Genomic DNA, 72089 nt, shown 5'->3' with positions numbered 1-72089 from the left:
CTGCAACTAAGGATCAGGAAACATCTCAGAACAGGAGCAGAAAGATGGTGGGAGCCAGAAGACCAGGAAGTCTGCTGTGAGATTTTGACTCCTGCAAATGACAGGGAAGCCACATCCATTGATACCCCAACAATATGTTTGCCCGGCAAAGATGACCAATTATAATATCAGTAGACATGCTGACTAGTAAGGGGAAAAATCTCACAGGGGTCCCCAAAGCAAAAGCTACAGGTAGAGGGGAGCATTAGCTCTCACAGAGATGATTCACCTAGTTGGTTATTCATATGAAGGGGTCAGCCCTGAAATCATATGCCCACAAGCGACACTAACTGAGGGACTCAGCAAGTTGTATTTATGTATTTTTGTGTTTATATACATGAAACAATAACAAACAAAAAATGGCTATCAATTTTAGAGGGAGTGAGGGGACATGAAGGGATAGAAGGAGAGGACATGGGATAAGTAGAGGGTTGGTGGAAGTGGCAAAATTACATTTTTATTTTAAAAGATTTTGATAAGAACAATAATCTTCTAAAAATACACAATAAAATACCTTCCTCTCCTAAGATCTTCCTAAGGTTGTCTCCCCTGTTTTGGTTGTATTGTCTTTCCTTCTGCTTCTTTTCACTCAACTTGACACAATCTTAAAGTGATAGAAAAATGAGAAGAGAGGCCAGATGCCCAGAAATATTCCCAGCCACTTAAGTAAAATGTATCTTTAATATTTCTTTAGACCTCTATTGTCCACACATTCAACACCATAAAGCCCCAGTGAATATGGCACATGGTCACTAATGCAAAGATATTTTGGCATAAGACAGTGCCCTTGGCACTGGTAACAAGCCTGGGGCCACACCAAAACCAGAGCCCAGGAATTCTTTGGCTTGTGTTGCACACATATGAGGCTGTATCTGCCTATGCAATGGAATGCTTTGTACTTCTTGTATTTTAAAGACTAAAATACTTAAAGACTATAATTAGATAGTTATCTGTAGCAATATGGTTAACACAATTACCAAAACACACCTTATCCATATAATGTACCAGTAGTCAAAGTAAACAGAACACATAAATACACATTTAAAAACCCACATATAAATTCTTATTGCAGCTTCATTCATGATTGTCAAAACTTGGAGGTAGCCAAGATACTAAGTATGTAGGTAAACTGGTATGTCTACATAACAGAATATTATTCAGCACTATATAAAAAGAGTTATCAAACTTTGAGAAGATGCAGAAAGATCTTATATAAACCTGAATGGTCTACTCATTATGTTTCTAAGTGGAGGTCAGTCTGGAAAAGGCAAAAGTGTGGTGACAGTTATGTAGGTACATGGTGGCCAGGAGCCAAAGAGCAGAGAAGAATGAAGAAGAACACAAGATTTGGAGGGCAATGAATATACTGGACTCATCAAATACACCCTACCTGTCAGTGCGCTTGCTAGTGCTGTGCCTATGCAGGGGTACCAGTGGGCAGTCTCTGTGCTTGCTTCATTTTCCTATGCAATATTGCCAATGATCTAAAAACTGCTCCTAAAATAACCACTGTCTTTTGATTAAAAGTGAGGATAGATTAAAATAATTCACCCTCACTTGAAATGATGGATCTTACTTATTCATTGAGAAACTGTATCCAAGAGTTGATCTACTGCAGTTGGCTGAATTTCCTATGTAAAGGTGTGATGCAAGATGCAAAAATGGAGCCCGTGTATAAAAGTTCTTACTCTCAAAGGCTCTGATTCAGAGGATGTGAAGTGAAAGCCAGACATCTGAAATGTTCCAGTCTTCTTGGGTGAAGCTGAGGACCATGGGTAAAGGATGTAACTTCCTCTGGACTGATGTCTGTCAGAGTCCTGCACACAGATGTGACTGGACAGTTTGCTGCCTTTGTAGGTGGATTAATTATTGCAGCAATGCAGATGAGCTTAAGGTCATATTGGTTAATAAGCATTAGTTCCTTATGTGAAGGTTTTGATTAAATGGTGCTTTTAATATTTTTAACATACTGCACTGCCAACCAGGCATTCAACACCTTAAGAATCAATGAATAATTTGCCTTTTAGAAAGAGCAATGAAAATGTTTAATATAAGGAAGTCATGGTCATTTGTCCTTAAAAATGATAACTATGGAACGTGAAAATAAATACAGATAATTTTCATCAATCTGCCAGCCCCATTCACAAAAGCCTAATTTATATTGGCTAAAATATTCCCTGATTTGTGTTACTAAGGAAACATTCCTATTGCTTGAAAGGAAAACTGTCCATTTAAAAATAGCAACATCCTTTTTCCTCAGAACTATTATGTGGTAATATCCACACAGTAGGTTGATCAGCTGAGCTCCATTAACATGGAGTTTTAAGCATGCACTCCACAGGAGAATTGACAGCAGACTCTGACAATTTGCCTTGATTCTAAGTAGCAGAAAGACTATGTCAAAATCAGGAAGTTGCAGACTATGGCAGAACCTAAAGGCCAACACTGGCTGCTCCTTCCGTTGTTTCAAAAATTCAGCTCGTCAGATTACTGAGGAACAAGTATCATATGTTCATAATGAAAGCAAGCACGGTGACAGGATATTGACACCTAGATCAGAAATTTGTATATTGGAAATTATAATCCTATTGTTCTAAAAAAAAGAATGAAACATAAAACAGATTCATGTTTCAGTTATAATTTATGAAAACTCAGAACCATCACCCAGAAAAATGCAATATTTTATTTTAATGTGAGTAGGTGATAATGTTTATGTTAATACTATCAAAAGATGACAGTAGAGAAATCTCCCATTTCTTAAAGAATTTAGAGTAAAACATCCATTTCTGTAGTGTTTTGAACTTATCTCTAAGAATGCACCTAAGCTCCACCATAGCTTTGTCCTACAATTACCATCAACTATACACATAAGCTTATAGTTCCTCATGAATACAAGGTTAATGAGAAAACAGGAATTATAAACAACTTTAAGATTCCACAGTGACCAGAAGTTGAGATCTAGGGAAACATACTGAAATGATTGCAAATTCATTTCCTAAATAACAAGTTGCATTATATTTCTGTTTACAAGAAATTACATGCAATTACTTTAACTAGGGAAAACAAAGGAAGAGAAAGAAAGCAGAGCCTGTATTGTCCAATGAAGAAATAACTTCTGTTAACACATTTCATTTTTCTTTTTCTAAGTTCTTTGCATGGTTAAGATGTAGATTTTACATACTACTTTAGCAAACCCCAACTCAAATCACATTTTATGTCAGTCATTTGATGCACTTTTTTTCTTCTGTTTTGGTGTTATACAATTTGCTAGAGAAATACTGTTATTTATGTGAAGATTTCTTGAATTTGAGCACCTAGGCTTCTAAATTTCACTGTTGAGAATAATGCTACTATAAATACCTTCGTATGTGAATTATTATCTGCATTCCTATATGCAAACCTCACATGCTAAATGTATCATTTCTAAGATACTACATGTATTGCCAGAGATGTATTTTTATATAGTTAAAATGCATTCCCATGCAGTACACAGTCTCCGTGGCTCTTATACAATGGATGTGGCCAATTTGCACTTCCATGCCACTTTTAAAGATCTGTCCTCCTCATGCCTCACGAGAATGGTTGAATTTCAATGCTTTTCATGAGAGTACCCTATTACCAGTGGGTTTTAAAAGCAGCAATTAAATGAGGTCAGAAGAAGAGCCCTGACTTAATCTGTGAAAAATATGACTTTACTGTTAATTAACTGACCCTAAAGCTTAGTGGTATTTTTTCCTGATTAGCTTTTAGAGTCTAAACCTTTCCTAGTGCTTATTCAAGTCGGTCTAATAAGGGACATGTGCAGCAATCATTAATTGCATCGGAGATTCCACATCAGACGCAGAGTCATTGACCGTGTCCCTTCTCTGGAGTTTAAAATTTGCAGTTTCCTGGGGACTTACTCTTTGCCCCTGTCATATTTCACAGGAGACATTTACCAAGATAAACTGGGTCAAGGAGTGTCTTTCTTTGGAGGGCCAAGGTTTTGCCAATGGTTCATAACAAATAACTCTTAACTAATTGTTGATAATATTGTGTTGGTGACAGCATGCTGTGTATTTATTGAAAACCCAGTGTGGACTTCTTAACAGGCCTTTCTCTAGCTGGTGTCTTTCTTAGAGTATAAAACTAGATGGAGAAGCTATAAGGAGATGTTAACTGAGTGTGACCCCACCCTAGGGGTCCAAAGTGCAGAACTAAAGGTTCTGGATAACCCAAATTAGCTATAATTTGCACATTCCCAGAAGTACTTAGTGTCCCTCAAGTAGTGGTCTTGGCTCCACAGATTTGTGGGTGTTTACAGTGTTATTTGTTTTGACATCCCCATAGGACTTTGTCCATTGTGTACAGGGGGCTTATGCTGTGGATATCCTTCTATATAAATAAAACACTGATGGCCAGTGACCAGACAGGAAGTATAGGCGGGACAAGGAGAGAGGAGAATTGGGGAAACAGGAAGAAGGGAGAGACACTGCAGCCACCGCCAGGACAAGCAGCATGTAAAGACACCGGTAAGCCACCAGCCATGTGGCAAGGTATAGATTTATAAAAATGGGTTAATTTAAGATAAAAGAACAGTTAGCAAGAAGCCTGCCACGGCCATACAGTTTATAAGTATTATAAGCATCTGATTGATTATTTTATATGTGGATTGTGGGACTGTGGGGCTTGGTGGAAGCTGGAGAGAAGCCCTCCAGCAACAGGCTTATTGAGCAGATTTTAAGTGAAGTTGAGAGAGTAGCATTGGTAGACTTGTCATGTTTCTGAAGGTTCGTAACAGTCATCATGAAAGGTACAACACTCCAGGCTTATATATCCAGCCGTCCATGTGACAGACACATGCCCAACCTTTCAATCTCAGGCAGTGTGCCATCTAATCTTCTTTTCTTGTTCCTTATCCCCATAAAATTGGCAACTGCATCCTCCCAAATTTTAGTTTAGCGTTCTCAGGCATCTTTTACTTCTTTTACTAACACCCTGTGCTGAATAGTTTTCTGTCAATGTGACACCAGGTACAGTCATCTGAAAAGAAGGAACATCAGTTGAGAAAATGCCTCCACAAGATTCGGCTATAAAGCATTTTCTTAATTGGTGACTACCAGGGGGTGCCCAGCCATTGGGGTGGTTCTATCTCTGGGCTGGTGGTCTGGGTCCTATAAGAAAGTAGCATGAGCAAACCATGTGAAGCAAGCCAGTAAGCAGCACTCCTCCATGGCCTCTGCATCAGCTCCTGCCTCCAGGTTGTCCCTGTTTGAGTTTCTGCCCTCACTGCTTTTGATGATAAACTGTTGTATGGAAGTGAAAGTAACACAAACTCTTCCTTCCCCAAGTTGCTTCTGGTCATGGTGTTTCATCACAAACAACAGCAACCCTAACCAAGACACACACAATTCTTACTGCGAAAGAATCCTGCCAGTCCCACCTTGAACCCATGGAAAGAACTAAGCAGGGCTCACGTGGACTCACAGAGACTGAAGTGGCAAGCACAGCCCTGCCTGGGTCAGCACCAGGTCCTCTGATGATTATATGTGATGGCTGTTTGCTCGGTGTTTTTGTGGGACTCCTAACAATGAGTGGGTGTGTCTCTGACTCCTTTGCCTGCTCTTTCAAGTCTTTCCTTCTATTGGGTTGCCTTGTCCAGCCTTGATAGGAGGGCTTTTGCCCTGTCTGACTGTATCTTGATTTGTTCTGTTTGGCTGTCCTCTCTTGGAGGCCAGCTCTTTTCTGAAAAGGAAATGGAGGAGGAATGGGTCTGGGGAGGTGCAGGGAGCCAGGAGCTAGGAGGGAGGGGAAACTGTGGTTGGGATGTACTTTATGAGAGAAGCGTCTATTTTAAATGAAAAAGAAAATGAAGAAAACCTCTGAACAATGCCATCATTTCTCACAGCCTCCCACTCTTCCCTGGACCCTCAAGGCACCATCATCTTGGTCGTATTTTCTAGGTCCCAATCTCAGAACCTTTACTCTTTCTCCATTTGTTTTTAAATAAATCCCTGCCCCCTTCTAACTTGCTCTGTGAAGTGCCTGTATTACATCTCCTTTGTTTAGTGCTCACAGTGCTGTTGGATTGCTTTACCTTCCTATGGGAATTCTAGGACAGGACACCAGGCGAGAATTAAGTCTTACAATGCTTGTTAACTCTCGGATATATGAGAAGGCCGCTACATAAAGGTACTTTTGTCCATGCTTTGTTGCTCTTGTCTTATAACCTTTATTGCTGTTAACTCCTTGCATTTTCATTGCGCTTCTCTGAACATGCCCTATAAAGTCATGCAATGGCCATCTGGAAAAAATCTTCAAGTGTTGAACATAGTCTTCTAGATTCCCACTCTTAAAATACTCATCTACAGATTCTGTCTTGTGATTCTCTTATACTTCCTTCCCATCATAAGCCTTCTGTAACGAGTCTGTCTCCTCTCCTTGACGTGTAATGATCGGGAAGCCCCTGTGCTGAGCAACCTTTGCTTCATTTATTCACCCTCCCTACTCTTGCAATTCAGACCACGCAGTTGTTGATACTGTTTTCAGTCTTGGCATAAGAGTTGCACTTACGTGCATACATGCATGCATGAGGTAGCTTTAAGTGCACAACTTTAAAACGGGACAATCTACACTCTTCCCTGTTGCCCCTTTCAAAGTCTAGCTTCTCATCTGAGTAAATGCCTCTACTACCCAGGTGCTCAAGGAAATATCCTGGATGTTATCTTGATTCTACTCTATCTTGCTTAAACATCAGGCATATGGACCTGAAAGTTTCATTGCAAGCATATCCGTAATCCCAGCCACTGGGACCACTGCACTCTGCCCATGCTGCTGGGTTTCAAGGCTTCCCCAGATCTGCTTATTTGCTGTCTTGCTACTATTCCATTTTATGCAGCAAGCAACAAACAAAACCATGACTCCCAGGAGCTCCAGAGATGGCTAAGAGCACTGGCTGGTCTTGCAGAGGACCTGGGTTTGTTTCCCAGCAGCCACATCACCACTAATGACTATCTGTAACTCCAGTTCCAGGGGCTTCAACATAGTCTCCTGGCATCTGGTAACACTGAACCCATGTGGTGTGTGTACATAAATGTAGTCAACGTGCTCACACACATAAAATAAAATAAAAAAACTATATAAATCTTTTAGAAGATTATGACACCCAGGTCTACTTTCCAAAAGTATCCTGTAATGTATAAAATGATTATAAAGTCTTAGTTAAGTGGAGAAGTATAGTGAGGAGGGGGCTAACAATGGGTACCAATGGGAGGAGGGAAGAGGAGAATATGTGATTGGTATGTAAAATAAACAAAAAATTTCTTAATTAAAAAAAAGTAGGTAGCAAGGGGTGACCATAGGAACACATTGTATACATGATGTGATTTACATAGCAAAACTACTCACTTTATATTAAATTTTTTTGTTCCCTAAGTTATACATGAAGGATCTCTTCCTGCCTCCTTTATACCAGGCTCACTCACCTTCCAACTGCCTCAGTCTTCTGTGAGGTTCCTGTCCTGTTGATCCTGTTAGTGTTCTGAAGAAACTCAGGTGATATATGCTGGCTGCTCCTCTGTCTGCCCACTCTGTGCTGTGCTTGCCAGCCAAGCACTGTCCCCTGAAGATTGTTTCCCTGAGTTCATTCTTTAAGGAGACCACAATTGCTGTCCCATCATTCTATTCAATTTGTCCCGCCCATCAGACCCCTACAAGAAGCCCAGCTGTATGATAACCAGACTTCTCTCTTTCAGTGCGATGTCGACAGTGCTGTATCGAATTTCTGTTACTTAGATGATATTTATGAATAAATAAGAGTATACAAAAGAATAACTGAATAAATTGAGCAAAGTGGAAGACTTTTTTATTGTATTTCTTTGGCTCAAATTTACCAAACAAGGCAGTTTCATAGGCACACGCCCTTCTTGTGCACATACCTGAGACCTTGGCTAAATTTTATGTTTCTATGGGAACTGGATATGATGGAATTTGCTTTCCTTCCCACAGATGGAGAAACTGAGATACAGAGTGATTGCCCCATGCTTTTAGCAATCTCCAGCCTGAACCATTGCTTCTCTAATTGGAACTGCTGATTAAATGCCTGGCCCACCTCCAAACCCTGGGCCACATTTTCTCAACATGATTTGCTGCTAAAGAGAACAAAGCCAGGAGCTCGGGACTCCATTTCTTTTCCAGGTTTCTTTGTTCTTCCGTGTACCTGGCCTTTGGTTAACTTACTACAAGAGAACTTTCTTGCTAGCGTTCATTGGATCTTTTAGGGAATGCCAGTATGAAAATTTTAAGAAGAAAATGAAGAAGCAGGTTGTCATTTGGGTGGAACTTTACTATTCTGTTTTTGAACAGGGACCTGGATAGACTGTTGCAACTCATCATAATAAAAACACTTCCCCTCCCACAGAGCATTAAGTCCAATCATACCACTAGTGTTTATATGAAACATTTTTTCTAATGAGACCCTTGCAAGGCTGTGTTTATTCTGTCGGTTAGGATTCTTCCCAGTAGAGGGAACCCGCAAGAGGTATGACAGTATCTTACCCTGGACTCTTCTTAACTATCTGTAAATGGAAGAACAATTAAAATCATCAAGGACAAACTTGCCAAAACCCCTCAAGGGTGATCAGAGAGCCTGTCTATCTCAGATGAAAGAATGTGGCTACCCAGACATTACTGTTACCAGGAGCCGAGATGAAAGGAAACATGAGTGAGACAGAAAATTTGCCACCTAAATGACTGAACAGAAACATGAAAGAAAAGACACCAAGTATCCGAGTCTAGACCTAATTGCAAAGAGGAACCTTTCCATGAAATACAATTAGGCTTCTAGAGAGATCAAAGCATTTTTCTATCAGGGAGGTGTGAGGGCAAAGACATTTTCTCCCTGAAAGTAATAAACATTACCAAGATTTAAGGGAAAATCCAGAATCTCCTCTAGGACTTGGGGGTGGTGGTGGTGGTGAAATGTATGTGATAGGCTGTTAGTTATGGATGGCACACACACCAAAACATAAATAAATGCAATTAGCCCAAGATACTCTAGCTAGTAAAATAAATTATCCTGTGCTGTAATTAAATGTCATTGGAAAGCATCTTTATAATAATAGTTACTTCATTATATAGTATTTTTGAAAATTAAATTTATAATAACCTGTAGAAATGATTCATAATTCTTTGCTCTGCCAAAACACAGACACCATGCTCCCAGAAGTCTGTGCATGAGTAATACTGTATGTTCCTTAGAATTTCTAGAAGCACTTGAAAAACTATATATTCTATTTCCCACGTCAAGCAAGGTAAATGGAGGATTATGTGAATATATATGTATATGTATTGAGAGATTTCCTCCCCCAGATCCTAGTTTAGCTGGAGTTTTTGTTTCTAGCTTTTTTTTTCTAGTAGGAAAGAAAATAGATAATACCTGAAGTGCAATTCTTATTATTGTTGAAAGATGGCTGCTAAATTGTGTCGGGTTGCTAAAATAAAGAGTTCCTGAAAGTCTCTAGCAGCTATGGAATTTGTGCTGACCTGTTAGGCAGGCCCTTGAGCCAGGACATGGTAGATTTTTTCATCAAATCGGGAAAACATGGGAGGTTTCACGGATGCAGATTCTGTTACATTTCTAGCAAGACCTGAACAAGGATGACACCAATAGACATTCTAACATGGAAGAGGAAAGATCATGAGTCCCCATCTCTAGAGAGAACTTCAGACAGCTAAAGAATGCTGAGAGCAGGAGAAATAGTCTTGCCCAGAGAAGAAACCACCCCCCAATTGTTTATCCAGTACTAAGTGGTCAGCCCTGAATTCATCTGCATACAGGCAATATTTTACAGACTAAACAAGTTGTATTTATATATGTAGGAATGTGTGTGTGTGTATGTGTGTGTGTGTATATGTGTGTGTGTGTGTGTGTGTGTGTGTGTGTGTGTGCTATAATAATGAAAGAAAAATGATTTTGAGATTGAACAAGGGTAGCAGGGCATGTACATAGGAGGGGTTGGGGTAAGAAAGGGAAGAGGAATGATGTAATTATAATTTCAAAAAATATTACAAGCAAGAGGCATTGGAAATCAAATAAAACAAACCTCTATGTATGTTTTCTTTCCTATAAGACATTTTCAGGTATTTTGTTTTAAATCAAAGGAAAAGCGATTTTGCAAGTATTTACAGAAAGCCCTGAGAGTCTAAATGAAAACCAATAGTAGAGTGACTGTTAGAACCAAGTAAAGTCAGACACAAACACTAGGTTTTTGTTCTTGCTAGGCTATTACTTTGAAAGGAAACAGGCTACCAAAAGTAGAGTTTGAATTACAGACTTCATTCCTGACAGCAGGACAGAGGGGTTGGCTGGAGATTTCTTGAGTCTTTTCCTGCTCTAACAACACCAATGTTGACTTGGAGGTTCCAGATATTTCTCCAAACTTTGTCACATTGGATTGAATCATCTGGAAGTTTTTCATGATGGTGACTCATGCTAACACGTGTTGGAAGGCCCACAGTGAGTAACTGCAGAGCACAGGATAGCATTACATAGTGCCCGAGGCGGCCCAGGAGAGAATAGTAGCAGACATTTTTCCTCAGTGCACAGTCCAAGCAGAAAATGGCACTTTCCTCTCTAAGCTTTAGTATTAAATGTAAAAAAAGCAAGGTGATGAGCTTGTGGTATCTTTTCTATTGAAGGGCATGGATCAAGAATGTGTTGCTATTACTTTTATATGCATAAAGTCTAGAAATATTCTAGACGGGGAACTCTGGCTCTGAGGAGCCTTTTTGAAATCCTCAGTCCAGTGTCTCAAACACGGTGGTAGAATGCAGGCTGGTGCAGTAGGCAGAGGAGACTCAACAGCTCTGGAAAGATGCTTGAAACCAAGCAACACTTGGAGAAGAAGAACTCAAGTGTGTGTGGAGCTACTGAATGCAAGCATGCTTGACTCTGTGCATAAAGAAGAAAACAGGCACGGTTCTCCACAGCAGACCTTTTCTTTTAGGCTGCCAACCAGCTTCCAAATCATGACACAGAGACTTGTTATTAGTTATGAAGGCTCGTCTTATCTTATGCTCATTTCTTGCTAGCTCTTATAACTTAACCTGTTTGTCTTTATCTGTGTTTTGCCTTGGGTTTTTTTTTTTTTTAACTTTTCCTTCTGTATGTCCTACTCTGTGTCTGCTGGCTAGTGGCAGCCTGGCTGGCCCCTGTGTCTCCCTTTCTTTCTCCCTCATTCTCTCCTCTCTTCTTCTCTTCTCTCATTCTTTCCTCTCTTCTTCCTTTCTTCTTGTTCTTCTCTTTGCCTAGATTTCTCCTCTTATTTATTCTCTCTGACTGCCAGCCCCTTCTATCCCTCTCTCTGCCTAGCTATTGGCCATTCAGCTTTTTATTAGACAAATCAGGTACCTTAGGCAGGCAAGTTGAAACAACAACACACCTTTTCATAATTAAACACACATCCTTACACTGTTAAGCAAATGCAGCATAAACAAATGTAACACACCTTTACACAGTTAAAGTAATATTCCACAGCCTAATTAAATGTAACCCACCTTTACAGAGTTAGTAATTTCCACAACAGTTCTCTGTTCAGTCTCGAGGTGGATTGCCTTTAAAAATAATAATACCTCTGAGTTGTTTAAAATAATGTAATTAGCTATATAAGGTAGCAGGGAAGAAATTGTCCTAGAAAACTGAAAGAAATAATTGACAACCATAGCTTCCTATTCCCAAGAGGGGATGGGTAAGAATGTGGTGAGAAAGCTTTTAATAAAGGCTGCCTCTGTTCCAAAGATGCCATCAGGTAAAGCCAGATAAACTAGAGGAACTTTAGGCTTTCATGATGGAAACTTCCTGCTGATTCAGGGAGAGAGCCAAATGTTCCTAAGAGGTTAATGGTGATTCACTATAGAAGGTAAGAGTGTTTAAAAAAGTATTTTCTAATGTTTGAGCGATAACTTAATAGTTCAGTATTGAAAAAGGATCACCAACAATGAGATCCTTTTGGAAAGAAAGAAAAGACCTAAGATACAGACTGATTTCCTGAGATAAGGGATAGCAATTGTCACCAGTATTCAGATTGGAAGGCTCAAAAAAGGGAATGTCCACAGACTGGAGATCAGAAGTGAGCAAGGTCAGCAGGGAAAGTACCCTTGTACCTGCTTTGTGAAGGAATATTTCTGGGGTGCTGCCACTGTCTCCAAGAGAGCTGGATCCAGTTCTTAGTTCTCTTAACGTCTGGGAGGAGGGAAGAATCACATAAGCTCCTGGGCATTCTTCTTGAATGAAAGATGCATGCTACTTCAGCTTTTACATGAGTGCTAGGACCCCCAGCTCTGGTGTGACAAACATTTTACTGACTGAGTTATTTCCCCAGTCTCCAATTCCAAGATATTTTTGGAAGGCCAGGATGTACTGTACTGAGAATACTGGGGGGGGGGAGGTAGCTAGAGTTTTCCTGCCTGGCTCACAGTCAGGACAAATCTCTCACCCATCAGTCCCACAGCCGCTCAGACCCAACCAAGTAAACACAGAGACTTATATTGCTTACAAACTGTATGGCCATGGCAGGCTTCTTGCTAACTGTTCTTATATCTTAAATTAACCCATTTCTATAAATCTATACCTGGCCACGTGGCTCGTGGCTTACTGGCATCTTCACATGCTGCGTGTCCTGGCAGTGGCTGGCAGTGACTCCTTCTGCCTTCCTGTTCTTTCTTTTCTCCTCTCTGTTAGTCCTGCCTATACTTTCTGCCTAGCCACTGGCCAATCAGTGTTTTATTTATTGACCAATCAAAGCAACACATTTGCCATACAGAACATCCCACAGCAGAGGGGGGTGGGGGTCCTCAGAGCCAAGATACTTGTCCAGTTTCTTTCTGTTACTCTCCACTACTCGCTGCTAGGACCACTCCTTCTCTCCTGCTATGTAGTGCAGGAGGCATCTCACTACAGAGAGAATCAGGACTCGAGTGCTAGGGTATGGTTGAGAAAATGGAGGAGAGGCTTGCTACTAGAAACCCCTCATCCATGGGAAGTCCCAGTTCATGGGAGCACTTGGCTGAGGAAGATAGTAGCAACATCAATTTTTAAATCTGTGGACTTGCAATTTCTTTAAGATTGGGAAGTTTTCACCCATCTTTTCAACTGCTTTTTGTGTTTCCCCTTTGAGCTGAAGTTATTCATATATTAAGGAGTTTTAAGTTGTGTTGTAGCCCGGTGATGCTATCTTTATTTTACAAATGTTTCCTTTTCATTTTGATGTATTGTAATCAATGCCTATTGCTATGTTTCCAACTTTACAAGCTTTGTTTATCTGTGATATCTAATCTATCCAAATTAAGTCCAGCATATTCTGATCATTTTTATATCTTTCATGCATCTTTGCTTAACATAAAAAAGCTATATAAAAGTATAGTTGGCAAAATATACAATTATATTTGTACAAGACTTTCAGTAGGTTTTTGTTCAGTTATGTTTTCATTGGTTAGACACCTAGAAATGGGGTTGCTTAGTTGCATATCTGTGTTAACATTTTTTAAATGTTATATTATTTTTCAAAGTGGCTGTACATTCTGTGTCTCAAGAGACAATGCTTGAGTCTTTCATTTGGTCTATGGACTTACAAACATCTGAGATTGACTATCTTTTCCATTACAGCTATTACTGTGGATGTGAGGTCATAGCTTATGGTTTTAATTTACCTTTCTTGAAAGACTTAAAACACTATTCATGTGTTTGTTGGCCTTTTTTTTTTAATTTTCTTTGCTTAAATATCCATTGTTATCATCTGTACATTTTAAATTGGGTAAAATCTTATTTTTTTCTTTTGTAAGAGCTGTTTGTGCATTCTGTATATGCTTCATATTCACAGTATAAATTGAAATATTTTTCTTGAGTATTTTGCTCATCTTTTCATTTTTATCTAGTTTTGGAAATGTCAAGGTTTCAAATTTTAATGAAGTCTAAGTTGTCACTTGTTTTTCATTATTGTTTTTGTTTTCAGTGTATCGCATTGAACTTATTGCCTGTTGATGCCATGAAGACTCCTTGTCTCCTAATTGTTCCAGGGTCTAGACTTCTACATCTATAGCTATGTCCATTTTGAATGTTTTTTTTCCTGCTTAGTTTTTGGAATACCAGACTACCGTTGGGACTGTTTGAGTGTCTTTATTTGACATATATACTGTTTTTTACAATCTTCAGTTAGCTGGCTTTCCTCCTTATATTCTCTTACCTTTTTGCATGTGTGCCAGGCTCTGATTGGGTGCTGGGCCTGGAGAATTTTCCTAGGCTGTATGGTAGATATTTGCATTCTATTCATATTTATGATCTTTGTTCTAATACATAGTTAAATTACTTGGAAACAGCCTGATCCTTTTAAGCCTTGCTTTTAAGATTTGTTAGGTGGTCCCAGAATAACATTTAGTCCAGGGCTAATTATCCCCCATACTGAGTCAAGACTTTGCTGTGTGTTCTATCTAATGCTGTGTGAATTATGAGGTTTTTCCACCTGGCTGGGAACAACAGGCACTATTTCTGGCCAGTACAAGTGCCAGCGACTGTTCACTCTTGTTCAGTTTGAATGTGAAATGTCCCCCACAGGCTCCTGTGTTTGGACATTTGATTCCCAGCTGATGGTACTATTCTGGAAGGTTGGAGAACCTTTGGAGTATAGGTCATAGGTGGCAGAAGGATATCCCAAGGGGGAAGGACACAGATCTTTGAGGATTATAGCTCAGCCCTGTTCTTGCCCTAGTGAGCCCTGGTGCTGCCACCAGCACCTCTTCCAGACCCTCCACCATGATGGATTCTGATGCCCGGGAGTCACTATGCGGTTGTTACCATCAGACACTTGTCACCATGGTGGGGCAAGTTCAGGATACAGTGCTGAGTCTATCGGTGACTCCTTTTCTGGGCTGTCGAGTTTCTTCACACGCATGTGATGCCATTGGACACTTGAGAGGCGCCCTCCTCAAATCACCAGATCTTGCTCTTGGGCAGATGTGTCCTCTCAGGGTCTCAGCACAGAGAACTCCAGCTGATGGGTCTCCCAGAACTCTTAGAACTCCATTTCCACTCACAGATCCTGTTGGTCTTTGCCTGGTTACCTTTTTCTCCCTGAAGCTCCCTTCTAGCACTTCACAGGACACTTCCGGCGTGTCTCTCCTCAGTGTTTTAACATTGGTCCCAGTTAGTCCATGTTAGGTCAAATGGGAAGTCTATAAGATGACATTTTTAAAGAGCTGTAAGCAAATCAGCTCCCATCTAGAACTTCACCTTGGGGGGGGGGGGGGAAGCCCAAGCAGTGGGTGCAGAATAAAAGCATTCTCAGATAAACAACACTGGAAGAATTTGTCAAAAACAGTTAGTTATACATTAAAGGAAAGAGAAAATAAAATTCTACAGGCAGAATGGAAATGATTCTGGAAGGTATCACATTTCAAGGAAACATGAACAACTGAAGGCTTTATCAGTAGGAAAACACAAATTAGAATTTGTACAAATGCTGTACCCAAAATGTACATCTGAATACAAAGTTTACTAAGCACACAGCACAGTATAATGGAGGAATAAAAATTAAAGTTTTCAAAGATCTTAGCCCTCTGCCTGACTTGGTGCTTTTTCCCTAAATCTAATATACCAAAGGGCCAAGGAGACAGCTCAGGCACTAAGGTATTTGCCAGCCAAGCATAAGGACCTAAGTTTACATTCCCAGCACCTACTGAAAAGCAGGCTGCTGCTGTGCCTGTGCTCCTAACACTGGGGAGGGTGCAGAGGCAGGAAGATACACAGGGCTCTTGGCCCAGCCAGTCCAGCTGAATTGGTAAGGACCAGGTTCAATGAGAAAATGGGTCTCAAAATACACGGAGAAGTGGTTGAGGAAGACATCCAGTGTCACCCTCTGGCCTCCACAGATACCTGCACACACACACACACACACACACACACACACACACACTCATGAACAAACACGTGCACACATGACAAAAAAAAGTCAAAAAATAATACACAATTCAAAGCTTCACTAGTGAAAGGATTTAAAAATGTGTCGGAAGGTAGCAGAGGGTTGGAAAGTCAGATTATTTTCTTGTTTTGTAATCAATATGAAATATATGTTTAAGTCTTTATATCACTAGCTTCTTAACACAAAGAATTGATAGGGGCAAATTTAAAGAAAATATTTTTGAAATCTATTGTCTCCTGATAGAAAAAAAGCAAAGACCAAAAATAATATGCATGCCCTCTCTCCTGGTTCAAACCCTCATAAATCCTTATATTGTAATTTCTCTGAAGTTGGAAATGTATAGTAATCAATAAGTTATCATAGCTTTGGTGATAGCATTTTCAGTCTCTCTCTGAATGGTGCATAGATGTGTCTGTAAATGGTATAACTTAAAATTGGCTGAATGTGGCTGTAATGACTTACTATGGACACCTGCTTTACATATTAATAGACAATCCTTATTTATTTATTCTTTGACAGTTTCATGTGTGTATATAATGAATTTAGTAGTCTCACCCTCCTTTCCTCTCTCAGTCTCTCCCTCTTCTACTGACATCAAATTCCCCTCCTACTTTGACGCCTTTTGCATGCCCCACTGAGTTTAATGGGAGTTGCTTGCATGAGCATGGGTTGGAGGTTATTTACTGGAGTATGGGGTACACTATTGGGAAAATGGTAACCCCTCTCCCAGCGAACATTAACTACTCATGTTTCCAGAGCATGGAGCTTCATGAGACCATTCCTAGTCAAAGATAAAACATAGATGGGTCCAGTCTTGTGCAGGTGACCACACCTGCAGTCAGGTCATGAGTGAAAAAGACTAAGTCATGTCCAAAAGACTCTTTTTTTTTCTTTCTTTTTTCTTTTGTAGCACACCTCCCTATCCTTTGGCTCTGACATTCTTCCATGAAGTTCTCTGAGCCATTGAGGGGTGAAATAGATGTGTTTTAGATACCTGAAAATGAGCCCTCGGCAGTTTCTGAAAAGCAAGACATGGGAATTGAGAAGTGAAAAAGGTCTTTTGGGACATCTATTTCTCTTATGATACAAGATGTGGGAGTGGCCACAGATGTTAGTCTTGCTTTGTCAGGAACCCTCCTATTCAATGCCAAATTATTACTCAAACACAAAATCATCAAGTCTGATGAAAGTCTCATCAAAACATGGAAGTTTTTGGTATAAAAAGGAAGTTGTCTTGACATGTAGATGAACATGAAATGGAAGAAACAGAATGAACACATGGGAATACAAAGGTCCAGAATTCAGCAAGGCATGTAACCTGAAATGGTCATGGCAGCTTGGATTCTAGTACATTTCTGAAATCTAGGAAAGAATCATTAGTTTATACTTAACCAATTTCATTTCAACTTCAAAGAACAGACTGGCATTACCAGACACTTAGTCAGAACACTTTTATAATTCACCTTTTGCACTCAGGTTGCTATGAAAGCTATTTTTAGAACATGGAGAATAAAAAAGCAGTTTGACATGGGACAGTATCCTATGTGAGTCTATTTGTGTCTGAATATACATTGTCTGTAGACACAAATAGTTATGTTAAAACAGGAGTGTGTGGAGAAACACCATAGGATACAGTGTAAAGCCAGAGGTCATGGTGCATGCCTTAAGTTCTGAGCTTAGGGGGAACTCTTTCAGTTTAAGGACAGAGTGAGCTATATAGGCCCTGGCTCAATCAGTCAATCAATTAATCAATCAACCAATCAACTCATCACAAAAAGAAACTATGTATGTTTTAGAAATTTAAATGTTTGAATACAAACTAATATGAATAAGAAGACTCAAAAGTAAAAATGATAATATAAAAGCATTTTAGTTATCAGTGTTATGCACATTGAGACAATATAATAACATTTTTATCTCAGTCAATTAACAACTAAATAGGATAAGACTATGAAATAGCAGTATTCTCATAGAAAACTAGAGGAATTTTATACCAATTTTAAAATATTTAATATTTATTTTTTATTTTGATTTTTTAAATTTTCTGAAATCAGTTTTATTTTTTATTAAGGAATTTTTTATTCATTTTGTATATCAACCATAGATTCCCCCTCTCTTCCCTCCTCCTGCCCCCCCAGCCGTCCTCCCCACAACCCACCCCCCATTCCTTCCTCAGACAATGTAAGGCCTTCCATGGGGAGTCAGCAGAGCCTGGTACATTCAGTTGAGGCAGGTCCAAGCCCCTCTGCCTGCATCAAGGCTGTGCAAGGTGTCCCACCATAGGTAGTGGGCTCAAAAAAGACAGCTCATGCACCAGGGATGGATCCTAATCTTACTGCCAGGGGGCCCCTTAAGAAGATCAAATTCGTACATGAGTACACTTTATATAAGTCATGTTCATCCCTGTTTCTCCCCCTCTGATTCTCCTCACGTGCTATCACCTCTTCTTGGACTAATATCTTCTTCTTCTATAATTATTATTGTTATACATATATTCATGCACACATATACATATATATGACTTATCTGGGATTTTTGCTAGGTAGTCTGTGGTTCCTGGTGAAAGCACTCCCCCCCTATAAGGAGTAAATCCATAAGCTATATATAAGAAAAAAATATATATATATATATATATATATATATATAAAATACGTATTTTAGGTAAGCTTATAAAAACAATAAGATTGTCTACAGCTTTTTCCAACAGCATTATAGTATTTATCCTGCCTCTCTCCCTCTCCTTCTGTATTGCCTTGTCAACCCTACTGTTAAGATGTCTCGTTCCCTTCCCCCTTCAATGTATCTGTGTCCTACTATCACTACTCTATAGCTTCTCCTCCGCCTCTTCCTGGGAGTGGACCCTTCTACTTTTCCATTTTTTCATTTTCCACTGGAAATACTCAAACCTAAAGATTCAAGCTAGGATCCAAAAATAAGAGAGTACATGTGATACAGTGTTTGCCTTTCTGGGTCCGGGCTAAGTAACTTAGTATAATATTTCCCAGTTCCATCCATTTACGTGTAGATTTTATTTCCTTTTACATCTAAATAGAATCCCAGTGTGTGTGTGTGTGTGTGTGTGTGTGTGTGTGAGAGAGAGAGAGAGAGAGAGAGAGAGAGAGAGAGAGAGAGAGAGAGAGAGAGAGAGAACTACATTTGCTCTACCTACTCATCAATTGGTAGGCATCTAGGCTCCTTCCATTTCTTGTCGACATGAACAGAATAGCAATGAATGTGGCTAAGCAAGTATCTGGGGAGTCAGCTGTCGGGTCCTTTGGGTATATTTATGCTGATTTTTGAGGAAGAGTAGGTATGTCTGTTTTTTAATTGCTTTAACATACAAAGCAGAGGATTTCACTGCGGCATTTGCACACATCATTTGTCCTTTCTTGCACCCCTCCATTACTACTCTCACCAATCTCCCATTTCCCTCTTTCTCATCCACTCCCTCTCCTCATGTACTTCACTATCCTCTTTGTTTCTCCTCTCCTACTATGGTCTTTTCTTCCCTTCTAATGATGCTTTCTTGTTGACGCCACATTTTAACACGTTGTTCCCAACCCTTGTGAAACACTGTGTAGTGGGTGCTAATATCTGGTTTTACAATCGGAGAGCAATGCTGCATGTTGCGTTTTAGAGAGTATAAATGAGTAAGTTAAAAATCTATGTTCAAATGCATGGTTATGAAGTTAAAATTGAATTCCTTCAATTATGCTACTATGGTTCACTTTTTGAGCCAGTAATTTTCCTCCTGAGAATTGGCTTTAAAATAATGTAAATTTTTCAAAAGCTATAATCATATAAACATAGCAACAGGATTTAGTAATAATGTTCTAAATAACTTACTGTGGTTTTGGTCGTGTTGTTATTTAGTAAGTCTTGAACTGTGCCCTGAGTGGAGGAGGAGCCAGCTGTCAGTACCTAACAGTGTGATGTGTAGGTCTTAGGGATCAGTATACAGAACCACAGGGAAGGGGCTTTTAAAACTATGGTGTGGGCTTATAAAAGTTAGCAAGAGAGCATTTATAATTATCATAGTTTTCACTTTAGACACCGGAACATTGAAATACAGTTGTTATTTTCCTCTATGGTCCACACTGATGTTATTTTATTACTTTTATGATTAAAAAAATAACATCTGTGTGCAGCAGTTGACAAAAGGTCCCAAGGAGGACCATAAACAAGCATCAGAGGCTTCAAGGTGAGTCTGTGAATGATTACTGAGGTCTGAGTCACTAAGACAGAGTCACAGGTTGACTTCAATATGGCTTTGGAAGGTGAATGCAATTTAGGTAGACAGAATGTCATTTCTTCCAAATTCAGTCTGTGGGGGGTTTCTAACATCATGCATCATTGAAAAAAAAAGACAAGAAAGGAATGAGCAGGTGTTTAAGGACCAAGTAATCCACAAGGGCCCTTTGCTCTCTTGCTGTTGTGGAAACAGAGCTGGCCTGAGAGCTTCAGGTAAGACAGTGGAGAAGGAGGATGTCTCAAGTTTTAGTTCCCAAAGATCTGAGTTTTGCAACACATCTCTTCTTCACTCCCCTTTTCATTTCCTTCTTTTTTTTTCCCTTATGGAGGGGATGGCAAATGGTCACAATGTAGTAAATGGTCACAAGAGGCCGAGAGAGAAAGGACTATTAAAACATGCACAGTTTCAGGCAATTCTTGGTCCCATTGATCTATCAGTCTCTGAAGCAGGTAGATATTCAAAGTCTGCTTAATGGCTCTAGGCTCAGCACAATGGGAAAGTGAATTTATTGGGGTGCTGCACTCTAAATATTGTTTTGCTTCCAGGGTGACTTTGCCTGTCAGCATTACATCCTTAGGTCAATGCCAGGAACATGAATAAGCACACAGAACTGTTCCTTTCTGAATCTATCTATTTGACAACAATAAACAATTTACTTTCATTGAGACTCCCAAGGCAGTGAAACATTTCAGGTCTTATACTTAAAATAGAATAAATATCTATTATTAAACATTTGAGATCAGAGAAGAGAGTGGGATTTCCATGAGTGCCTCCATTCCCATAAGGATGACACCTGGAAGTCACATCCTAATGACTTCTCCAAAATCCCTGACATTCAATGAACAGTTGATACAGTAACAAAGCAGGAAGCGTTCATTGAGGAATGACCTGAAATCCTCTGCTTATTGCTGAGGTAAGAAGTGTAAACACATTAAGGGTATTCCAACCATAAGCAGTACTTTCTCTTTCCATCCAACCTCCCCACTCACTGAATAAAATAACCATCCCATAATGGCACTTCTCTCTTGCTTAAATTTGGTCTTAAAGCGAAGCGTAACTTTCTGAATAATTACGTGCAGCTTGTAAATGGTGTCTCTCTAGTCAACCAAGCATATAACAAGAAGATGGAGACGAGACTCACTTTCACTTCATTTCACTTCTCTGTAATTGACAAGCTCTCGCTGGGTGTCAACTTTAAAAGATGACAAATCCTAAATCTTAAAGGACCCAATTCAATAGTTCAGTGTTCTAAATTGTTTGCAAATTAATCTACATTTTCAAATGAGTCAGGCATGAAATATAAGATGACATCTATATTACAAAAATATTAATTTCCTTGTCTTTCTTTTTTTATGCCAAAGACAAAAGATACATTTAAAATATCCATTCTGTTAAGATTTTACAAATGAACATACACTGTACATTTTAGTGGCTTGAAATTTTCCAATTTATTTTACACTAATTCGTTTCCATCTACTTAATGCAGGTTATTGAGTTTGTTCTGTGCATTGATGAGGGAAAATTAAATTCATGAAGTATTTTCACTACATCACATTTTTAATGAAGGCTTATTTGCGTTCGATAAATGAAGTAACTTGAGCCCTATTAGTTTATGGCCTAGTGTGAGCCCTCTCTTCAAGTAGCCATGGCCTCAGTTTACCCATGTGTAAGTAAATACTGCTGTTCTATTTTTATGCAAACTAATTGGTAGTTGGTGAGAATTCTGTGCATTTTTAATTTCTAACTGAACTTGCCATCATACTGATACTGATGATTTACTGAGGATATGGTGTATAAAACAGATGTTGTATGGTTTTCCATTCCTCTAACATGAAACTTCAGATCATTTTAAACTCTATTGATTCATTATATAGTCTGTGCCTGACAGCTACTCCAATATCAATATCAAAAGAAATTGATCTAAATTAATTAATGATCATTAGAGGACAGTCAAGAATAATTCCTTAAAGGTTTTCACATTGCAGATTAGGCTATTTCCTGTCTCCTTTAGTACATTCTAGTAAAAAGGCAGGAAAATATCTCTATTTCAGGAAATTCAAGTGGAAAGAATTTCCAAGTTATAATAGACACTAGATTGTTCTTAACCCAACATCAGAGCTATCATCATCAAATACTACTCTACATACAATTCCAATATAGTAAAATCATCTCTAAATGCAAAGTAGTCATTTACATGGACTGGATCCCAGAGATAAAAAACAATGACCAGTAAAGCAGTCAGGTAGAGCACAGGAAAAGTCAACATAGGTGTGCTTGAGTAATGTATATAAATCGTCTGTTTGAAAAGCCAAGGAAGATTTTTAGGTCACCTAATTCAGTTATTTTACAGATAAACAGAGTCTGAAAAGTGATACAAATCTAGAAGGATAGGATATAAAAAATAGGTACATTTGGAGCGGAACTTCTAGATTGTTTTGTGCGTGGCACTCTGTATGAATGAAATAGAAAAAATGACCTTTTATTTGTGAGCAGATTCCTGAGTTACTAAATATTGCCTTATAACTGTGGACCCATGGTATGCCTGACAGAGAGGTGGTACAGAGGCTCAGCTCCATGACATACTGATTCAGCTACTGCCATCAAGAAGGGGACAGAATTTTTATCTGATGTAGGTCACTGAAGGGAATATAATTTAATGCAAAACTCTGAGACTGAAGAACAGAGGAAGAAACCAGAGAGTCTAAAATGGGGTTCTGAAACAATTATGTATGAGCCCTTCTTTGATTTCGATGGTTCTAATATTACCGTTTCACTAATTAAAATTGAATCTCTTGACTGAATGTTCTTCATTGAACTATGCTGAATGTATTTCTAAAATGCTCTATCCCACACTGGCTACACTGTACTAAGAATTCCTACATCCTGCCCTTTGGACATGGTGTCTTGTATCCAGACAGTGTTAGTTACACATGTGGGTGATGATGATTTGTTTCCTCTGCCTTCAGAAATTCCAGTGTGAGACAGAAGTTTTTTTTATTCTTAAGTAGTTATGTGTGTAGATGTCTGTCTTCCTTCTTAGACTGTAAATTCCAGGGAGTCTGAATATCTATTTCCTCTATAATGCAAACTAAATGTCATGATCCAAGTTGTAAAAAAAGAAAAAGTCTTGTTAAATTATGAGTTCGTGTGAATGCATTTCAGCAACTGTTGATTATTGTTCCATTGACTTGCTCTTTATCTTTCTCTCGGTTTGGTCTTAAAGTTTTGGATTTTGTAATTACAGAAAAACTATGTGATTTCTGTGTATACAAACATGTGTGTCTCTGCATCTCTATGTGTTCCTCCTGCTTTTCCTTTGGCTCTTTTTCTTCTATTTGTTTTGCTTTTTGGTTTTTTTTTTTTTTCCTATTCTGTTTTTTATTTTTGTTTATTTTATTTTATTATTAATCTTTAAATGTTTGTTTTCTAAGGAGAGACAAAAACAGTGTGGATTCTAACAGAAGAAGAGGTGTGGAGAACCTCAGAGGAGATGGGTGAGAAGACCCATAATCAGAATATGTTGTATGAAAAACATCTATTTTCAATAAAAGAAAAATAGGAAAAAAAGAAATATCAAAAAAAGAAAAAAATGCAGAAATATGTTTTTATAAATTTAGCCACTTTTCATTCATACCCTGAGATTCTCAAGTAGTGGGACCTAGCCCCACCTCTGAAATGTTAGTATATAAGTGAATACAGCAGCCATTTCACATTGGCTCTATCTGATCCTTCCCTTTCCCAGAAGGAATTTCTATTCTGATGAGGATGGGCAGTGGGATGACATAAGGAACCAAAGGCAAAGCCACTAAGGTCAGCTAATTGCAGATTCTATGAGTCTATACTGCAGGTTTCTGCATTGTTCTGATAAGCACTTGGTTGCTTATGCTGTAATCACCTTCATACTTGGTCTTTGAAGATCGTTAAAATGCCTATGCGGAGGCCATTTGTAGATCAATGTCTCATGGAATGTAGTACATTTATAAAGAAATTGACAATTTAACATCTAAGAGAGATAATTCAATTATATATGTGTTTGTTGTTTCCCTTCCAGGCTCTTTAATTTTAAATTGTTCATTTACCCAAAGAAATGATTTTTTAGCCCACATACTCATGAATCATTTTGGAGCATGGGTTGCTGACAAACTTTTAGCAGCTCAATCCAAAAAAAAAAATAATTTTCTTTAAGATTTATTTCGATTATTTTCTTTTTTTTTCCTTTTATTTTATTTTACAATACCATTCAGTTCTACATATCACAGATTCCTTGTTCTCCCCCTCCTGCCCCCTCCCCTTCCCCCCAGCTTACCCCCCATTCCACCTCCTCCAGGGCAAAGCCTCCCCTGAGGACTGAGATCATCCTGGTAGACTCAGTCCAGGCAGGTCCAGTCCCCTCCTCCCAGACTGAGCCAAGTGTCCCTGCATAAGCCCAGGTTTCAGACAGCCAGCTCATGCACTGAGCACAGGACCCAGTGCCACTGCTGGATGCCTCCCAAACAAACAAGCCAATCAACTGTCTTGCTTATTCAGAGGGCCTGATCCAGTTGGGGCCCCTCAATCTACAGATTCAATGTAATCACCCTTAAAATACCAACACAATTCTTCACAGACCTGGAAAGAATAATACTCAACTTCATATGGAAAAACAAAAAACACAGGATAGCCAAAAGAATCTGTACAATAAAACAACCTCTGGAGGCATCACAATCCCTGACTTCAAGCTCTACTATAGAGCTACAGTAATAAAAACAGCTTGTATTGGCAAAAAACCAATATGTGGACCAATGGAATTGAATTGAAGACCCTGACATTAACCCGCACAGCTATGAACATATAATTTTTGACAAAGAAGCCAAAAGGGTACAATGGAAAAAAGAAAGCATCTTCAACAAATGGTGCTGGCATAACTGGATATCAATGTGTAGAAGGCTGCAAATAGATCCATATCTGTCACTGTGCACAAAACTTAAGTCCAAGTGGATCAAGGACCTCAACATAAATCCAGCTACTCTGAACCTGCTAGAAGAGAAAGTAGGAAGTAGTCTTGAACGCATTGGCATAGGAGATCACTTCCTAAGTATAACACCAGTAGCACAGGCACTGAGAGAGGCAATCAATCAATGGGACCTCTTGAACTGAGAGGCTTTTGTAGAGCAAAGTATACAGTCAACAGGGCAGGGCGACAGCCTACAGAATGGAGAGGATCTTCACCAACGCCACATCTGACATAGGACTGATATCCAAAATATATAAGGAACTCAAGAAATTAGACATCAAATGCCCAACAGTCCAATTAAGAAATGGGCTATAGAACTAAACAGGGAATTCTCAACAGAGGAAACTCAAATGGCTGAAAGACATTTAAGGAATTGTTCAACATTCCTAATCATCAGGGAAATGCAAATCAAAACAACTCTGAGATACCACCTTACACCTGTCAGAATGGCTAAGATCAAAAACACTGAAGACACCTTATGCTGGAGAGGATGTGGAACTAGGGGAACTCTCCTCCACTGCTGGTGGGAATGCAAACTTGTACAACCACTTTGGAAATCAGTATTTTCGATTATTTTTGATCATGTATTTGGGGAGCAGATAGAGTATACATGTGACCACAGGTGCTATGAGGGGTCAGGGGCATTGAACTCCCAACCCAGGAGGTGAAGTTACAGGCAGTTGTCAGCCACCCCATATGGGTCTTAGGAATTTAACTCAAATCCTCTCTAAGGGCAGTTTGGGCTCTTGACCACTGATCCATCTCTCAAGTCCCCAGGAAATCCTTCATATTCCAAACCACTTTGCATTCTGAAAGATATTAGCCTTCTTTATCCTTCAAATCTTCCATGGAAATATCATTTCCATAGAAATTCATACAGGCATTGCTTCTTGGCTTAGTCACATCATACTTACAGCAAACTGCCACCTTTGGAAAGATAATGAATGTTCCAACAGTATGAGTCCATAGACACATTACTACAAGACCCACATCTGAGGGTTGTCAAAGCAACCAAAGCTATAATAGTAATAGTCTTCAACACCAACCTCCTTTTATCACAATTAGAAGGAGATAAGTAGAGAGGATAAGAGGAATGGATGGATGGATAGATGGGTGGCTGGAGTGGGGTGTGAACACCAGACGGACACGAGGACTAGCAGGCAAGAGACAGACAGGAACAGTGAATAGCAAGCCTTGATTGCCTTTTGCCAGCCTCTGAATGCAGGCATGAGCCACCACACCAGGCCTATATTCTTGTTTTAGCTCTGACCTTGGTGCTGTGAAATTACTGTTCAGTGAAAGATGCAAGCAATCACAGGACCACTTCATTGTGAGCTTATTTTACTTTCAGAGCTTCTTCAAGGATCTGAGATCCTCCCAGAATGATTAAGCTCTTTGATTTATCAGTTGTTGTGTGGGTCTTGCTTCAGAGGGGTAGATGTCAGCATGTCTAGTATTATTGAAGGCCATGTGATGTCCTTCTCAGCCACTCCAGTTCTGCCACTGTAGTGAGAAGGCAACAGCGGAGAGGTCCTCAAGAAGGGGCCGCAGCTTCATTCTGATGAAACTTTATTTACATAATAGGTAGAAGACTGAGTCTTGGGTCATAGGTTCCCAACCCCTAGGGCTTCTTTTCCTATTTTGCTTCTAATTATATTGCACTCATTTTTCAGATCTGGAACAAATATCCAGCTTTGATGCTAATTTGAAGCACTTAAAGTAGCTTAATCTTTTTAGTCACATGAATGCACATGTATTAATTTTCTTATGAAGTAGCATGAATGTACCTTTCTACTTCTTTTGTGGGTGAAATTACTGTTCGTGAAAATTTTCTTTAAGCTATTGTGTGTAAAGCCAGTATGGAACTGTTTTGATGATTGCTGAATCTGTGAAATTATTCAGATCAAAAGTTCTTACACTCATAGTCTTGGGAATGAACAGTTTAAATAAAAGAAATATTACGATACTTCTGAAAAGAATTTTCAGACCATCTGCAGGTAAGCACAGTACATGTTTAATTTACATTAAATGGCATCTCTAACTTCTTGGTATCAGCATTTCATCTATCTATCCAAAGTAACCACACAAATCTTCACAGTGAGCCCAATAGAAAACAATGGGTTCTATTCCACATGTGATTTCTAATTGAGAGATAATTCAATCATTCAACAATGTCAAAGATTTTGATCAAATTACTGCTAGCATCCATAGTTATAGAAATCTAATTGTGTCTTTCTCATCTGCTCTCATCGTGTGTAAAGCAGATTTTGCCAGTTTCTTGATGGTTTAGTTTTTATATAAATGTGCTCTTTAAAAAAATGCAGCAGAGCCAGAAAGAAAATGGAGTACACAATCACCGAGCTGTGAAATTCAAAGATCTATTCGAGTCCATTAGCTACAAAACATACATCATCCACTAACACACTGGACAGTGAACAGAGGCCTCTGTGGAGCACAGCATATCCAGTTAAGGGAGGGATAAGCACTCTAGCAAAGGTTGGATGCTGCAGATACCAATTTAGAGATTTCTCAGAAGGTAGGCAGTGGTGGTAGCGAGCCGTCCTTTCCAAAGCCGTCTTTTTTCCATCTCCATTAACCACTGTAGGGATTTTATGAGATTCCCTGAGAGACTTCTTTGGTCTTTTTTTTTTTCCTTTTTTCTTTTTTTATATATTATTTTTATTTTATAATTAATTTAATTTTACATATCAGCCATGGATTCCCCTGTCCTCCTCTTCCCACCCCCAGCCTTCCCTCCCAATCCACCTCCCATTCCTGCCTCCACAAGGCAAGGTCTCCCTGCAGATTCAGCTCAGCCTGATCTATTCAGTTGAGGCAGGTCCAGTCCCCTCCTCCCTACACTAAGGCTGAGCAAAATGTCTCAGCAATAGCCCTAGGTTCAAAAACCCAGCTCATCACTAAAAACCTGGTCTCCACTGCCTGGGGTCCTCCTAAATAGTTCGAGCTCATCAACTGTCTCATTATCCAGAGTCTGATCCAGTTCCATGGGGCTCCTCAGCTATTGTTTGTGTTCACGTGTTTCACTAGTTTGGCTATTTGTCCCTGTGCTTTTTCCTTACCATAGAGAAAGAGTAAAATTTGATACACTTTTATTTTAGGGATTTAACCATGAGGCTTTTAAATACTTGGTATGTATTTAAACATCTTATAAATTTTATCTGAATAACAGGGGTAAATAGGAAAGGAAATAAGTAAGCTTCTGTATTTGGAAACTTAAAGTGGTATATTTATGCAGCACAGATTTCAGTACTTTTCAAGGTAAGTATTCATATTTGTCTTCAGTTTTAAAGCTCCTCCCAATTAATGCCATGAGGTAGAAATGTTTGAAGAGATGCTTGTAAAGATTAAAAATAACTCATTGGAAAATTTTGTTCAGAGTCCTAATCATCCTATTTTTCTGCTGTGCTCTGTGTAGATGTTAAGCTTTCACAGGAGAAAGTGCTAAACTACAATCTCAATAAAGAGCAGTAAAAGTCTCATATGCATAATAAAGGACAGTCAAGGCATGAGATGGGTAGGTGCCATAATTCCACACAAGATTTCCTCCATGTGCTCACACCATTGCATCTCACAGGAAGTGTGTGTAATGCACTGAGGCATTTATAGGCAGAACAATAAACAATTCAGAGAATCCTACATGACATGTAATAGCTAAAATAAGTCAGAAATTCAGAAGGACTGGATGCCTTCATCCCTTAACAATAGAACGTCTTTTTTGAACCCTCTGATGGTCATTAATGTTCAAAGTCAGACTTGCTTAGCATTTTGTACATGTCTAGGCATGGAGAATTTCTCTAATGTGATAGGCATCCAGCCAATGGCCTGTTTAAAGCTTTTTAAGTTTGTGGAAAAATGAAGACTAATCAAAAATATAACATTATAAAAGGAAATTCTCATATTATTAAACTGAAATGATTAATATTGCTAATAGAATCAATTAATGTTTTAGGAAAACCTAATTCATGAGTAAATTTTAAGAACTGGAGAGCTGAGTTTTAAACTAAGTTGTGGCTACAAAACCGCAAGTCTGGATCTGCAAGCAGGATGCTACACTGATCCCTGGACCATGCACAGCTGCGGTTGTTTATGGAATTTGCATGAATAAATGTTATTGAGGGGAAGGAGAGATGATGCTGCAGTGACTGACAGGTTCAGTGATGTGCCATTCTGGAAGAAGTATGAGGAAATAGAAAAAGGGCAGAGGGCTACGTGTGACCCCATCCACACATGCAAACCACACTAGGCTCATTATAACAAGAGAAACCACAACACACCCACACACAACACTATTTTTCAGATACCAGCAAAATAAGTATCACTATATATAATAATATTTTTATAAGAAAAAATGAAAATGTAGACAGTAGATATTACTTGTAGAATTTTTCTTCTTCATCATTTTTCCCTATTTAAAATTTTTCATTACAATAACTTGAGAGCAATTATAACTCCAATTTGAATCTGGGTATTTTGAGGGAATAAATGGGACCCATTCCTTCATGCATGGCCCATAAACACATCATCACCTTAGGAATCTGTTCTGAATTTGAAATTACTTACTGAATGTAATTTATTTCAAGTGGATGTAGCTAAGTGGACATGAAAAGCATAGACTTACTCCATACCCATTTGACCAACACTTCCTGTGGTACAGTGCAGCTTTGAGACAAGTGTGGATGGGATCTTCACTCAGCATCTGAGTAGAAAGTCATACAGTTTGAATTCGATGGCTTTCTCCTTACCAATTCTTTGAATTATGAGTCCTATGCATTTCGATCAATCTTCTTAATGGCAACAATCATTTGTGTGGGGTCAGGTTTTGCCATAACATAGATCAGCATGGTGTAATAACGTTTCTTAGTTAGTAGCATAACTAATCAACTACTTCCTTTTAATGTGTGATTGGATTTAGTTAAACCATAGTTCAAATAAATGAAGGCTATTGCTGACCTCAAAATGGGACCTAGGTCTAAGGAAACCCTTTAACACAGCAACTGAATGAATTCTTTTCTTCATTCTGCTTTTATCAAGAAATAAGATCTCTCACGCAGCAAGGCTCAGAGTGAAACTGTGAGAGTGTGTTTGTGGGATGACGGCTGGCTGGGATGCTGACTGACAACTGCGATGATGACCGACTGGTGTGCTCCCAGCTCTGATCTCATTTTTAAAGGAAAACCACAATGTTCTTTGTGCCTGCTTTATATACATGTATGATTTATACAGAAATGCTCACTTTTTCTTTTAGAATGTTATTAAATCAGGACAAATGCTTGCTACAGTCCCATTTATAATAGTGTCACATTATTTCCATGTTGTCATGTGAATAATAGGCAATCAAGAGTGAAAATTTTTCAAAATTGTAGTTCTCTAGATGTTACAATTAAATTAATTACAAACCCCAAATAAACAATTCTTAATCACATAAAACATTTCTGCCACATATATACACACTTTTGTTATGATGTAAATTGAAAGCCAATGGAATATGTTTTAAAATAAATACAGCTACATGCTTCCAAAAACTCTTTTTTACCCTTCATAAGCAAACAGATGCATGAGAAGATGTGCTCCTGATATCTGCTCTTGCTAAAAGTGGTATCTTAGTTTTCAATTTTAATAGTAACAGTTTGATAACCTAAATAATACATACTTCCAATTTCTATATGAACAGTCTACAGCTAAACAATTCTTAAGCACTTCATTAATGAGTGAGCCAGCTTGACAAAATGACCTGCTTCATCAGAGAGTCAAGTGGTCAAGAGGCAGATAATGTTACTAACTAACCAAGAATTATCCAAACCTAGGTCCTAAAGCTCTGGATCTGTGCATAGAGTTAGACAGGGCTGATCTCAGGAACTGTGAAGGTAGGTAGGGAGGTCAGTAGCCATGATAAGATAAAGAAAGTGATTCTAGCAGTGGCTTCTGGAAAAAAAATGAAAAGGGGAGGGGCAAACTGATAAATGGCCTCACTATTGTCAGGCAAAAGAAATGGGGTTGTCCTTTAATATGCCCATGGCATAAAAAGAAGTCAAGCTTGAACTGGAGTCTAGACTTCCTAAAGCTAGGACGTGGAATGGAATGGTGCTCATCATAACTATCTCCTGGTGAAGAGCTGAAAGTGGATGTCCCTTTGGCACCACGAGATAGTCTCTAGTCACAGAACGTTTGCTGCTAATCAAGGTTGGCTTTGCTGCTGTTTCATGAGATAGTGAGCACTATCCCATTTCACCCCCAGTTAAGTGACCCCAGTATGAGAGGCCAAGGAAGCCATTCCCATAAGAACTGTAGTAAAAAGGCAAGTGATGCTGCCTCATAGTCTAAATTTTGTGCCTTAGAAGTCTCAGCTGGGACTGTTAGATGCTAGGGATTGTGACAGAGCTGGCTGTGCCAAGGCCATATTATCTTTCTAGAAAAGTACCTGGGAGGTGTTTCTAAACATCACAAGTTTTTTTTTTTTTTTGGGGGGGGGGAGGTATGGATGAAAGAATAGTTGAAAGTAATAAAAATCATATTCTGGATGAAAGTTGGTCCCATATAAAAATATTGTCTTCAATAGTTACACACATTTCAAACTACAAATAGTGATCAATCCTGAATATATACTTTAAATGTACCTCACTACTGGAATGAAATGAGTGATCATCTTTGTAATGACTTGGTCTAAATTCTTCTTTTTGGCCAGATCTACTCATTTAAATTCAACACACATGCAGACACTGCCCTAGGCTCCGAGGCTGTGGGACCCCATCTCTGCTGCTCCGCATCCTGTTCTAAGTACTTACAATTCCTTGGATGTGTGCTGTGCTCAGGCAAGTCCAGGGTTATTACAGAAACTAGTGTGAGCTTAAGTGATCTGAAGCCAATACACACCTAGGCTTCTGCTTCAAGTTTTGGTAGAAAATCAGCACGGAAGTTAGCTGGGGCGAGAAGTGGTGTAGAATTGTTCAAGGGAGAGGAAATGGGTCCTAAGTCCTTTTCTTAAGGATGGAATAGATATCAAATGCAAAATTGAGATTTTTATCTTTTGAATTATTCACTGCCATGTACAAGGAAGGTTTTGTTCTTCCCGGGAAGCTGTGCTGTGTAATTCTATCCCTTTTACCGCTCCCCAGGAATGACAAACACTAGAGCCCCCATCTTTTAGGGTTTGAGCTGTATGTCTGCCTCAGCGCTCGGTGTCCTCAGCTCTGCTTCTTATGATTGCACCAACACCGAGCAAAAGACAACAGCCAGATCTTTTCCTGAGCCTGAAGACAGGCGCTGGTTTGGATAAAGATGTATTTGGATGTCTGTTTGTCTGCCTCAATGACAGGATGCTTAGTCTGGGTAGATATAGGATACAAATGTAATCCCAGCTCTAGGCAAGCAAGGGCAGAGGGATGGCTCAAGGTTAGCCTGGGCTACCTAGTGAGCAGGATACCAGTCTTTGCTACATAGAAACATACTGTATTAAAACAAAGAAAAATAAACATATACGAATAAAAAGCAAGTAATTTAAAAGTAGAAAAAGTATGGAGTGATGTGGGCAAGGTAATTGTTTTGGCTAAAGAATCTTTGAAGCATTCCATATTTTTCACAGTAAACTGTTCAATAATGCCAATAAGCTTCCAAACAAACTTTTATTACTTGTAAGAAATACGAACCTTGTAGAAAGTTAGAGCTAACACATACTCAGAAGACACCTCACCTTTAATCTTAGGATCTCAAAAATGTTATAGAGCATTAGAAAGAGGACCAGCAAACTGTAAAAATCTCAAAAACTCTATCTAAACTGTGTCAAACCATAGTCACTCTGCATTTCTTTCCCCAACTGATTTTACATTAAAAGCTAATTAGATTTACAATATTTCTTTGTTAACAAAACATTTTAAATCCACTTATCTATGTGCTGGGAGAGTTAGTGACTTTTCCCCGAATCTTGTGTTTTGAATTGATTATTCTACTTTGATTTTTGTAAAATGCAGTTTTGTTTATTAATTGTTATTCATTAAAATAACTTACAGTTCTAGATGACAGTCCATCACAAAGAAGTCAAGGTGAAAAGAACTGAAAGCAGCTGGTCACATTGCACCCACAGTCCAAGAGCAAGCAATCCTGAGAAGAACCAGAAGCATACCTAGGAAGCTAATTCTTTGTGGAAGAGAGCCCTGTCTGAGAGGGGAATGGCAGAGCTTTGTAGCCCTGACTCTAAGGCTGTCTCAAATAGCCCAAGCTCACTTGAAATCAAATTCAATTACCCAATACCAGAAAGAAATAATCAAAAATAGAAATCATAATCTATCAGGGAAAATTGTAAAATCTAGTAAGGTATTACTCCATAACAAAATAGAGAACACATGGGTGTTTTCAAGAGAATATTTCACTGAACATTGTGGACAGTATCCATTTCCCTTGAAGTTGTTTGTTCACAATGCTTGTGCCAGAGTCACTGCTACATATCTCTCTGCATTGCCTTCTCAGTGATCTCTGACAAATAATAGGGAGTTTGACATGAAAATGTCATTGTCTTCTGATGCTGGAAACCTCAGTCATCTTTTCAAAGGAATTGTGGTGAAGAGGAGAATAGCTAAGACAGACTAAGAAAAAGTAAATGAAGTCTCTAAGTGATCAGATAGGCTTTCCTCTAGTGACATCACTGTGACCAGTTGACAGATTAGATTGTTTGTGTGTTTGTTGTTGTTGTTGTTTTAATTAAAGATCACTTTGTGATCTCCTAACACAATCTTTGAAGTTTGCTATATAGAAGTAGGAAACTATATATTGACAAGGAAAATAGTAACCTTCAAGAGAAAAAAATAAGTCCATTTGTGAAGCTTTTGAAAAAAATAAGTAGTAAATGACAGGTTATTTTGACCAGAACATCTGTGTGATGGATGTGTTTCAATAGTTAGATTAACAGAAATAATGTAAACTTATTCTTTATTTAAAATATAGAGACCCCTTTATTTTTCTAGAGTCAAAAGTTTAAAGTAAACTTCTCAAAGTTAATATTTATTTGTCTAGTTCATGGAGAATGGAAAAAGAAAAACTATCAGCTAAAAAAATATCTCTCTTTAAAGTAAGAGTGAGGAAGAGGTGCTATCCGAAGCAAAAGTCCCATTCAGATCCAAGCAGACACTGAAATGGTGCTAAGGCCACTGACCAAATGTCTGTGAGAGTCTGCCTGGTGTGAAACACTGCCGTGCTTACACAAGAACAGGTAGACTATGCTAGAGTTTTAAAAATAGCTCTCACGCTGAAGTTCTATCATATGACAATCATTGCTCCCCAAGACATTCCAAATCTAAAACTCCTAAGTTTAAAAGAAACTCAGTGTAAGGGAGTTCACCCCAAAGGACTTAAGTTCATAGATTTTCTTTTCTTTTTCCTGATAAGTGGTTTTCTCAATAAAAATCTCCAGTTTGAAATGCTAATGAGAGGATGTGAATTTAACTATCAAATACATTGATGGAAACTGCAACTTGTAGTAGCTCCAGAAAATTCTGTCTTCTGGCTCACAGTGGTTCTGAATGTGACAACTGACTTTCCCAAAACTGTCGTTGGTAAGAAGGAACCAGAAACTCAGTAAGCTTGAAACTGAAATGTCAATGTCATGCAGTTGAGGGAACCACCTCTGAAAGTTACTGATTCTGGTTCCTGTGACATGTCAGGTGCAGTCAAGAGGATCCCATGCAGACACAGGAAAACCTTCACAAAGGAAACGTGCCAACGATTGCTTGATTTCCCCCAAATCAGAAATTACTCCCTACCAGTTGAACCTCTGTTGGTCTGTTCCCTTCGGAATATCTTTATGGGGACTCCTTAAACTTTGGTGACTGCGGACTCAAACATACTGACAACATTATTCTGGTATGTGTGTCTGAGATTCTATCTGAAAGACATTATTTTCTGATTCTTGTGCTCTTTCTCATCTAGGACCCTAAACACTTTCCAAATTCCAGGACTTGAAATATTTCTACCACTGTACTTTCTAGAGTAATAATTTTTTAAAAGGGAAATAAATATATTCCACAAAATATAAATGCTAAATAAAAGTAGTTTTTATTGTTAAGAATAAAAAAACTGAACATACTAATAGCTATAAAGAATTTTAACATAATACTACTTAAAAAGGCAAATGAGCACATGCAGTTCTGAGATATAATGCACAGAGGTTCACTATTCTCTTCAGTTTTTATATCCAAAACCAAAAGGGTAATACACACACACACACACACACACACACACACACACACACACACACACTTGTACATTCATGCACATACACACATATATGTACACAAAACATTTGTTAGTAAACCTGAACTCATAAGCTTTGTGCTATTATCCACTGTGGATATTCACACATTTTTCTGCTGCAATATTAATGTAATTGCAGAGTGCTCTGCCAGATACAGCATGTAAAAGCAAAACATTTAAATTAAGAACTCACAACCCAAATCCAGGAATATGATTTAAGTGATCATTTCTACTAATTAGACTTAGTCTAGGAATGTAAGAATGGTTTAATAATAGAACATCAATAAACATAAGTCATGTGAAAGAAAAAAGTATTTGAATAGATGCTGTCAAGATGTTTGATACAATTCCGTTTTCTGCAAATGACTTAAAGTAGTGCAGTTAAACAAGAATTTACCAAAACATTGTAAGTTCAAGAGTATTTACCGAAACCTAAGATAAAGCATTGTCAATGAAGAAAAGTTGAAAGCTTTTTAGTACGGATTATCTAACAAGTGATATTTGATCTGCTGGCATTGCTTTTTTAGTTCTATCAATACAGTATGTGACAGCATAACAACCCAAACACCACAAGAGCAAAGATACAACACCATCCCATAATCCCATTTCAGGAAATCTTGACATCAACTAAAATGGTTTCAAATAATAAAATCTAATCAAGTACACATAATTTAGTGCATTTTGATTAACTTTGTCACTTATTTTCTTTGCCTCAGTTTTTTCATCCAAAAAAATAAAAAATGGAGAAATTAACTGTCTACCCCATTGCCTTACTATGGGGATGAAATGATCCAACACATATACAGTGTCCATAATGCCAAACGAAATATTATCTCTTGTCTGTTTCTTATAATAATTACCATGGTTTAACATACTACCTATACACTTGTGTGCACAAGTGTCTGCATTCAGGTTTGAATTCTCTTTCCTGTAGGCTCCTGAAACCGTTTATATCAACACACAGCAATCTTCTCTCCATATTCAACATGAAATTTTATGTTCTCATCTGCTTTGATTTCTCGATCGTGTAAAACAAAGGCAGAGCAACCTTTGTCTGTAAAAGTGTCTTAACTTGGCCGTAATGACATTAGACATGAAAACTTTCTCTTTGCATCATTGAACACTATGTTATCCACTCAAAAAAACCTATCTCCCAATGCTGAAATGTCAAGACTCAGAAATTAATTTTATTTTCATAGTTATTTATCCTTCTCTAGGTGATCTTATAAAATAAGTCAGATTGAATTACAAGTGCTGCACTTGTGACATCTGGTATCAACCAACGTATTTATTTTCATTTACTATTTGAAAATGACTTACGTACGTGAAAGGAACCTCTCTTATTCACTGTTTGCCACAAATTGTAATTGAGGAAAACATTAAAAGGTGGAAAAAACTCCCATGTTCATGGATTGGTAAGAACTAATGTTATAAAAATAACTATATTACCAAAAGTGAGTTACGGTTTCAACACAGTCCTTATCAAAATCCCAATGACAATTTTAACAGAAATATGGGAAAAAATCTCAAATTTCACATAAAAATACAAAAGACACCGAATAGTCAAAATAATCATAAGCAGAACAGTGCTAGAGATATCACAATATCCAGTTTCAAATAATATTACAGGGACAGAAAAAGAAAATAGCATGATACTTGAACAAAAGCAGACATGTAGAACAATAGCTTTAGAACAGAGGCCCAAGAGATAAACTCACACACTGAAGCCACCTAATTTTTACAAAGGTTCAAAAACATTCACTGCACGAAAGGCAGCCTCTCTAACAAGTGGTGCTGAGAAAACTTGTCCTCATGTAGGAGAATGAAAACAGACCCAAATCCCTCACTCTGCACAAAAATACTTTCAAAATATGTCAAATACCTTAATGTAAAACTTGCAACTTTGAAAATTCTACAGAAAAGCAAAGGTAAAACCCTTAAAGATATAAGCACTGATATGGGTAATCTTTCCCAAAGGACTCAAGAAGCACAGAAACAATCCACAGTGTTGACAAAAGGGATTACATGAAATTATAAAGCTTTAGCCTGAAAAAGGAAACCAGAATGAGAATGGAGAAGCAACTTACAGCATGGAAGTATATCTCTGCCAACTACTTATCAGACAGAACATTAATGTGTGCAATATATAAAGAACTGTAAAACTTAAACATTCAAAGAATCATCCATTCAATAAAGGAACTAAAAACTGAATAAAAAATTCTCATGAAAAGAAATACAAATGTCCAATAAATATTTGAAAAAGTTTTTGACACCCTTAGCCATAAAAGAAATTAAAATTAAAATTACTTTGAGATTCATGGCATCCAAGTCAGAAGAGCTAATGTCAGAAAAAATTACAACACACACCAGTAAGGATGTGGAGAAAAAGAAACCCATATATTGTTGGTGAGAGTGTACTTGTTCAGTCACAGTGGAAATCAGTACGAAGTTAAAAAAAAAAAATACTAACCACATGACCCACCCATCCACTTATACCAAAGGACTTAAAGTCTTCCCTTAGAAAGATTCTTGTACATTCATTTTTATTACAGCTCTGTTCACAATAACAAAGAAAGGGAACCTGCCTGGATGTCTACCAATAGATGAAAGATAAAGAAGGTATGGTACATATACACAACAGAATATCATTTAACAATTAAAATAAAAATGCAGCATTTACAGGAAAATGGATGGAATAGGAAAACATTTTGTCAAAAGAAGTAAGTCAGGTTTTAGAAAGAATGACTATTTTCATTTGTGTGGAACCTAGATTTAAAAATGTGTGTGTATGTATGTATGTATGTATGTGTATGTTTGTATTTGTGTGCTATGTGTACAGTTCATAACACTAGAAAGGAGATTGTGAGAGAAAATAGATTTTCGGGGGGGGGGAGTACTGTAAAGTACAAGTGATCAGAAGCAGAAAGGAGAAGTATTTAGGTGTGGGAAGGGACCAGCAAGAGTGAGGGAGCCGGGAAGAGAGGCATCTGTTAGGACAAAGTAGAATGACACAGAGGTGTGAGGATGCCATAACGAAATCCATCGCTTTGACTATAATGAAGAAATTAATTTAAAAGTGTTTAAAACTTCAAAAAAAATCAATAAACAACCACTTAAACATTTAAAATTTTACCTAAATCAGTATTATTTTAATTAACGTATATATGACAAAATGAATCATTTTACATGAATTCCGTGATATTACCTTTTGTCTCCTAACTTAAGCCAAAATGAAGTTTTAAATAAAAAAAAAGTTCTCAAAAATACTTAAATATTTTTGCAATAGCCAAACATAGAAAGAAAAACAATAAAAATAGACACAAAACAATGACATAATCTTAAGGTATTCACCAAGGTGGAATGAACGAGGTAGGTGTGTGCATCCTCTCTTAGAATGCTAGTGATCATTTATGTTCCACTTTTCAATTCTCTAGAGAATCCGTGTGATGCCCCAGCTAACAGGGAGAGCACGTTGAGAATATCTGCATCCCAGCAGGAAAGGTATTCTAGAGACAAAGTTTGTCCATGTCCCCTAGAGACGGAAAACTGTACTTTAAATACAAGTGCATGCATGATCTTGCGTACATGTGATTTTATTTTTCACTAAATCACTAGGAATCTCAATTTCCAAAGGGGACATAATTATTAGATATTATGGAGTCCTACACTCAGATTTCCTCTTCAAAGCAACTGCCCAGTTCCAAGAATTTTCGACTCTTTCACCAAGGGCTGACCCATGACGGGCTGACATGAGTATATAAAGTTAATCTGTGGAAACTCTGAGGACTCTCTAGAGCTCTGGTCTCAGCTACACAATGTCCTCTGTATAAATTTGCTTTCTTCACATCCTTAAGATGTATGCACGTTAATGTATGTATGTTACAGGGGCAGCCCCCAAGAGCTCACCACACTGACCTTCGTATGCAAACAGCAGGTCTCTGGTCAGTCTCTAGTGAATTAAATTTAATGATGTGAGTGTTTCATAAATAAATACAGAGAATAAAATGCAAAAAAAAAAAAGGATACAAAGTGAAGTTTTTATACAGATAACTAAGGGGGTGAAGAAACAAATTAAAGAAAGGACCATGCTTTTATTGTACAAATGAAAAAATACAAAGAAATGTTATCTCTTTTGTAATAAAAAATCACCAAGAAAGTATTTTGTTGCTGGTAGAATGTAACATTCCCACTACTTTTCTGACACTTTCACCTTTACAGAAGAATCTGGTTTAAAGTTGCTTTTAAATTCCTCAAAAAAATAAGTCACTGGGCCCTTCAAAATGGGCATACGCCACACTTCTAATTTTTTAACTGACAAAGAATATGATTGATGAATTATTGTTGCTTGTTCTTTCTAATGTATTTTGACTCCTGCGGTTACCAGAATTCCCCCCCCCCGCACACACACACACACACATACATTACTTGACGCTGAAATTGCACAAATCCTATTCACTGGAGAGCTAATAGCTTTACCTTGGTGTCGTTAGCAACCAATCCATATAAGGAAATAGAAAGTAGGAGGTGTGGATTTTCAAAATACGATAAACCAAGAGTACTGTTAGATGTACCACAAGGTGTGACTTCAGGGCACGCATATTCTTATTAGAATAAACATGCCTCTATTTTGTTTTACTAAAATAATCAGAATTCTGTGCTTTGAGTTGACATCTTTCAAATTATTTTATCAAATTAGAAAAATATAAACCTTAGTTGAAATATGTTTTAACTAACATGTTATTCCAGTGAAATACATGGCACAAAAGACCACAATAGGCAGCTAAACATATTTATGTTCAAGAATATTGTAGTTGGGGTGGGGAAGCTATTTGTTTATATGTTTTGGCCTTAATACTTTTACAACATGATTGTTGATGCTTACATAGATGCACATAAACCCCACCCCGAATATTTAAAATTAAACACATTAGTGTATTCAATTAAATATAAATTTTAATCAGCTCATGTTGTTTATAATTATGATAGTTAGATTACAGTGGAGAGCTTTGATTTTAGTAATGTTGAAAGTGTCTTTTTCATACTTTGCATAATAGACAACTACTTTCATTTAAATATATTTTTAAAAGTACTCTCTCTCTCTCTCTCTCTCTCTCTCTCTCTCTCTGTGTGTGTGTGTGTGTGTGTGTGTGTGTGTGTGTGTGTGTCTTCCTTTTCTTTTTAAAAGGCCACAGGGAAATATTTTGTGTTTATTTAAAAATATATACAGATGATACCCAGGCCTCTTAAATATTTATTTATTTATTTACTTACTTTTTTTTAACCTACAGGTTTTGCTTATATATTACAGCTTCCAGCTTTTGTATTTTTTTTACTTTCTTTTTCCTTTTCCCTTTTTATTGAAAATAGATTCTTGATTTGACACGCACAGATACAACCCCAAGAAAGACAGGGTCCTGCCTAACACCAGCGGGCTAAACCTGCGGCTGAGGATTGGCGGGCACTAAGCCACTGTGTGCCCTGAGTCCGCAGCGCAGCACCAGTATTGTGTAATGTAGCATGAATCTTAAAGAGTCTTATTAATAAATTCAAACCTGAGGCCAATTATTGGGGTGAATGCTGGAAGATCAGAGAAGCAGAACAGGCCACAACTACCTCACCTGGCCAGTTCCTCAGCTGATCCTTTTTCCTCAGACTGGAAGCTTCTGAGTCCTCATCCAGAATGAGTCTCAGCTGAACTGTGCTGCTCAAAGCCTAAAAGCTTAACCAGCCAAATGCTGCTAGTTTTCTGGTCCTCACGCTTATATACCTTTCTGCTTTCTACCATCATTCCCTGGGATTAAAGGCTCGCTTTCTGGGATTAAAAGCGTGAGTCACCATGCTTGGCTGTATTCTTGAACACATGGATTTCTGCCTCTGGAATGCTAGTATTAAAGGTGTGTGCTATCACTGCCTATCCTCTATGTTTAATATTGTGGCTGTTCTGTCTCTGACCCCAGATAAGTTTATTAGCGTGCACAATATTTTGGGGAACACAATACCACCACAGTGTAAGTGCCAGGAAGCCACTGTGTCAGCAAGTTGAGAGAGAAACTGAGGCAAGATGTCAGACCAGAGTGGGAAGAAGAAAATGTCCAAGCTGTCCGGGTCAGCCAGGGCTGGTGTCATCGTTCCAGTAAGTCAGTTGATGCGATACCTCAGAAAAGGAACATTCAAGTACAGATTCAGTGTTGGCGGACCGTCTACATGTCATTGAATACCTGGCAGTGGAAATCCTAGACTTGGCTGGGGATGCCACGAGGGACACCAAGAAATCCCGGATAGACCCCAGATGCATCCTGCTGGCTGTTGCCAATGATGAAGAGCTCAACCAGCTGCTGAACAGAGTGACCATCGCCAGTGGGGGTGTCCTCCGAGAACTCACCCTGAACTGCTGGCCAAAAAGCGAGGACCAAAGGAAAGTCAGAAAACGCCCTTCTCCCCACCCCCAGAGAAAAAAGAAAGGAAGGTCACTTCGGGCAAGAAGTGAGGTGAGAAATCCAAGGCCATCAAGCCACGGACGTTCAAGAAGTCAAACCAAAGGACAGCGATAAAGAAGGAACATCAAGTTCCACCTCGGAAGATGGGCCGGGGGATGGTTTCACCATCCTGTCTTCCAAGAGCCTGTTCTGGGCAGAAGCTATCCCTGACCCAAAGTGATATCAACCATATTGGCTCCATGAGGGTGGAGGGCATCCTCCACCCAACCACAGCCGAAATTGACCTCAAGGAAGAGTTAGGAAAAGCCTTGGAAAAGGCTGGGGTAAAGAGCTCTTGGAAAACAGTAAAGGAGCTTCTCAAATCCCAAGGCCCTTTGGAAGTTGCTGAAGCTGCCGTCAGCCAATCCAGTGGACTCGCAGCCGAATTTGTCATCCACTGTCACATCCCCCGTGGGGCTCCAACAAATGCAAAAAACCGCTGGAAGAGACCATCAAAAACTGTCCTCAGCTGAGGACAAGAAGCGGAAGTCCATCGCCTTCCTGCCTTCCCCAGTGGCAGAAACTGCTTTCCCAAACAGACAGCTTCCCAGGTGACCTTCAAGGCATCTCTACCCACTTCGACAACTCGAGCGCATCCTCACTGAAGAACATGTAATTCCTGCTCTTCGACAGCGAGATGGCCAAGCTGGACACCAAGGAGCTCTCCAGAGGGGACAGAGGAGACCAGTGTCATGTCACAAGAGCGGGTTTTTATTTTTTTAAAGGATTGGGAAGGGTGACATGGTGGGGAGCAGAGGGTGGCTGAGAAGGTAGCAAAGGCCATGGAACAGGTCCAGCCAGCCTGGGGAAGTGTCCACTGCATTTTATATTCTCTTTACAAAGGGCCTCTCCTGAAATTAACCAGGTCTCCACCAGAGGTTTCTTTCCATGTGTTTTCTTCCTGTTGTTTTAGAACTCAGAAAACAAACAAACAAACAAAACAAAACAAAAAAACCATAGACCTTGTTTAGATTTAAAGCTCTCTCTCTCTCTCTCTCTCTCTCTCCTCTCTCTCTCTCTCTCTCTCTCTCTCTCTCTCTCTCTCTCGCACAAAAGTCTTTTCAAAGGTCTTAAGACTTTGGTTCCTCTTTTTTCCAATTGAAGAGGATATATTGGCCACTTGGGTGTATTGTTCATCTCCCTCAGTGAAGAGAAGGTGGGAAAGACATCCCAAGGTGCTTTTCTGTTATAGAGTCCCCTCCCTGACCTCTAAAATATGTGTAACTACACCTAAAAAGGATTTTTGCCTCAGGATCTTTCCCCAGTTCTTCCCCACCTCTGTTTCCAACTGGATCCACTCCCTTTCTATTTCTCATTGGAAAAGATGGTTTTTGTTTTATCTTACTATATTTTATTTTATTATGTTTTGTTATTATCTCCTAAAAGTACTTTTCTAAATACTAGGAAGGTTGCATTGCCTACCTACTGCCAGAGAAACACCAGCAAGTTCCTATTCCTTCTTTAAAACATAGGAACAGGTCCCTAGCATATGTTGAGTGCCAGTAGAGCATAGATTTTCTATGACAGTAGTAGTCATTGAAATTCCCTAAATTAATTCAATGCATGAAATAATGAAGTATAAGAATTGTTCGAAAATCTTTTAAATGATGAATATGTGACCAAACACTGTAGCTGGAGTTATCTCCAGTCCTTCCCGGGCCCACAGCCACTCAGACCCAAATAAACACACAGACACTTATATTATTTAAACTGTTCGGCCTAATGGCTTAGGCTTCTTGTATCTAGTTCTTATATCTTAATTTAACCCATTTCTATTAATCTATAAGTTGCCATGTGGTGTGTAGCTTACCAGTAGTTTTACATCTCGCTTCCTCTGTGTCTGGCTAGTGACTCCTGACTCAGCCTTCCTGTTCCCAGAATTCTCTTCTCTACTTATCCTCTCTATACTATACTTTCTGCCTGGCTACTGGCCAATCAGTGTTTTATTTATCGGTCAATCAGAGCAACACATTCACAGCATACAGAAAGACATCCCCAGCAAAACATGACTTCATGTCAATAAAAAACAAATTTGCTTCTCCAACTCACTGGTATTAGAAATAAATTAATAATAGATAGATAGATAGATAGATAGATAGATAGATAGATAATAAGAATGTAAGAGGCAATTAAATTTAACTGTATTGCATTACTATTGAGACCATGCAGTACTGACCCTTCATGCTTTCTAAATTAAGGCCAGAAATTGGCTGTGGTGGCAGGCACCTATAATCCCAGCACTCTGGAAGGAGAGCTGGAGGACGAGGAGTTCAAGGCCATCTGGGACCATGGACTGACTCAAAAGATTCAAACCAAACAAAATAGATTAAGAACACAAAATAAAATACTGCAGATAAAACTGTTTAAGTATGTATTATGTGTTAAAATTCCTAACATGTTTGAAATTTCTAAGATCAACACAATGATTTTTTGTACATCATCTTATGCATATCTGTATAAATATAATATAAATGTCTGAAAACACCATTTTGTTACAACAATTTTTTTTTGTTTAAATAAAAACTTTAAAGTTACCTGAGTGTCAAAAGTATATCGTAAATCAGCTTTTTGGCTTAAAAACAAACTTTGTATGTGATTTATTTCTTTTGTAAGTAATACAAGATGGTAGGCTCTAATGTCACCAATTAATGAATGACTTGTCTTAGAGAGCAAGCATCAGAAAGAGGAAGCCACAGTGTAGACACCCAGTGCTAACTACAGAACAATACCCAGTTATAAAATGTATGGTGCATTCTAACTATGCTTTCTTACAGCCTGTGGGACTCCAACCCAGCTTCAAAAACAAGGGAAGTGCTACCTCTCTCAAAATTGGTCAAGAGAAAACTCTAAGTACTTCTAGCCTTATATCTGACTGAGGAAGGGTTTTTATACAGATATGCCACAAGAAAAAAAGAGTCCAGAATTCATTTCTTGGATTTTAAACTTACCACTTTTATCATAAATTAATGTAAGTGAATTAAGACTCATGTAGTTCCAAAACTGTTATTAAATCTGTGCAGTTTGGCACTAAGAAAATGAATGTCATCTCTCTTGTGTTTGGTAATGTAATTTCTTCTTAATAGTCTTTACTCAGTATATGTCAAGGCAATTATTCTTGTTGACACCACCCAGCTGCAAATGACAGGAAAGTGGTAGATCCTTATGTAGAACCAGATAATCCTAAATTTAGGATGCCTAAGAGTCTTAGAAATAGAGGGCCTATGGCCAGCCAGCCAATGATTATACATTTTCTTGACATCATTAATTTTAACAACTAGTTCATTGCTAAAATATCACAAAAGGTTACATTTATATATTTGTGCACACATGTACACATGTCAGTAAATGTGTGTGAAACAATAATTAAATAAAACGAAGCTATTAATTTGAGAATGAGGAGAAACACAGAAGGAGCTGGAAAGAGGGAAATTAGGAGGAACTGGAAGGAGGAAAGGGAAGAGGTAAATTATAATTGAATTTTAATTAAAAATATATTTAAAGTGGAAAAACTTAAAAATAAGGAGCCAAGTTTAAAAGTAAAAATCAGGACTTCAAATTTGGGGCATGAGACTACAAATATCTATATTAAGTTTAAAATAAGAAAATTTAATATTGTCACCACAAAATAGAAATAAGAATTACACCCATCTTTTATAAAACTATAAGTCAGTCACATAAAATACTTAAATTTATGAAAAATTCAAAAACAATAACAAAACAAAATATATCATACTGTGGCTTTTGATTTCCTAGACTATGTACACAGGCACTAGGGGGTACACTTCAAGACTGAGAATAAGTACATTTTAACTATTTATTTAAAGTGATATTTGATAACAATTTTGGGCTGGAAATTCACTAGGAGTTATTAAAATGCATTTATGACTAAAACTAATTTTTTCACAATGATTTTATTGAGGAAAAATAACAAATTTTGTCATAACTGGTCTAAATTTTTTAGATTGCACAGTGTAAATTAGAAAATAGAAATATCAGCAAAGAATGCCCCTTTTCTCTGGTATTGCACCAAACATTCCAAACATATCATATTTTTATCATTCTTATTGTCTCCTCTTCAGGCAAGATAAGAGGAGTGGACATAGGTGGTAATGGAAAATGACTTGTTCTAAGTAAACATCAAGAATATTCAACTCAATAGATGGATTTTCCTGGCCAAAATTAATAATGATAACTTGAATTGATAATCTTGAAAAATAGGCTACAACCTTTCTTCTGTATGAGTTCTATTAAACTAGAAAAATAGAAACACATCCTTATCCATCATTTTTATTACCTTATTTGAAAGTCTATTTTAAAGAAAGAAAAATACGTAGAAAGAATTCCTGATTATCACATTAGAAACACTACAGATTAATCTGAAAAGCTATGCTATAAAGCTTTGAAACAAATTATTTCATAATTTACAATATTATTATAATTTGAAAATTCCTTTCTCTTGTGGTGGTTTAAATGAGAATGGCCCAAACAGGTTCATATATTTAAATGCTTATTCCACAGTTGGTGGAACTGTTTGGGAAGGATTAGAAAATGTGGCATTGTTGGAGGAGATATGTTACTAGGAGTGGGCTTTGAGGTTTTGAAAGCTCACACTGCTCCAGTATCTGTCTGTCTGTTTATCTATCATTCATCTATCTATCTATCTATCTATCTATCTATCTATCTATCTATCTACCTACCTACCATCAATCATCTGTCGATCATCTATCACCTATCATCTATCATCAGTCTATCTATCTGTCTATCTATCTATCTCTCACTCTCTGCCTCCCGCTTGTGGATCAGGAATAAGCTCTTAGCTACTGACCCAGCAATATACCTGCCTGTCTGCTGCTTACTGCCACACTCCTTTCCATAATGATCATGGACCAACCCCTTTGAAACTGTAAGCAAGCCCCCATAAACCCTTTCAATTAGTTGCCTTGGTCGTGGTGTCTCTTCACAGCAACAGAAAAGTAATCAAAACATCCATACATACACATTTTATGTTAATATTGCTCCCTGCTGTAAACTATACTTTGCAATATTGTATGTAGGCCATTATACAAATCCATTATGCTAAAAGGAGGTATGTCATTTTACCTTTTTCAACTGACCATCTAAGGAGTTGTGAACTTTTCTTGCAGATATCTCCTTTTTGAAGTGAAAATTATTGACATCCAAAAGAGTGTTGTTATGAAGTAAGGAGGAGAGACCAGGACAGAAAGAATAATGAAAATATCTCAGTAGGGTCATATCCACAATGTGATGATGTAACCAGGCATATTTCATCCATAGTTAATTTCAGGGAGAAATCACATAACATTGTACTTCCTTATAATATTGTATTACCATCACCTTGAGTACTGATAGCTTACCAGGTTGTTGTGGCTGCAGCCCCACCATGATATCACATACATGCCTGTCACAGGTTTGGAAGTCAGATCATGACCTCAGTCACATCTTACAGTCCAACAGTGCTAGCCAGTTCTGAGTGTTAGATAGAGAGTAATTCTATGTCCCCGCTTGCACAGAGTAGTCCTAGTTTGTGGCACTATGGCAATATGATTAACAGTTTCCCTTGGTGTAGATGATAAAATGATATTGTCACTCTACTTGGAACACACCTTCACTCATATGGTCAGTCTATAAGCTCCAAGAATCAGAAAAATGATCCTGCCATTTTTTTTTCCTTTTATTTTACTATACCATTCAGTTCTACATATCAGCCACTGGTTCCCCTGTTCTCCCCCACCCACCCCCTCCCTTTACCCCAGACCATCCCCCATTCCCACCTCCTCCAGGGCAAAGCCTCCCTGAGGACTGAGATCAACCTGGTAGACTCAGTCCAGGAAGGTCCAGTCCCCTCCTCCCAGACTGAGCCAAGCATCCCTGCATAAGCTCCAGGTTTCAAACAGCCAACTCATGCAATGAGCACAGGACTCGGTCCCACTGCCTAGTTGCCTCCCAAACAGATCAAGCCAATCAACTGACTCAGCTATTCAGAGGCCTGATCCAGCTGGGGACCCCTCAGCCTTTGGTTCATAGTTCATGTGTTTCCATTCGTTTGGCTATTTTTTTTCAATAATTGAGTAAAACCGAAATTTATTATAAGCCACAGTCATCCTAGGGACCTCCATGCTATATATATAGTCTCCATGGTTCTATAGGTTGTGGTCTGATTGTTCTTTATTTTATATCTAGAATCCACTTATGAGTGAGTACATACCATGACTGTCTTTCTGGGTTTGGGTTACCTCATAGAACTAACTCCTGATGTCTCCAGTTCCAAGTGAGTATAGAATCTGAACTCTAGCCACTACTCCCTTTTATTTTTTTTCCCTTTATTGAAAATAGATTTCCCTATCACATAATATATCCTGATTTTGATTTGCCCTCTCTCTAGTCCTCCCAGTCCCCCCACCCAACTCCATTCTCATCCAGATCCACTTCTTTCTGTCTCTCATTAGAAAACAAACAGGTTTCTAAGGGACAACAATAAAACAAAAACTAACACATTGGAATTGGACAAAATAAACAGAAGGAAAAGAGTCTAAGAGAAGTCACAAGAAACAGAAACCCACATACTTGCAAGCTTAAGAATTCCATCAAAACACTAAACTGAAAGCCACAATACATACACGAAGGAACTTTAGGGTAAAAGGGGACAAGAAAATATATAAATGAAATAAAATAAAACTAAAAATAAGCCAATTTTTAAGGTAAAAGTCCTGACATGACATTATGAGACAAGGAACCTCCAAAGATGCCATTGAGTTCATTTTCTGTTGGCCATATACTGCTGGGCATGCCTGCTTCCCCTAAGAGTAGTTCATTTCTCCAGTGAGACTTCCTTAGAGGAAACTAAATTTTCATTTGCAATTCGAGATAATGTCTGCATTAGGGATAGACGCATGTATCCACTTCTTTCAGTTCTAGAACCTTAGTAGGTCTTGTGCATGCTGCCTTAGTCTCTATGAGTTAATATGTGCATCAATCTTGTTGATATAAAAAGCCTCGTTTTCTTGGTGTCTTCTATCTCCTCTGATTCTTGAATTCTTTCTGCCTCCTTTTTTGTGGGATTCCCTGAGCCCTGAGGAGGGAAATTTGATGGAGATATCCCACGGACGGCTGAGTATTCCAAGGTCTCTCATTCCGTGTATAATGTATGGATGTGAGTCTCTGCATTTGTTCCCATCTGTTGCAGGAGAAGGCTTCACTGATGATGGTTGAACAAAGAACTGATCTATGAACACAGCATAATGTCATTAGGAGTTACTTTATTGCTAGTTTTTTTTTAACAGTAACATTTGGTTTTGCTCTAGGTCCCTGAGCTATTTAATCTCAGGTTCTTGGTCACCCTAGCAACGTCAGGTGTGGGTTCCAATTCCTGGAGTGGGCCTTAAGTCAAATCAGGTATTGGCTGGTTTCTCCCACAAGCTTCATACCACAATTCACTAGCATATTTCGTAGACAGGATACTATTGTATTATTCAAGGTTTTGTGTCTGGGTTGGCATTTATGTTTTATCTTTGATACCACACGGAGTATCTTCCTATACCAAAGATTCTAGAACATAGGAATGAAGGCTCTCTGTAGGCACCACCTAGACGTCTCTATGTTCAATGACTTGTGTAAGCGTTGTCTTCAGCAACTGGGGCTTCACCATCAGTTTGTGGAGAGCAACCTATAGTCTTGTCAACAGACTGGGTTGTTTAGAGGTTCCTATGGGACTCCTTTGGCCAACAATTCAATTAGATGTAACCAGTCCCAATACTGGAAGCTCCATTTGGTGACAAGAGATGGCCAGTTGGGGCTCTCTCCATTATTTGGTGATTTCATTTTTATCACTTTTATGTATGTATATATTTCAGAAAGCTTCTACTGTATTAGGTTTCCATACTACCCTTCAAATAGCCTGTAATTTTAGCTCTCTGTTCCCATATTCCCTCCCTCAACCCCTTCTCCCCTCCTCATGTTCATTTGATCCTCCCATTCCAGCCCCCCCCTCATCTATCCATAACAATCTATTATATTTCCCTTTCCTTGGGAGATCTGTCTACTCCTTAACCCCTGCCCCTTAATCTATACCTAATCTCTGTGGTTCTACAGATTGTAGCTTAGTTATCATTTACTTAATAGCTAATATTAATCTATAAGTGAATATATACCATATTTGTCTTTCTGTGTCCAGTTACTTCATTCAGGATGAGTTTTTTAGTTCCATCCACTTACCTGTAAATTTCTTGGTGTCTTGTTTTAATGGATAAGAAAATACTACATTATGTAAATGTACCACATTTTCTTTATCCATTTTTTTTTCTGTTTAGGGACATCTAGGTTGTTTAATTGCTGACTATTATGAATACAGCAACCATGAGTATGATTGAACAAGTGTCCCTATGATAGAGTGAAGCATCCTTTGGGTAAATGCCCAAGTGTGGTACAGCTGGATCTTGAGGTAGATCAATTCCCATCTTCCTGAGGAACTGTACTACTGGCTTTTTTTTTTTTTTAAAGACTTTTCTTACATGATACTAACTTCACAGAATAGAGTGCAGCATGTGTCAAGAACTACCTGCCTCTGATTAGAAGCCCTGCTTTCCTGTTATCCTGTAGTATATTCACTGTGGATTGTGTTATTGTGGCAGATCCAGGATTCTTATTGGCCAGTTGCAAGGGGTAAGAGGCGGTTGTCTTTGGTGTGTCATGTTTATTATTGAACATGTCTTAATGGCCAACAAATTTATAAAACTCTCTACAACTTTGCTCAGTCTTGGTTGGGATCACCCTTTGAGAGATTGCACCTGACTTCAGAATTTCACTGTGCTGTACAGGAGAACTAAAACCTCACAGTTCTCCTGGTAGCTACTCAGGTTCTTGAGCCCCGGGATATAGCCAGTAGGAAATGTACTAATCCTGCCATCCCTGCTTCATCCCACTTATGAACACTGAACGAGTTCAAGTGCCGAATTAGCTCCCAAGAGTTTCTCCATGGTCACACTCTTACAAGGAATGAGAATTGATCTTGTCCCTTTGGTTAGATCTTGGAGGATTAGAAAATCAGTGAAATGCACCCCTGGTGTCTGTGAGAGGTTTCCAGAAACAATTCAGTCATCAGACTCTGACCTAATGAAGGCTCGAATGTTCTGAAGACTTGAAATAGCAATAGTACTGGGAGGTAACGGACTTTCTTAAAGCTTGAAGGAAGTACGCACGCCACTGGGGCATTGTTTTGGTGGGTTATAACCTGCCCTAGCTCCTTCCTGTTACTTCTCCAGTCTCCACCCCATGTGTTTTGGCTGAAGAAGCTCCACTGTCACACACCACACCACCACCACCACCACCACCACCACCACCACACCACACCACCACCACCTCATGATTTCTGGCCAAGAACCTGAGGCAAACAGCGAAAAACTGATCTCACTGTAACCATGACCCAACATAAACCATGCCTCTCGTACTTGCTTTTGTGTATGTGTTCATTTGATGATCATGGAGACAATAAAGCTAACATGTGTGGGAAGACTTGTCATAGGGTCCTTATTTTTGTTTGGAGACAGGGTCTCACTATGTATCCTTGGCTAGCCTGGAACTAAATACATAGACAGGCTAGACAAACCTACAGCTATCAGCCAGTCTCTGCCTCCAAGTGCCAGGTTTTAAGGTGGTGCCACAATGCTCAGCTTGATCATAGAATCTTGCCTCTTTTCTACATTTTGCCTTTTCTCTTTCACTGTTAAACTTTGGAGTTCTTATTATTATGGTTTAAAACAATTTTCAACAGAAAAGCAAATGTTAAACAATAATCCAATTACTGTGAATTTGCCTAGGAGAAATATTTTTTTAATTTACTAATATTTTACATTTGATATTATTTCACGATTTACAATAATTTCCAAAATAATAGCATAGCAAAAGAAGAAAGAGTACAAAAATAATTTATTATGAAACAAGTAGATGCATTTGAAAGGAAAAAGCATTTAATTACATCTTAGTATATTTGCCGTGATTCATGATGGCTATTTACACCAAATGATTTTTTAAATATTAAATATTAAATCCATTTAAATGCAATAAGTTGTGTGGAGAATTTTCATCTTTATTTCAGAGTCATGATACTTTAAAATTCATTCATTAGAGCTAATAAGAAATTATATTGAAACCACTCTGTATATTTAAATGAAGCAAAATCAATTATTGAAGCAAGGAATTCTTTCATCATTATAATGATTATCAGAATAAATTTAGTTCTTCAATGCTGCCTAATGATGTCTTCAATAACAAATAATTTGCATAAACTTAATTTTTACTAGGAACTATTTAAATGTGCTTATAATGTCTTTTTTTTTTCCAACTATACCCTCTTAAAGAATTCTCCTGCAGCATCAGGATGCTCTAAATGCCAGATCCCATTACCCTCCACACCCTGGAAATGAAAATGAGATTCAGAATCAATATACTGTAGTATCCATTTACCATCTAGTACAGCAAACACTAACAACGTTTATGAAAGAGTAACAGACTCAAAAAGTCACGCTGGTAAAAAGCAGTCAACACAGCAAAGCGGTGTCACGGGAAAGCAGTGTCACAGGACGTGGGACCTATGAGTGTTACTCACTTACTCTGTGTGATCCACAAGAGCCAACCTACTTCTTGAAGAATATCCTTTGGGTTTCTTTTGGAATTTACATGAAAATTCCCTCAGTCATGTAGCAGAGACTGCCTAGCAGTAACACACACTCTGAGCTCCTTGACTTCTTTGGAGAATGAACAAAAGCAATAGAGAAAATATAAAATTCACTCAGCATTTAGCTGCATGCTGCCTCCTGTATGTTAGTAGAACTATGTAATCAGCACCATTTTATTATCAGCATGGTCACGTACATATCGGACACCCAAACTTTGTGAAGAACTTTCCATATGTGTCATTTCACTCCATCTTCTCCAGAATTTTCCTCGTTTTCTTTCAACACAACACAAGCATGTCATAGTGTCATCTTGATGCCTCTGGTGCCATGAATCAACAAAAATATAAGATGAAATGATGCTGGATTGTCGTTACCCATCCCCACGTAGGTTACTTTATCAGTGGAGATGCAGCCCTAAAATGTTCTGAAATTTTGTTGCACATGTAACAATTTTGAAGGCACCATAGTGATAATTTAAGTGTATGTATCCAGGGCTTCGTAGTTCAGGCTTTATAAGACAACACAAGGGTTTCTTATAGAGCTGGCTGTCAAAAGTGGATGGAGCCAATTTAGGGACTCAATCACTGCTGCCTACATAAGTCTTCAGTGACTTCATAGTTTTTCATGTTTTATTTTTTTTTTTAATTCATCTATTTATTTTACATCCCGGCCACAGCCTTCCCCCATCTTCCTCTCCCAGTCCCTGTCCCCCATCCCACTCTCCACCCCCACAAGCCTCTCCTCTACCACCTCCATCCTGAAAAGGGCAGGTCTCCCATGAGTATCAATAAAACACGACATGCCAGTTGCAGTAAGAGTAAGCACCTCCTCCTGTATTAAGACGGGGCAAGGCAACTCAGTATGAGGAGCTGGGTCCCAAAAGCCAGTAAAAGAGTCAGAGACAGCCCTTGTCTTCGCTGTCAGGAGTTCCACAAGAGGACCAAGCTACACAACTGTAACAGATATGCAGAGTGCCTAGGGCAGTCCCATGCAGACTCCCTGGTTGTCAGTTCAGTCTCTGTGAATCCCTATGAGCCCAGATAATCTGGTTCCTGTGGTGTCCTTGACCCCTCTGGCCCCTACACTCCTTTCTCTTCCTCCTCATCCTCACCCTCATCTTCATCCTCATCCTCATTTTCATCCTCTGCAAGATTTTTGAACTCTGCCTAATATTTGACTGTGGATCTCTGCATCTGCATCCATCAGTTGCTGGATGGCACCTCTCTGATCATAATTGGGCCAGGCACCAATTTGGTCACAGGACAGCTAGTTCAGGCTACTTAGAATTTTGGTGCTTAGAAAAAGCTGACCAATTAGGCAATGAACTAGTGATATTAGCTAAAATACAAATGCCCAAAGATGGGTGGACCGATAGGTAGATGGGTCGACTTTAATTTATATTTACTACTTTCATGTAGATAAGTTTCATTGAATGTGAGGAAGGACAGGGGAAAATCAGCTAAGCCTTGGTGAGTTTTCTCACTCAGAGCCTATCAATGGCATCAATGTCACATTATCTGTGTTCTCTGCATCCAATAAAATGTATATTGCACTTTCTTGGGGAAAGATGAAACCTGGATTTTTTTCTCTTGGACTTTGAAAACCACACAACTCATTCAAGAGTCAAGCTCAAGAACAAGTCAATTACGTTGAACGATAAATGTGGAACATATGTGCATGCTTGTACTATATTTCTTAGAGAGAGACATCATGGTTTGGAATTGTTGCTTTTATTGACTTTCTTCTGTAAAGACAAAAGACTCTTTTTTGACATATAAAGAAGATTACACAAATTCACATGATCTCCCAAAAGTAAATCTATTAGTAAACAGCAGGGAATAGAGATATATTTATATTGTTTAAAGGTAAACTCAATTGTTATCAAAGAGAATAACACATATAAAACAGAACTGTATTAATCTCTGGGGTTTTTTTTTTTTTCTACTTTCACTAACTACCAGGAGTGCATTGTAACATGAATTGCTAAATGTCTTATTAATAAAAAACAAACCCAAAGCCAGATAGTGGGTGAATTCTGAAAGATCAGAGAAGCAAACAGGTAATAGCCAATCTCATCTCAACAATTTCCTCATCCGATCCTGTTTCCACAAATCCTCTGACTGAAAGCTTCTGAGTCCTCACCAGAATGGATCACAGCTCAACTGCTGCTAAAAGCCTAAAAGCTTAAAAGCCTCTAGTTCCTGGTCCTCATGCCTTATACACCTTTCTCCTTCCTGCCATCACTTCCTGGGATTAAAGGTGTGTGCTACCATGCCTGGTTTTGTTTCCAGTGCGGCCTTGATCTCTGCCTCGGAATGCTAGGATTAAGGGTGGGCCACCACTATCTGGCCTCTATGTCTATTCTAATGGCTATTCTGTTCTCTGATCACAGATAAGTTTTATTAGGGTACACAATATATTGGGGGGACACAATATATCACACAGTGCATGGTTATACTTTCACAAAATTTTAGCGATTTGCTTAAATGCATTTAATTATGTTTTAGATGCATTATACTTCACTCAGCTGACAACATGTTAAAAGGGTAAAAGGTAAATTTCGCAATGAAGCTAAGTATACAGAAAGAGTCCCATCAGTTAATATTTATTGCTATGTTCTTCCTTCTCTGATATAGAGCTGACAGAGTTTAACCCAGTCCCAAACTGTTTGAGACAGAAAGTCAGCCATGGGAGCAACCAACAAGGTATCAGGCAAGTGGGAAGCCAAGGGTTCTTCATCAAAGGGCTATTGGCGATCGTCTTGCTTTCTGTTTTGTTTGTATTGTTTTTATTCCTCAATTATCATCACCAGAGCAAGGATGAGTATTAATCTATACACTTTCAGTGAATACAATTATTCACAAGGACTTTAAATTTTAAATTTAAGAATGAAAAAACTGTTCTGAGAGCATTTGAATGAATAGTTATAAGACCGTGTCTGATTTTTTTTTCCCCTCTTCTATTTTCATTAAGAGCAAACTATTTTCTTCTGATAGATACAACAAATCATTGTGTTGAATTGGGTACATTTACAGATTTTGTTTGAAATTTTGTTTTACTTCTACAAAACATCTATGGAGGTGACAGGACAGCTTTTGGGAATAGGTTTCCTCCTTGCACGCCCAAGTCTCCCGGCTACCTCAGCAAGTGGTTTTACTCCGAGAGCCATCTCCTTGGTCCTGGAATCAGATTTATTTACAGGACAGGTAATTTATCCACAGAAGCCATCTTCACCATGTCCTTCATGAGGAGAAAAATCCTGAAGCCGAACTCCACTAGCATTCTCCAAGTTTAGTGGTCTTATAGAAGCAGTTTGGGAATTTGTATTTCCCTGCTTACTGATTTTAAGCCCTTTAGAAGCTTACAGCTTTTCCCTTGGTTTCTCCATGTTGGCCTCCCTTTCAAGTGATCAACACTAGAGGCCTATCTTTTACCTTAACCAACATTTTTCTACGTTCCTGGTCATCACCCTCACTATGATGAACATTTGTTGACCTCATGGAATATTGTAATACCAATGTAGAAATATATTCCATTGTTTTCCTGGAGGGTGTATCCATGGTTCCATTTTCTATGAGTCCAGTGTGTTATATTCCTCAAAGAGTCTTGTTGTTTTTAAAATGCTCTTCTTAAAGTAAGCAATGTTTCACACCTAGCCAAGAAACTATTTGTCAGGGATAGCTGCCTGGAGAGGGAAAATCAGTTTTTCTTCAATGGAGTGACATGGAATATATCAACCACACTCTAGGGCAGGCCCAGTGCTTAAGAGTAGCTGGCCATCATAAATCAGTCAGTGTGTGTGTGTGTGTGTGTGTGTGTGTGTGTTTAAAAGAGAAAAAGAACATGAAAATGAGTGACTAGGGAGGTGGGGATGAGCTAGGAGGAGTTTGGAGAGAGGAAAGAGGATGATCAAAATGTATTGTATGCAATTCTCAAGGAATAAATAAGTACACTGAGAAAAGAAAAAAGGAAACTGTTCTCCTTGCATTGAGCTTGCTTACTCTCTTACTGCTGTTTTCCCCTCTCTGCTTCGGCTCCATGCCATTGTCCATCAGGAAAAGGGTGTTAAGGATTTATAAACTTGCATATCCCCAGCAGTCAAAAACATATATAAGACAAAAGTCCATCCTAATGTGATTAAACCTCTATGGATAACGGTTTCACACAAGTCTCCAAGAGGTAATTCCCCTTCCCTCCTGAATGTGAGGAATGCTAGTTAGTACTGACTTCAGAATGATGACCCCAGTCGCTTGCTGTTGAGCTATCAGTTTGGCAACTTCCTGTAGTTCCAAGAGCTTCAGGAGCCAATGTAACTGAAAGCGTGTGCGTGAGTGTCTGGCACATCACTGCTGTTTTCTTTCTCAACTGAAGACATGCCACCTTCCCCATCATCTCAGAAACCTGTCAAAATTTATAATCAGCTGGTAATCGAGTCTCAGAAAACTAGCACCACATTAAAAAAATGGGAAGAAAATCTCTAAAAGTTTTATGCAGATTTTCTCAGCATCTTTTTTTTTTCTAAGAACAGGTAAGAAGGAATACTTTATTGTCATCTTCTGCTTACATCATTACCCAAAAGCAAGTCCGTGGGTCCAGCCTTGTATTTAGCTTGTGGTACTGGCCTTCAATGCTGAACTAGAGAAGCATGGTGATCCAACAGATGTAGGCCTTGAAGACCGAGATTTTGTGCTGCTCTGTGAATGTTATTCATAGTCTAGCCAAGCATTTTAAAAAGGTTTCTATTTTCCAAGGTTTTTGATAACTGCTAGGAACACGTTGATAAGGCTTTCTTGTTAGCAAGAATCATACATATTTATCTCTTCTAAATTTCATCTTTTAAATTAATCCCTCTATCATAAAATCCTTCCTTGTAGTTGTATTATATCAAGAATGCCTGTTTTTCCCAAAACTAATCATACTCTACATGGCAACTCTGCCTTCAACAGCAGGCAGAACAATTTGAACTCTATCCCCACCAGGATACTAGTTAAAAATAATAAAAATATAGCCAGTGTGGTTATGCACTCGTATATTCCCAACACATAAGAGGTTAAAGCAAGAAGATTTTGAGTTTAGACAAGCCTTGGGTATGTGCTGAGATTCAAACTTTTTTTTAAAAAAGCTATAAAATACAAGATGGGAGATGACTTGGTTAAAAAAGCTCCCGTCACACACGCAGAAGGACCTGATTTACAATTTCTGGAACCATGGTAAAGGCAGGCAAGACTGAGACATGAGAATCTCTGGCCCTGATGGGCCAGGTAGTCTCTGATGTCCCAATCTGTGAGCATTTGGTTCAGTGAATGACCATATCTCGAAAAATAAGGTGATAAGCAAGAGGAAGACACAACACATTGGCCTCCACATTATGTACACATGCTATATACATACCTGTATACATACAAACATACACATTACACACACCACACACACACACACACACACACACACACCACATACATTGAAGAAATTTAAAATATGACACACCAAATAGACAATAAGTCTTCATCTTCCAACCCCACTGTCATTGTGGTAAATTTAGTAATCTCACTTATTTGAAGATCAGGTAATTGATGTCCATCAGTCACACAAGAAATGGAAATTACTGGTAAGAATGTGATTTTGGCTCCTGGTAAATTTCACTGTAAACCTGAGAATGATAGTGATTTGTTGTGTATGATTATATAGAAAAAATAATAGTATTTTTGCTAGTAGTAGTACCAAAGCTTGATCATCTTTGTATGGCGAGACGTCATCTAGGCACGCACTGAGCAGAAAACTAGATATAGTATACACACAGCAGACAGACTTCTTATCTTTCTCCTCATCCCCACACTTGATACACTAAACACAAATTCTTTACCTCACCATTCAACCTCCCTTTGGCCTCTACTCATACTCTGGGCTTAAAGTCTCCTCTATTAGCTAGCTTGCTCACACCTGATAACAGATGTGCTCCATTAGCAACACTTTGTATTGCTTGATCCCATGGGATATTGTTTACAAACAGAGGCAAGTTCAACAACCAACTTACTAAATAATCATTGTGGTATGTGGTATAAATCAAATAAAATATGAACTTCCCTTTCCAATAGGCAAAGCATAAATAGTGATGGTATTTATCAAAATCATCTTGGAGATATCCTGACAAGAAATAGTCTTCATTCCCATGTTCAAAGGCATGATCTCTGTCTTCTGAAGAATACAGTCATTCATTATCTTTGCAATAATCAGATATGCAAATTTCCTTGGGCCTACTGCATAGAAGGAAAAAGTAAAACATTCAAAAGAGTGCTAGGTCAGGCTGAGGTCCATTGCTACTTAGTGAAATTCACTATCATAGTTCCCTAGTGTATAAAAAAAATGCTCAGGACAAGGCCGCTTTAGTGTAGCATATATCATATCACACTGTTTTGACAGAAGAGAAAACATATCTAAATTAAATCATTGCCACAGTCAAACCTAGCAGAAATGCTTTGTCAGCAATGACAAAGTTCCTGGATTTTAGTTTAAACTCAGAATTTTGAGCTGAAAGAAGCATAGAGATAATGAAGCCCACATCCTCCTTTCTGACTGTTGGAAACCAATTCCAAAATATTATTACAAAGTCCCCAGTGTGTCACTAGTGATCCCTGTCACATCTGGGAGCCCAGCCAGGTCTCCCTACTTCATGTTCATTACTGATCTCCCTCTTCTATTCCTAAAAATGTTTACAACTAAAAATTAATTTAGATCCTGAAAGGCCAAACCATCACTAATCCACATGCAATCTTTGCTGGAACATTCTCTTTCATTTCTGTGTTTGAATGCACCTTGCTCTTCCTAAAGATGGCCACTCTTCTCCTGTTCTCATCTGCCCGCCTCACGTGTTTCTGCTGGCATCACAGTTATTAGTTTGTGCCTCTGTGGTCCCCAGCAGCAGCAGTTCATAGTGTGGCCAGTAACTGCACAGCTGTTTCCCCTACCAGAGAGACGGTGCGTTTAAGGAATAAGCCAACATTAGTTAACATGCCCCAAGTTGCAAATAAAGGAAGAATATTTGTACTATGCTCAGCAAAAGAGCATAGTTTTGATTTGTCTTGTGTAAAGTATAAGGATGGTATCCATTCTCAGGAAGAACTGAGTGCTAAACGCCAGCTGACAAGGGTCTGTGAAGCCCCCTTTTGCTCTTGTCCCCATTGCACTTTGTGCACTGGCTTTGCTCTTTGCTGCCATCGTGGAGTGGCTGTCTCTATTCCTCAGACGGCAGAGTTGAAAGCAAACACTGCCGGTAGTTCTCCAACCAATGTCATCTCTGCTCTCAAATCTCTTGGTCTCAAATGGAATGCCCCAGAGAGCCGGGTCCAGCCTGGGCAGACGCTCACTCCCCTGCCAACCAGCTGTGACCAGGGGAGGTTATTGTGACCGTTTAGCACGGCCATTGTCAGTGTAAACTCTGAATGGCAGATATAATGTCTTCGGAAAGAGAAGCTAAACAACTGGGCAGAAAACACTGAGTTTTGACCATGGCTAGATTCATGGTTGAAATTTTGTCTCCTCCTAAATAACACACATGTCACTAACACTTCCAGAACTTGGTACTTGAGGTCATGCTATACATACTACATACATGACTACGTTGATGTACGTAGTCAGCCTTGAGGGTGGAAGTGGTGAGGAGTGGGAGTCTGTGTCCACTCAGTGCTGGGTCCTGTCTGCCTTAAACTGTCTAGGTTGAGACGCTGCTCATCCTTGTTTAGTTACTGCTTATTCATAATATCCAGAAATTGTAAACAGCCTAGATGTTTGGATGATGACTAAATAATGAAAAACGTGGTAGTTTACAAAATGGAATATTACTCAGTTGTTAAAAAGATAAATTATGAAATTTGCAGGTCTGTGTCTTGCTAACCTTCACCAGAGAAGTGTCTTCTTGGGGTAGATGGGAATCAGCACAGGACCCACAACTGGACAACGTGGACACACTGGACTTTAAAGCACTGGGCCCTAGGCTAAGTGTTTCAAATGAGTTACTTTAAAATACTTTCCACAAAGCCACGATTTCGTACAAAACAAAGACAAGCCAACAAACAAGCAAAAAACTGATAACCAGAAAAGAATAACTCTTTCAACATCATATGAATAGGAAGTACATGAGAAAGATACTACTCTCCAGAATATTATTCTGGGGCTTTTAAGTGTCTTAAAGGTCTATTTATGTACAGGAGTGTCTTGTTTCCACTTGTGTTTGTGTATTTATGTACAGGAGTATTGATGTAACTAACGTCTTATTAAATAAGAAAACACAGAAACAATGTAAAAGAAAGCCGAGAGGTCAGAGCTCAGAGCTAAAATCTCACCCTTCCGCCTGCGGTGTCCCAGCTTCCCGAAAAGAGACCTGTCTCCTGTCTGTTCGTCTATGTCTATTTATAGTATTTTGTTCTGCCTTCTCATTGGTTGTAAACCCAAACACGTGACTGCCTCGTCACTGTCTGAATGTACAGCCCCTAGGTCTTAAAGGTATATGTCTCCAATGCTGGCTGTATCCCTGAACACACAGAGATCTATGGGATTAAAGGCGTGTGCCACCACTGCCACACTCTTGCTATGGCTCTAATAGCTCTGACACTTATTTATTAACATACAATCAAAATCACATTTCAGTACAATTAGATTACCACCACACAGGAGTGTCTTGTTTCCACTTGTGTTTGTGTAGTACGTGTGAGCAGGGCCACCAAGGCCAGAAGAGGACATCAGGTCCCTGGGACTAGAGTTACAGATGGTTGGGAACCACCATATGCTTACAAAGAATTGAACTTGGGTCCTCTGGAACAACAGCCAGTATTTTCACCCATGAGCCAGCTCTCCAGCCACAGAGGTTTGTATTTAAATTTGTATTGAGTGCTGATTTTTCTTCAAGCACTGTGACAAGTGCTGTAGTGGCATCCCTCAGTTTAAATCTCAGGCAGATTCTATGGTGGGTATGAATCACACACAAAGACTCTGAGACCTATTGATTGCAGCACTCAAAGCCAGAGCTGCTCTATAAGAAAGGTCTAAGCCAGTGTTGTTCAATGAATTAAATTTGTATAACATACATAATTTTTTAATTTTATTACCCAAATTCTCTAAAATAAAAAATAAGTTTTTTTTAAATTTTAATGATAAATTTTTTCAGCTAAATATGTTCAAAGTATTTTCATTTCGATATGCATTCAACACGAAAATGTTCACATTCTCTTCTTCGAAAAAATTCTTTGCTTATAGCTCGTCAAAATTTAAGCAAGCCAGGTTTCAAATCTCACATAGCCCTTCATGTCAGTAGCAAACACATTAGACAATGTAGTGCTAGATGATTAAGTTCAGTTTTCCTTCAAATCTAGATATTAGGAAAAATTACCAATCAGACTTCACTACATCTATTCCTCTCTTGCATATTGTACCCAACCCTCCTGGCTGGTCCAATACAGGGCTCACTAATGTGTGATCTCTTCCTTCACACCCAATGAGATCCTTTCTATGCCACTACACCATCAATGGAAAGACAGCCGAAAGAAAGCCCAGCCAGGGTTCAGCTTGTTCTCTTTACCCTCACAGCAGAAAGCCCCAACTCAAGAGAAGCTGACATAAAACTTACTCTGATATGCTTTCTGTTGCTGTGATACAACAGTCTAACCAAAGTAACTTGGAGGAGGAAAGGGCTTATTTGGTTTACATAGTCCATCCAGAAAGAAGTTAGGGCAGCAATCCAAGCAAGAACAGAAGCAGAAATCGTAGATTACTGTAGCTCACTGGCTTATTTTCAGCTACCTTTCTTATAGAGCTCATAGGTTCTACCTGACTGGGAACAGTGTTATCCAGAGTGGACTAGGCCTTTCCATGTAGGACATCAGTCAAGACAGTCTCTTACAGACTTGCTACATAGCAAATCTGATGGAGGTAATTCTTCAGTCAAAGTTCCCTCTTCTCAAGTTTGGGTTGTGACAAACCAACAATAAAACCCAACAAACACAAAATGGGCTGTAGGTCTGGACCATATCAAAGGAAAAATTTCAGTACTAGTGACGCAAGAAATTAAAAAACACAAGTAGTTCAACATACCTCATTTCCAGTTCTGCCTTCAATGCGCCCCTTTCAGCAGATAGCAAGCAGTATATGTGTTTTGACTCAGATGGCTTTCCAAGCTTGGTGTTAGACCATTAGCAAGAATGTCGTAACCCATTTAGATGGAGAGGAGGGCCGGGCACTCAGCATATGCTAAGCACCCTTCTCTGCTTCCTTTCTCAGGCTGTGGGCAGCAATTAACATCACCGGCTGACAATGCTTGTCCTCTTTTCAACACTATTTTCAGCACTGCGAAACAAGTCTGGATAATGAGAAGAAACAGGAAGATTGTTGAGAAGCCAACTAATATACAAAGATACATAAGGTGAAAAGTGGGAAAGGCAATTATGTGATCCACAACTGTATGTAATGAAAAATAGCCAGTTCATAAACTGAGGAGCTCATAGGTCTGCCTTACCTGATTACTATTAATTCCTAAGATACAGAATGTATTAATGCACATTTGAATGCTTTGTTTTACTCTGAGAAAATTCAGATGGATTCAAAACTACTCCTAAACTTAAACATTTAAGAATTAAGTGCTCATGTGTTATTGATCTGCTGTCCTAAAATATTGTTTTATAAACTCCCCTCTGTATATGCATATAGTAATAGCTCAGAGCAAGCTGCACCTAAATATGTTAATCAGATGTGTTTAAATGAATACATTTACATCGCACCCATTTCTAATATCCATAATTTATTTTCTTCTATGCAAAGTATCACACATTTGCAAATTCAATATATTAATTATAAAGACTCTTGTTTCTCCAATTTGTTAAGTTTTTGTCACATGCTTTTGTCACTGACGCAGTATAGAACAAGGGAGAGAAATTCAAGCAATAGACATAGCACCTGCCTTAAAGAAATACAGAATTTAAATTCTTTACTGAGGTAACAGCACAAACAGGAAAAAAAAAAAAAAAAAACACTTCTCCCTTGCTTCTCTAAGGACCAACAGAATGGTAGAGAAGTACATGGAAGAGCTATGCTCATTGGGTGAAGAAACGGTGACAGGTAATCTGTGATAGCTACATGGCTAGAGCAAGGCAAAAATAGATGTGCAAGAACGAACAACAGAGAGACACTGTTGTCTGATGGTTCAAAGCTACTCAGGGCATGGTAGAGAAGAGAACAAAACGAGGACGTCACTTGTCTCTCTTCCTCATGGTACTCAGTGCAGGGAACACAAGATTGCTCTGTATTTTGAATGTGAGTCCTGAGGGAGGGTAAGAGGAGGGAAGGAGAGACAGAGAGAAGAGGAAGAAAGGGAGAGAGGACTACCATGACCAATTCTATAATGTCATGCTAAAAATCCTTGCTTTCTGCTCTTATGACCTTCCAATTGCTAAGAATTATATAATCCTAAGCAGACATAACCATTCCAGTTGTTTAAAGTAGTCGTGTTGTTTCTCAACTGTTCCGTCTTCACAGGATTCTCTGTCTCTGGAGTCCAACCTCTAGTTCAGCATATATTGCATTTTAAAAAGAAGGAATGAGGAAGGATAATTTCTTTAGGCATGCTTACTTGGCATTCTGTGACAAATGTACATATAAAATTTATATTCAGAGGCAAGGAAACAAACATAAAATCCTTTCTGTGCTTGATTGTAAGGGTTTATAATAGCCAGAAGGTGCTTCAACATTATGCCATTTATACATTCAAGCTATTCAAGGTTTTTCCACCATTTCTACATCTCCCCATGTTTTCTCTTCCAGTTGTGAATGACTCTAAAATCTAGTGACTTAGAATATAAGCAATTTATTATTTAGTTCACATGTCTGTAGAGTATGAAGGATATGAGAGGACTGACTCAAAGATAGGCTGGGAAGTTCATTCACCTGACTGGCAAGTTAATGTTGGCTCTTCTGGAAGCCCAGGATGGAGGGAGTCTTAGGTTTTATTTTCCATGTGTGCCTCCCCATGAATTGTTTGAGTTTCTTTCTCAGTGCAACGTGTGGTTTCACAGAATCAGAATCCCGAGAGAAGCAGACAGAAGGTGAGTCCTTGCTGTAGACTAAGCTTGGAAGTCAGAACACCCTTTCTACAACATCCTGAGTCAGCCTGAATTCAAGGGAAAAGTCCCACTGACTACACTTCTCAGTGGGAAAATTGTCAAAGTCATTTGGTGATAAAGAAAGGCAAAATAGGAGATACAGTTTGAAAGACCTTTGAACGATAGAAGGTTGCAAATTCAAAATGCATCCAATTCGAAGTGAAGATGGCCTTCTTCTCCATTATTTTTTTTGGGTCTCTAGCCAAATACATTGCTCGAGACCCCAAATTCCTCTCTGAGGTTGTTGGCTCTCCAGTGACAACTATAAGAGGAGAGCTAGGGAGAAAAAGCCATTGCCTTGAGACCTGCTAGAGCCATCTGTTAGCCCTGGAGTCTACTGCTATGAATTGTCAGCATACCACTTGGAAAGCTGTTACCAACCAAATAATGTCCCGGTAACTTGACATTGCTACAAATTGCGTCCCTGGAGCTTGCGTACCATGTGCAGCTTAGGGAGTAGATGGAGAGAAGAACAAAGAACATGGGACTTGAAAACCACATTTAAAGTCAAACAATGCATACTACAAAGGAATGGACTGCATTCTTTCTTCTAAACAGCATTGTGGGCGTTGCATTAGAAGAATGTGTGTATTCCAAGGGAAGAGTTGGGGAACATCTTAACCTCGGTAGAGTTCTCTTCAGTTCAAAGGAGCCAAGTGCACAGGAGAAAAACATGGGCTGTGGAATAGATTAAGGCTCTGATAAATCCCTTCACAATCTAACCCTTGAGCCTCAGTTCTCTTATCAGTTACATAGAAATAAAACCACCTATTCAATAAGGTTCTTAAATAGAAGATGAAGTGGAAGAAAAGCCCTTCTGTCTGTGCACGAGGGCCCTAAGTGAAGGTTTCTCTTCCTGTTTCCTCTTCTGGCTCATCACACTATAAACAGTTAACTTATCCCTTCAGGTCAGCTGACCTCCACACCTAAAAACAGTGAGCTGATGTCAACAGCAGCCATGCTGTAAATATATTACATGTGGGATGCAACAAGGACTGTATAGATGCAGAGGATGCAAAGATGCAAAGAGTCATGTTTTCTAAAGGTGGGGGGATAGGTAGCTTTTACAATTACAGGTAAATATTAATAGGAAATCATTACACATGTACAAATAAGGAATCTCAAAAGAATTGGAGATAATCTTTTTGAAAACATTTGTGAATTTTTTCTATATAGAATAATATATATAGAATTATATGTATGTGTATTATTTAAATTATGATTGAGAATAACCTTGGTGAATAAGGCACTATGATACAGGGGGAATATTTTCAATGTTCCATTTGCCTAAAAGCTTATAGAAAACCTAATTAGACTCAACAATGTAATCACCAAGAAATGACACAAAGCTCTTCAAATGCACCATTATCTCCCCTGGCTTATCCATCCAGATATTTTCTGTGTCACTGCACCAGTACCCTCCGTGATAGCACCAGCAAACAGGAATGTTGGCAGCTTTCACCATGCTTCATGCCCTGAGTCCAGTGCAGAGGGAGTGGTAAGATGGTAAGATTTGCCAAAACATCCTGGATACAAGCTCTGGGCTGAGTTTCAAACCTGGCACATAACAGGAGCTGATATCAGCTTTGGATGACAGCCCACGGCATCGCTCTCTCCCTGACTAGGTCCCAGTTGAATCCATGTCCTGTGTCTTTAGTGGCCTAAAGAAGAATGTCTTGGTGTCATTCAAGTATCTGTCATTTGCTATCATTTTTATGAGCATGGTAATATTTTAAATCCACTCAAATGTAGGTAAGCTTTCTGAGGCTTAGAAGATTAAGGGGTCTTCTAGAACATTCTATTATTATTTTAGTTATTTTCCAGTTTAGTCATTTTAAATTGGCAGCTGGCCCAAAAAGCCATTACCAGCCTTATTAGAATCAATTAGTATTCTATTAACAAAATTAAGTTCAGGCAAACAGAAAGGAGAGAGTCAATCTGATATGAAGAGATTCAGTTTCCTATCTATGAGATGCATTTCTATTGCACAAGATTGATATAATGGTCAGGTGTGAAAATATTTCTGAAAGCATGTCATAAGCTATCAAAGCAAAGAGAAAGGAAGCTGGTCAAATTCATTATACTAGAAGCTCTGGAAAGTCGACATGGAGCCTAAGGGCAGGAACAGAAAGAGAAGCCCCTCACAAAAGACACCCCATGAGAAGAAACTGGTCCAAGTTAGATGCCTGCCTGGAGGTCCCAGAGATGCTGTGCTCCACCCTAAAAAAACACTACAATCCTGGGAACGGCTATGGCAGTGGGTTCTGACAAAGGTATTGCAGAGAACGAAAGTAGATCAAACATTAAAATGAATAGAATGAATGGCATTCACTTCAGCATCCTTGAGAACAACTTTAAGCCAAGAGGCCTCATTTAGTGAGGAAAAACGTATTCCAGAGGCTCTCAGCCCCTGCAAACCATAGGTGTCCATGTCATTTGATGATGAAAAAGCTTACAGCCCCAGGCTGGAAGGCCAGGCTGAAGAGCTGCTGAGCGACTAACTGATGCACTGTCCAGACAAGAGTATAGTCCACCATTGTGACCTCTCCTACTCAGCTCTGCTTCCTACTGCCTTCTTGAGACCCCACCCACTCAGGGCCCTATGATGCAAACTAGACTCCTTTCAGAAGTTATTAGTCCCAATACTATCCTCTAACTACAGGAAGCAGCTGGGAAAGTTAGTCCTGACAGAATTCACATGAAATGGAGGCAGCACTTCTCACTAACCCATGACCCCAGGAAGCAGCCAGGCAACAACTTATCCTTACTAAATTATTCTTACCCAGCACACCAAGGCCTCTAAGAAGCAACCAAGTATCCTTGCCCATGTGCCACAACATGCACTGGGAAGCCCTATGAATTAGCACCATGACCACCTGCAACTGCACCCCTAAGAACCTCAAAGCAGATAAATGTCCTGAACAGTCACCTTCAGCCCTAAGAAGGCAGCAGGCTGTTCTGGCAGGTAGACCCTCAGAAGTCCATGCTGTCATCTGCTCAACTCTTATTCTGATAGACACTTCCAGACCCACCAGTACACAACAGTCTCTCTTTGACTTCCATACACTGATGACCACTGCTAACCAATTTATCATGTGGAAGGGTGTAACAAAGTGGGGGTTTAAATAGGTGGGGCCCCCATAGACTTATGTGTTTGAATGCTTGGCACAGGGAAGTGCATTATTAGGAGGTGGCCTTGTTGGAGGAATGTGTCACTGTGGAGGTGGGCTTTGAGGTTTCATATATGCTAAAGCCATGCCCAGTGACAAAGCTGCTTCTGCTGAATACAGATTACGATATAGAATGCTCAGCTCCTCCAGCACCATGTCTGCCTTCATGGTACCATGTCCTGCCATGATGATAATGAACTGAACTCTCTAAACTAGCCTCAGTTAAACATTTTCCTTTATAAGAGTTGTCATGGCCATGGTGTCTCTTCATAATAATAGAAATCCTAACTAAGACAGAAGGTGGTACCAGGGACTTGGGATAATGTGATAGGCTGATCATGATTTTGCTTGGAGGAATGTGGACTTTGGGAGTTTGGGTTGGGAAAGCGGTGAAATGCTTTAAGTGCTGCTTAATGGGACATATTAGTAGGAGCATGGAAGACAGTGGTGCTGAGGGTGATTTGAACTGTGGGGCCTGTCTCAGGAGATTTCTGAGGAGAAGAATGTTAGTGTGTTATCTAGAGATCTTCTTGTGATATTTTGGTGAAGAATGTGGCTGTTTTCCCCCTTGTCTGAAGAGTCTGCCTGAAGCTAAAGTGAAGAAATTTGGATTATCTGTTGACAGAAGATATCTCAAAACAGTCTAGTATAGATTCTGTCATGCAATTGTTAGCTGTAAGATGATTTTTAACTGAAATGGAACAAGCTGAGCAAAGGACAATACAAAACGTACAATGTGAGGAGAAAAGGAGCACCAGGAAGTGGAATGGAGCTCAAGAAATGTATTAAGCGAGTGGTGACCTCAAGACAAGATCCCACTCAGCTAAGTTTCCAACTTGTGAAAAGGAATAAAAGAAAAGCTTAGAGACAGGTGTGGCAGTGCACACCTTTAATCCCAGCACTCAGAAGCAGAAGTTGGTTGATCTCTAAGTATGAGACCAGCCTGGTCTACAACTCCCATTTCAGGAAAGCCAAGCTCAGGCAGTGAAGGAAACCTTGGAAAACAGAAAGTTGGTGAAAATGCAATTGAACAAGGGAGCCATGATCCAGCCCCATAAGCAGCAGAACTTGATAGCTTTGGGCACATGGTTCTGGAGTTAAGGATACAAGAAAACGTCTATGGAATTTGTGCCTGAGACTAAGGAAAGCCTCTGAGGCCAGGCATGTGTCAGGAGTGTCTCTGAATGGAGGCCTAGAGATTCCATTGTGTAAAGCTGTGAAGGTAAAGCCTGGATTGCCTTGGAGACCCCAATGTGTTGGAGATGCCAGAGTCGTGGGATATCTGCCAAGGAAAGCTGCTAACAGAGAGTGGAACCACCCAAGAGAGAGAAGTGTGGTGCAGTCAACAAAGCTGAAAGGAGTTGGAGGTTTGAAGAGTGTTTTGACATTAGACATGAAGATGCAGAGTTCGGAGTTTGCCCAGCTGTTTTCAGTCTTGCTTTGGTCCAGTATTTCCAAACTATGTTCCTTTCCCTACATTTTAGAATGGTAATGTATATTCTGTACCATTATATGTTAAAAGTATTGATCTGCTCTTTAATTTGACAGGGAAATACAGTTAAGAGATTTCATGACTCTCAGAAGAGACTAAACTTCAGACTTTTAAACATTGTTGAGACTATGATAGACTATGGAGACTTTTGAAGTTAGACTAAATGCATTTTGCATTATGATATGGCTACAATCCTATGGGAGCCAGGGAGTGGAATGTGGTGGCTGTAGATGTGGTCCCCATAGACTCATGTATATGAGTTTGGTCATAGGGAGTTGCACTGTTAGGGGATGTGGTCTTGTTGGGGAGGTGTGGTCTTGCTGGAGGAAGTGTGTGACTGTGGGAGTGGGCTTTGAGGTCTCATATGTGCTCAAGCCATGCCCAATGACAGAGTTGCTTCTGCTGCCTGCAGATCAAGATGGATAGCTCTCAGCTCCTTCTCCAGAACCACATCTGCCTGCATGCCACCATGAAGATAATAGAATAAATCTCTGAAAACTATATGGCAGCCCAATTAAATGTTTCCTTAATAAGGGTTGCCATGGCCATGGTGTCTCTTCACAGCAATAGAACCCTAACTAACCCTAACTAAGACACTGAGCAATGAAGCTTACCCCATTCTGTCCAGGACACAGGGAGGAGGGAAGTGTCCTTCCAAGGCATACTCCTAATACCCCACTTCTTCCAACAAGGCTTAACCTCCTAACAACCTTTCCAGCTATGAACTCACAAATGGATTCATCTGTGGAAAACAGTATAGAAGTCCCTTCTAAAAATAGAAATAGAGCAACAATCTGATCTAGCACCTCTCCATGGTTCATATCCAAAGGAAATGAAATCAGACAAAAGCCCATCATCTCAATAGATGAGAAAAGGCATTGAATAAAGCCTAACATCCACTCATGATTTTAAACCCTCAAATATTAGTTATAGAAGGCATTTCTTAACCAGTGGAACAGTATAAAACTCAAAAGTACATCAGTTTGTGTTAAAGCCAGTTGATTATGTATCATACCATCAGTCTCAGGGGTGGGAGGTACATACTCATGTGTGCATATCATATAGGTCAGAGGTTGGCAATACAGTCATGTTTTCCTACCTTGAGAATCCCTTGGAATTTCCAGTTTCCTAACAGGTGCCTAGCAACCCATCAGGGTCTCCATGAAGCAGTGCTACCCAAATTCCTCAGGACACCTCAGGAGAGTACCTTAATAATTCTTGACATCTACCATGTCTTCATCAAGCAGTTAAATGGACCCATATAATGTCCTTCTTTTGCACATCTAGTCTCTGGGTAACTGACTATTGTCTCCTAGACCACAACCATAATGGTCAATAATGGCTGGTGTCATTTCTCCTAAATAGCAAATCCACTATCAGAGATTTTAAAATACCATTACTAAAACAGTGACTACTTCACGGTATAGTTAATGGAAGTGAAACTTTGCCCATGCTTCTGAACATCCTTCAAATCATACCAATCAATATGGATACCACCCCTGGTTACTACAAAATTAACAGGAAGAGCCAAGTAGATGGGTCAGTTCCAAATTTGGTAGTGATGGTGGTAAAAATGCTAACAACAGTCATTCATTTGAAAACAAAGATGTGTGCAAACAATGTGTGTGTAGGGTGGAATGATATATATCTACTGTTTTTATGATTTTCCTAAACAATGCAGCTAATAGCCTGAAATGGTGCATGCAATTACCATAATATTAATTTTCTTGACAAAATATTTATTGAGCATTTACCATGTGCTGGGCATAGTGCCAGGTCTGGAATATACAGTGAACAAGAAGACACTAAGTACTCAAGTAAGTAATTTGAAATTTTGACAGTTGTTCTGGAGAAGGTTACAGGGGTATTAGAGATTATGACAGAGGCATGCAATTTGAATCCTGAGATGTGGTACCCCAAAAGATAAACAGGAAATAGGTGAAAAGAGACAGGCAAGAACATTCTAATACTAACAGAAGGCTGGTTCTGTCCATGACCTGAAGATCAAGATTGTTTGTGTGTATTGTGTCCCCCATCCAATTGCCACAGTGCTTGTAAATTTAGTGAGCAAGAAAAACAGAAAACTTGAAAGTTTAAGCAGTGGTCAGAACATGGGCTTCTAGTGGTTGGCAAAGAATTTTGATGACTTGATAAATACAGCAGAAAACCCAAGATGATGGGATGGGCAGTTATTAATTAGGAGAATCAAAATCGTGTGGTAATTTAATTTTGATAGCATTTAAATACCCTGAAGAGATGAAATCAGCAGTGCTAGGAGGGTTAGATAGGCAGGCGAGGAGGGAGGGTTAGATAGGCAGGCGAGAAGCTACCTAGAGTGAAAATGGTGACAAAAAGAACAAATTCACAATATATGTTTGTTGTGATGCGCATGTCTGTACACATGTGTAGGGGACACACTTGTGTATGTGTGTACATACACAAGCACATGTGTTCACGTGTGTGAAGCCCCATGTCATCTTCCTCAATTGCTTTCCACCCTATATATGGAGTCAGTATCTTTCACATGTTGAGGCCAAAGACCAATTTGGCTAGTGTAGCAAGCCAGATTGCTCTAGGATCCCCAGTGTCTGCCTTTATGCTGGGTTACAGGTAGACCATCACG

General features: G+C 38.9%; 1 pseudogene; it reads left to right on the top strand.

The window, feature by feature from the left end:
* Positions 1-41555: 41555 nt before the first annotated feature.
* Positions 41556-60065, top strand: LOC114697532 (annotated as a pseudogene).
* The last annotated feature ends 12024 nt before the right edge of the window (positions 60066-72089 follow it).

The sequence above is a fragment of the Peromyscus leucopus genome, unplaced genomic scaffold (genome assembly GCF_004664715.2).
Source record: "Peromyscus leucopus breed LL Stock unplaced genomic scaffold, UCI_PerLeu_2.1 scaffold_353, whole genome shotgun sequence".
Classification (NCBI taxonomy): domain Eukaryota; kingdom Metazoa; phylum Chordata; class Mammalia; order Rodentia; family Cricetidae; genus Peromyscus; species Peromyscus leucopus.
Note: the sequence above shows the minus strand (reverse complement) of the source record. Positions and strands in the feature narration are given on the sequence as shown.